Source organism: Buteo buteo, unplaced genomic scaffold (assembly GCF_964188355.1).
Source record: "Buteo buteo unplaced genomic scaffold, bButBut1.hap1.1 HAP1_SCAFFOLD_101, whole genome shotgun sequence".
Taxonomy (NCBI): Eukaryota; Metazoa; Chordata; class Aves; order Accipitriformes; family Accipitridae; genus Buteo; species Buteo buteo.
The window spans coordinates 11,169-80,295 of NW_027439265.1; the positions used below are offsets into that span (position 1 = coordinate 11,169).

A 69,127-nucleotide genomic window follows, 5' to 3' on the forward strand; every position below is an offset into this window, starting at 1 on the left:
ATTAATAATGGGAGACAAATTAAAATACGGTAGCATTAAAACAGTATGAGAAGGAAGGTGTGACTGAGGTACTGTTCACCTAGACACAGGCAGCTCCCACACAAGCACAGAATTACAAACAGGCTAAGGTGACAGCCACACAAGTACACCCTTACCCCACTGCCCAGGGCACTGCACCTCTGGGGGTGTCCCCACAACACTGTGCCTCCAGTGGTGCTCACAAGCTATTTCAGATTCAGCAAACCCCATACACTCCTCCTGCAGCAATTCAGCATTTTTTTGGACCCCAAAACGACTTGACATTACTCTTGAAGCTATCCAGCTCTCCAGAAGCTCTTAAAAAACAGACACTCCACAAGCACAAAAACCCCTCCAGATTTCCTCAGTCAGCCACAACTTTTCCAGTTTGTGACACAGCCTTACTCATCGTCTAGCTACAGCACGTTTTTACAGCTACAATCCATTTAGCTACAAAATATGGGTCCAAGCCACTTCCAGATTTTTCCCCCCAGAGGAAAACCTTCTCATTTAACCCACTTCTCAGCTTATCCTTCCGACAACATAGCCACACTGCTTATCAGAAGGAGCAGAAAAGACAGGAATGAAGAAAACAGACAGAAATAACTCTTTTTCTTCCAGAAATTTCAAATGCTATCATTCTCTTATTGCTAGGCATCCTGCTCACCTCCTCCTCCATGCAAGTGTGAGCACCAGCAAGGGTACAGGTCTCAGAGGTATTGCACATAGTGCTGCTTTATAGCTGTCGTTTCTGATTAAAAGCTGCAGGTGTACTCCACTCGAGCGAGGCTGGATCTCTCTCCGGGACTGCCGTCAGTCCGCATAAGGCCCCTACATAAAACAAAAAGAAAAAAAAAAATGAAACGCTGCAGCTCTTTGTGTTCATCTGGCTCAGCAATGAACATCTAAATATAAAATGTTTATTGTCACTTAAGGTGAGCTCTGTGTCCCAAGCCAACGAGTTGGCATCCTGCAAAGCCAGGCATATATTTGCAATTGTTGCCATCCAATAGTTTGCATTGTTATGAACTAGATTTAATGGTTACACTCTGTATCTATTACCCATTTAAATTACTCTTCCAGCATGTGAATATTAAACACTGGAAAAGGCAGATGAATGCCTGTACAAAACTACAGTAAGAAAAGAAAGATTCTAACAAAATGTTTAATAGAAACAAGTGGCACCCTGACTCCAGTGATGTTTCACTCCTCTCTGCTGAGCCCAGAACTGGATGACATTGTTCCAAACTTGTTAGCGTAGAATCATAGAATAGTTTGGCTTAGAAGGGGCCTTCAAATGTCATCTAGTCCAACCCGCCCCCCCCCCCCCCCCCCCCGCAATGAGCACAGGCATCTTCAACTAGGTCAGGTTGCTCAGAGCCCTGTCCAACCTGACCTTGAAGTTTCCAGGGATGGGGCATCTACCACCTCTCTGGGCAACCTGTGCCAGTGTTTCACTACTCTCACTGTAAAAAATTTCTTCCTTATATCTAGTCTGAATCTACCCTTTTTTAGTGTAAAACCATTACCCCTTGTCCTATTGCAACACTCTCTACTATAAAGTCTGTCCCCAGTATGCCAGTAAAGAAAACATTTCCATCCTTACTATTGTCCTGTTTGAGTCTTGATTTATGAGATCTAAATTTTACACATGAAAGCATTCTTAAGAAAATCATACAAATTAGTCCCTCTGACCTAAATGGCAATAGGAAAAAAAAAAAAAAAATAAATAAAAAATCACATCACCAAGCTGCTTTTGATAACTTTTTTCCCCACAAAAACTTTCCTGCAGACCAGGTGTTCTTCCATGTTTATTTTCAAATTTTTCTTCCATCTTTCAAACTTAAGGGGAAGAGATTCAACATTTTTGAGCATGATTCCAAGTGCCATGAAGAATTATTGCACTGGGGAGAAAGGAGGACTTTCCGCTCAAATTTTATTTTCTTAATTTGGGTTTGTTTTTTTTTTTTTTTAAATCTCATGCCCAGGACATGGACATCTTTCCATAGACTATTTCTAAAGCTGAGTGCTTGGAAAAGTCCTGTCATCAGGACACTGCAGCGGTGTTCAGATCATTCTGCACTGGAGAGTCCAACATCACCAAAAACTTCCTGAGAAATTTTGAAGGAAAAAAAAAAAATCTCTATTTTGAAGGAAAAAAAAAAAACCTCTATTTTGAAGGGAAAAAAAAAAATCTCTATTTTGAAGGGAAAAAAAAAATATCTCTATTTTGAAGGGAAAAAAAAAATATCTCTATTTTGAAGGGAAAAAAAAAATCTCTATTTTGAAGGAAAAAAAAAATCTCTATTTTGAAGGAAAAAAAAAATCTCTATTTTGAAGGAAAAAAAAAGTCTCTATTTTGAAGGAAAAAAAATATATCTCTATTTTGAAGGAAAAAAAAAAATCTCTATTTTGAAGGAAAAAAAAATCTCTATTTTGAAGGAAAAAAAATATCTCTATTTTGAAGGGAAAAAAAATCTTTATTTTGAAGGGAAAAAAAATCTCTATTTTGAAGGGAAAAAAAATCTCTATTTTGAAGGAAAAAAAATCTCTATTTTGAAGGGAAAAAAAATCTCTATTTTGAAGGAAAAAAAAAGTCTCTATTTTGAAGGAAAAAAAATATATCTCTATTTTGAAGGAAAAAAAAAAATCTCTATTTTGAAGGAAAAAAAAAAATCTCTATTTTGAAGGAAAAAAAATATCTCTATTTTGAAGGGAAAAAAAATCTCTATTTTGAAGGGAAAAAAAATCTCTATTTTGAAGGGAAAAAAAATCTCTATTTTGAAGGAAAAAAAATCTCTATTTTGAAGGAAAAAAAATCTCTATTTTGAAGGAAAAAAAATCTCTATTTTGAAGGGAAAAAAAATCTCTATTTTGAAGGAAAAAAAAAATCTCTATTTTGATTTTAAAATACACCATTGTCAGGAACAATTATCCCTCATTTTTCTCATTCTCTTCTTTTGCTATAGCTTCTGGGAGGGAGCTATCCAGCTGTCATTTCCTCCTTAGCATGACACTGCATTTCTTTGTTGCAGCCAGCTCTAGGAAGTCATTTGGACAGTTAGTGTCCAGCCTGTAGAGGACAAGTCCAAGTCTCCCCACCAAGTGACACTGTAAGGACATCATGCTGCCATGGTCCATCCTCACCATGCAAGGAAGAAAAACAAGTCAAAAACGTTTTACTAGTTCGGGTTCCCCTGAAGACAGGGAAGGGGGCCAAGATTGTGCAAAGTTAATCGTGCCAGGGTGCGTGTACGAGGGGTCCCCGTACACGAGGGTATGACAGTCCCTTGGTACAAGACCCGGGCACAAATGTCCTTCATAGCACTGGGGTGGGAGGGAACAGTCATCATTCAAGCACATCCCTGCGTGGATCCTTTGGACTGTACCCCTGATCCCTCCTATGTACCTGAACTGCTCGTCTGGATTTCTACAGCAGCTGTTGACACCCTTCCTTGGCCTCCTCCCAGCAGAGCTTCCCTGCTCCTGCAGGGCTGGCTGGCAGAAAGGGCCACAGGACCTCCTGCCATCTTCCAAAGCAACAATCCCCGTAAAATGCAATGGATCCCAGAGGTGTTCAGTGGCAGCAGGAAGAAGCAAACAAAAAAACAAAACAAAAAACCCCAAGAACTTTCTAGCATGAACAACTGAAAAAAGATCCTTTGAATCACCAGATCTTCTCTGCTGCCCATAGTCAGTTCTCCTAAACTCCCCTAAAAAAAAACCACAAACCACAAACCAAATCAAAAGAAAGAGAAAAAAAAAAAAAAACACAAACCACAAAACCAAAACAAAAAACCCCCAGTGAACAAAGATCCTCACATTCAGCCTCCAGTGAATAAGGGCAGGGAATGAATTATGGGATAGCAGATCCTTCACAGACCAAGCCTGCCTGGTCTCTGCTCTCATTTTATTGCGCAGCATCTGCCTGCTGCTCCTGGCCCAGCAGTAGCCACTGCCACGACGCTACCTGTCATCGGAGAAGGGTGGCAGCTTCTCATAGGGCTTAGAGGCACAGTCTGACACATCATGAAAGTCATTCCCTTTCTTAGTCACTAATTGAAGTTGGTATTGCAATTTTCCTCTCTGACCTTTGGATTCTTGCAGCACGGGCATTACTGTAAAAATCTCCCAGCATTGTAGTCTGACCATTACAGGCTCTTATTTCCCATAACCTGCTCCCAGTGCAGCCCACTGACAATCCTCCCGATGCGGCAAACGCCAGAAACATCTGTGGTAGCAGATTCCCCCCAAGTTAAGGGAGAAGCTGGAGAGTGGATCAGCCTGGTTTGGTGAGAGCCCCTGCTAAATATTGCTAAATGCTTCTCTTCCCTGTCCCTCTGCTCCTGCCCTTGTGGGTGCTGTGGTCCCAAGAAATCTTCAGACAAGGGGTTTCACAAACCCTGGCCCTGGCTACAGCCCAGTCCCAGGGAGCTGCAGGAACACCCCAGATAAATGTGTGTGTGTGTGCACACACCATCCTCAGGCACTGGGACCACCGAGGTCCCCAAACACTGTGGTCCTCCCTCGCAGGTGCTGGGTAAAAGGGTGTTTTAAGGTGATTCCAACCAGTCTTGCACGAAGGAAACAGCCTGGAAAACAGCCTAAACATTTATGTAAACACCATGGAGAAGGGGTGCATGGGTATATACAGAGAGATTTTAATCTTCAGCTTTTCCAAAAGAAATAAGCACCGAAAACAAACAAAACCCACCCCAATTAGATGAGGGGTAAGCTTTCAACACCTCTGATTTGACCACACCACCTAAAAATAACCGACAACCATCACACCCTAGTGATCATCATAAAAAAAATTGTATTGAAGGCCTCCCCAGTACTAAGTTCCAATCAGATAGTTCAGAAACTCAGATTAAAAATAGACAGAACTCCACTTTTTGTTCTGAAACAAGTGCAATCATTTAAACTACTGTTAATAATATGTCATTGCCAGGTAGTTGCCCTCACAAGATATCTGACACCTAATCTATTACCATCTGCTTATATTCAACTAAAAATGAGATGCAACAGCATTTAAAGCTATACAGAGCTCTTTCAGCTGGATAAAAAAGCATGAACACATTTTCTTCACTCCTCTCAGTCTGGCTCATACCTCAAGGTCTGCATAGGTTGCAGAGGGTGATTTTTAAATTCCTACAGTCTTCTCAGAGTTTAAGCTTTAAGTTAACACGAAAAGATAGATTTGAGCTTCCAACACTGCAAGATACCGCTGTAATATGGCATCAACAGTCATGCCATTTTAATCAACAATGTTCCTATTCAGTGAAGCACATTTCTGATCTTCAGCCAAATCATGCAAGAGAAAATTGCATTCATACTCCCTGGTACTGCTGCTTCTCAGTAATCCATTACTGCATTGAAGCAGGTCAAAAAACCTGTCTCAAAGACACTTCTGCTATCAGATCTTCAGAGGAGGGACAGAAGGGGCAAAAAGCAGCACATCTCCAGCCCACAGTCCCACCAGGGCTCCTTTACTCACAACTAGGGACACTCATGGACCTCAGCAAAAATGGGACAGTGGTGAAACACACTCCCAGAAGGCAAGCCTTCTTGCCTCCCCCGAAAAATGAAGCCAGACCTGCCTAAAGCTGAAAACAAGGCTGTAGAAAACATTATTCTCTGCAAACCGCAGAGAGCCGTGCTCTGCAGAGGGAAAGCTCCCATCTAGCTGCCTGCACAGGCACGTACCTGGGACAGAGAGCAGAAATCACAATTTGGCATCTCAGACAGGGACACAAGAACCCCCTTCCCTGCCTGCTACTGATATTCAGCACGATACCGAGATGATGAAGAGTCAGGCAATGTCCGAGATTCTGATTCATCTCTGATAATCAGAAAGTAGCTTTACCTGCACCCTGGGACCAGCAAGCAGCCAGCTCCTTCAGCACCTAGACATTTTGTTGGCAGTGAAAAGCTTCATAATCTTAAGCCTTTACTTCCAATTCAAATACTTCATTTACAAACAGCAAATAATATTTAAGTGCTGTTAGTACTGGGCAGATAAACATCTAGTATCTTTGGAAGAGAGGCAATCCACAATCTGAAGGAAATGCAGCATGGCTTCTTCTGCCTTTTTATTTATTTTATACTTAATGCATTATTATCATCCTACAATATGTGTACTATTTTGGTTCAGTAATTAGGTTTCTTCTCACAGTTGCATCCAGGAAGACAATCTCTTCTGGAAGTTGTCTTTTCTGTCGGTGAATAATTAAAGGAGTATTTTTGGCAGGACATTTTTCTCTCTTCCATCATCTTGGGTTTTGGTTTGGTTTGGTTCTTTTATGCCTAAGCTCTTGTTTCCAGCTTTTGTATCCACCTGTGTTTGCACTGTGCTTAGTCAACACCAAAGCCCAGACATCACATATTTGCAGTCTTGGCAAGTTTTATGAGTCCTGACAACTGTGTAGCTGAATTTCTCACTAATCTTTCAGCAGGACCATAACCCTCAGAACCTCTAAAAGAACTTTTACCCCTAAATTCTTGTGTGCCATGCGCCCATCGACTGAATAGCACTCCACAAAGCACTGTTAAATCTTTCAATTTCCAGGAAGTACATGCAAATTTTATGCCACATTTGAGATAAGAAAATCAGCTCAGTAGTAGAGACAAAACAGAGAATTGGTCAGATGACAGGAGTGATTTAAGGTTACAGCAGATCACTAACTGCACTCAAGTCAAAATCTCAATGAAAGCAAAGATAAATCTCTTTTTGGACTTATTAGCAAGTGTGTCACCAAAACAAGAGTTCTCAAACCAAATCCCTAAACCTCAAAAGTGTTTTGGGAAAATGTATTTCCCCCCCCCCCTCAATGTTGCTTCTTTACTTACAGTTGTGTCTCATTTTTTTAGCTTTCCCCCCTACCACAGGATCACAACCCTAAGAGATGCCAATACCCTGACACAGATTTCCCCAAGAGCTTTGGCATTAGCACCAAATGCCACAATGCCAGTAAAGTCATGAGAGTCAGCAGAACCGATAAGCAGTGGAGATCCCTTAAATTACCTTTTCCTGGCACCCTGAACTGCCTCTCCACACAGAGAATGAACTGGGGCGACAGCTGGGGTCGACAGGTGGCGACTATTCCTGCAACTCCATCCCGACTCTTGCTTGATTTCTGCCTTTGGCTTCCCGAGGGCAGGCAGATGTTCGGCCACTGCCAGGGAAGCAGAGCTTCCTCACGCGTAATGGTGACCTGGGAAGAGAAGCACCACAACCCTCAATGCCCACCCTTCATCCTTGTCTCCCTGAGCGACGGACCTCCCCTCCCACGGCATTCCTGCGAGCAGTCCTGTCCCATTCCCTGCCCGCTGCAGACCACCCACCTGCAATTAGCAAGGGCGGGCACCAAATGAACTCCTCCTGGAGCCTTGCACAAGTGCTTCCACTTCAAGAAGCACAAGAAGAAGCGGGAGGGCAAGACGGGTTCCCGCCGAGCCCCCCTCGTCCAAATGCCTGCCGCTGGAGAACGCCCAGCTCAGCCGCTTGCCCTGCGCCTGGCACACTCAGCTCCCAGGACTGCCGGAGCCCTCGGCACTGCAGGTGCCTAGAGGAAACTCCTGGCCCCAGGAGAAGGCCCCACCTTCTTCTCCCATGGGTCAGCACAGCTGGGGAGGGCTGCCAGTCTCCTCCCTTCAGGCGGTGCTGCCTCGGAGGATCGCTCCCCTCGGCTGCCACTGTGCCCTGCTTTGGGGCCCGCCCTTCCCTGAGGCGATGTTTCCTCCGATTGGCTGCATGAGATCGCTCCTCCCATCCAGTGATGGGTCAGGCGGCTCATCAGTCATCTCTGCTTTGCTCTTGCCAGCTGTGATTGGTGGAGCGGGCATGCCCCGCCTCCAACCAACACCCCCCCCACACACACACCCGGCAGGGAGCCCGGCTTTTTCCCCTCTTGCCACCTCTCCTGCAGGCCTCGAAGCTTGACTGGTGGGTTACCTATCGATCACATGCCTTGCCCCCGCCTCCTCAAATGCGATTGGCTGTCCTGGGCCCACTGACTCCCCAGGGACTGCTGGGTGGAGGTTGCCAGGCAACGAACTCCACCTTTAGGGCTGAGAGCCTCAGCATGGAGCTGTGGGCCCTGAGGAAAGGCTGGGGGTCATCAAAGGCGGGTTTGGACCCAAAAACCGAGGATTTCGGCCCGAAACAGGAGGCTCTGGGCACTACAAAGGATAGGCGCGATGCTACAGCTGACGCTGGGGACCCTGCGAAGGAGGGGAACCTCTTGGTTCCTCTGCCCTTTGCCCCAGGGTGCCGTGTATGGGGCAGGACTCTGGACTCGGGGAGAGGGAAACTTCCCCTGGGTCACGGGCAAGGCTGTGCCAGCCCAGAGCACGCAGGAGGTTGCCACCTCTGAAGACCGGGACGAAGGAAGACTGGCCAGCTTGGCCCTTGCCGGTGCCCCCGCCACAGCAGGAGCCCCCCTCAGCCTGCTGTTCAACCCAGAAAGGGGCTCCGTTCCCGCTTACATCCTCACCTTTACCAAGGAACACCTTTAGGAAGGACTGGGCAAGGCGGAAGCACGTGCTTCCTTTGAGCGAACTTTGCAGAGCGTTCCGTTTGGGTCACGCGCGTGTGGTGGGACCCGCGGGACAGGGGGCTGAGGCTCACGTGGGCTCGCAGCCGGGCCAGCGTGCACAGCAGCCCAAGGGACAAAACCACGTCTCTGCTGGTGGCCTCCCTGTGTGGAGCTGCCCCTGCCCCCTGCAGATGTGCGGAGGCTCGCTGGGGGTGAGGAACAGCACCAGTGGGGCCTGGGTTAACGGGCAGGGGTCCGATGGGCCAGCCAGATGCTACTCTCCGTCCCTCTGCTCGGCCCCTGTGCCGCTGCTGACCCTTTAAGGTCCCCCCGCCATTCCCCACTCGTCCCCCAGTGCCCCCCTTCCGCCCCCTGCCCACACACCTGTAACCTCCTGTGACCCCCTCGGTTCCCCCCAGTGCCCCCTACTCCCCCCAGTGTGTCACTGGGCAGTGCTGTGGGGGGTCCCAGCGTGATGGGACACCGGGAGGGCGAAGCCTGCTGTGGCGATACGGTCGGGGCTCTCACCCTTCCGATTCTCCCCCGCCATCCCCCTGGGGGGCAGGGAGCAAGCGGCTGTGTGGTGCTCAGCCACCGGCCAGGCTTAAACCACCACAACCTGTGAGCAAAAGAGTTACCTACCCACGGACGGACGGACGGGGAGAGTGCTCATCCTTCCTCCTCCCTCAGGGTGCAGGCATCCCCTGTATCACACCGGGGCGCACAAAAGCCTCAGCAGTCCGGCTGCTGTTGGAGCCCCTTCCAAAGCTTTTTGGGGCGAGCTGACGCATTCCTACCGCCCAGCACGGCGGTTGGGTTTATACCGTTGCCATGAGCGAGGGGATTCTGCAGAAACTGCCCGGCACTCGCTGTGCAAGGGTGATGGCCGCAGGGAGCAGCAAGCTGCAGGTGACGGTGGCTGCATACGGACCTTCAGCCCTTCCTGGCCACCGTGTCTGCCTACATCTTGCCCTCGCTCGGAGCTCATGGGGCTGCTCCTCCGAGGTAGCCCAAACGCACCAGGACGTGGTCCTGGGCAACCTGCTCTAAGGGAGCCTGCTTGAGCAGAGGGCTTGGACGACCTCCACAGCTCCCTTCCAACCTCCACCCTCCTGTGCAACTCTGTGCCTTGCTTTCACTCCTAAAGCACCTGAACCCAGCCCTCATGCGCGCCGGCAAGGATGCTGGGACAAGGCACAATCCCAAACTCCTCCCCGAGGGGTCATCCTCAAACAGCAGCTGCCCGCTCCAGAACAGCCGATGGCGGACACAGTCAGAAGAGAGAAAAACCGTTTTATTGAGAACATTAACTGCGGTGGGGGGCGGGCCCAGGGCTCACAGGGGTTCAGCCAGTAACAGGAAAACGGCACCTACAAGGACAGAGTCAGAGAGCGCTGCTGAATGCACAGCGCCAGGAAGAGGCAGGGTTTGGTTGCCCTCTCTCTGGGGAACACCGTTGACGAGGAATTGCTCATAGCCCAGAAGAGAGCGAGCTACGGCTGGCATTGCCGAGGGGAGGGCTCTGGCGCCTTATCCCCACGGGGAATGCCCTTAGAGAGCTGTGCGCGCGCAGAGATGCACAGGGCCCCTGTGCCACGCAGCAGGGCTCGATGGGGAGCCCCTGGGGAGCGGCCACGGGGTTCTTGCCAGACCCTGCGCAGCACCATCCTTCGCCGTGCCTTGCCAGCGGGTTGGCCTGACTTAGAGCAGTGCTGAGAGTTGGATGGGCAGCAGAGCCTGGTACACACCTGGGCTTCTTGACCTGCCGGACCTTCCTGCATCTTTTCCGTTTGCGATCCCCCAATCTGTTTTCTCTCTTCCTCCTCTTTTTTTCTGCACAGCTTTCATCTCCCCAGGCCTGTTTCCTCCTTCGGTTCCTTCTCTTTTCCTTGTCCCGAGGAGAGCCTGCAAACCTTTCCATCCCACAGTGTGCTTAGATAGGTAAGGCCACGATCCAGCGGAGACAGTTCTGATTTTAACCCAAAGTGACTCGTTTTACCTTCTTTCCTCTGAAAGGCTGCCCAGTTGTTGCGGGCGTAGCAGGGGCTCTGCCGTGCTCTCGAGGGTGGCTGGAGGCAAAGCTGGAGGTGCCTAAACCAGAATTGTTGGAGTTCAGGGGTGGCAAGGGACGGCCTGGAGTAGTAAGGGACTGCTTGCCAAATTACCACCTTAGCTCTCTGGGGAAGATGCTGCTTTGCATCATGCATCCACATTTTGCACAGTCCACCTGCCCCAAAACAGACTTGATGAAACTGTGATGAAGTAGGATCCGAGCAAAAGCCCTCTCAAGTTGACAGCTACTCCCCGCTGTCTTTTTGTAGGTATTTGGTTGGATTAAGCACATGCTTAATGCATTTGAGAAAGGACCTTTCCAGTTTTCCATACAACGTATGATTCCGTGGGGGAGGAGGAGGAACCCCAAACACACAAGCCATCGGCTGGCCGGAGGAGGCCCAGCAGCTACTTGGCCTCCTCAGAAACTACCCTCCTACCCGAGAGACACTGTCACGGTGCTTGTGGAGCAGAGCTGACATACCTCTGTCGTTTTGGACTCCGCCACCATGTCTCCCCCAGCTCCTTTGAGGACACCCAGAGAGGGGGATGCATGCAGAATGGCTTCTGCCTGGTGGCCCTGGTCTCCTCTGCCTGCAGGGCCACTTTGCTCTTCCAAAGGCAGGTCTAGAAAGCAAAACCATGTGCAGCAGTGACGCCTTGGAAGTAGCACACCCAAAGCAAAACCCACCCCAAGCCCTACACCGGTTTTCTTCTTGACGTTGAGGTTTCTGGTATCCCGAGCCCCAGCCTGGGACAGCCCTCAGTTCCTCCTCATACCTGTGGCTCCGTCCGTGGGGGCTGGCGACTCCCCAGCTGATGGACAGGAGCGGCCAGCCACCTCCTCCCCAACAATGTCGCCGCAATTTTCAATCATAAACAGCGCCAGCGTGTTCACCTGCACACATCAAACCCTTGCTCTCAACCCAGCTGCCTGAAGTTGTCCCAAGCAGCCTTTCCCACTCCCGACCCTTGCCTCTGCACAGATGGCTGTGGCTGCGGGGCTGCCTTTGCAGGCAGCCACCCCACCGGCATTTGCTCAAGGGAGGAGGCAGCCAGGGACCTCTGAGCAGCCAAGCTCGGATAGGCCGGCAAGGCTGCAGCCGGCTTGCCAACACAGCGCACCTTCTCGGTCACCTCCAGCATGGCCTGGAGCGGGAGCAGGTCCTCGTCGGGTGGGCTCAGCAGGTTTGGCCCAAGGCAGATGGCCAGGTTGCTGCAGCTCATCCTGCTGGTGGCTGCGTTGCGGCCGATGTGCTGGAGGAGGGACAGCAGCCGCTTGAGGAGGAAGAGGTTGGCTGCAGGCAACTTCTCGGCCACCCTGAGGGAACAGGGACACTAGGTTGACAAAGCAGATTTTGCCCAGGCCTGTTGTCCAAGGCAGGGGGGAGCCAGCGGCTGAGTTGCCCAGCTTTCCAGGTGCTCTCAGCCAGCGGCCAGGGCTCCTGCTCAACAGGCAGGCTGCTGCCCGCACTTACGCTTTCAGCTCGGAGACCTTCTCCTCCTTGCTGGTCCTCTCCATGGCTGCCATCCAGTCCTCGTAGAGGTGGGTCACCAGCAGCTTGTCGGGGATGCTTCGGAGGAAGTCCTGCAATGCCAAGGGCTCTGGGTGAGCCTTTGAAGTTTCCAGGCCGGCCAGGAGCTCCTCCAGCCGCAGGTCAGAAGCGCTCACCTTCAAGACGGCGGCCAGCAGGAGTGCAGGCTGGTTGCCCAGGTCGACATCGGCGTCGCGGTCCAGGGCCTCCCGCAGCTCCCGAAGTTCCATCCCGCTGGCAGCTTTGCGGAATATCCCCTCCGTCGACGGTCCTTCCCGGCGCAGGACAGCCAGCAGCTCCTGCAGGAGAGGCAGGAGGACAGTTGCTTGGCCGAGGAGCTGCCTTCCGACAGCGGTGGCCAGAGCACTGCCCCAGAGCGGGCTCCTTGCTGGGGGTGAAGAGCCCAAGCCGCCATCCCCGCAGCTCCTGGGGACGCCCGTGTCCCCTGTGGAGCAGCCGGAGGGAGGGCTCCTACTGCCTCTAGGGAGCATCTGGAGGGCTGGGGACCCCCCCGGCCAGGCTGGCTTACCTGGATGGGCCGGGGCAGGGAGCCGTCCTCCCCGCAGAGGGCTGCCAGGGGCTGGCCAAAGAGCGCACTGCTGCAGCCAGAGCCCACCTGCCCTGGCGCCTGGGCAGCGGCCGGGGTCCTCCGATGAGCAAAGGGCCAGGGCAGCCCCCTCCTCTTCCTCCTCCTGCTGCTGCTCCCTCCTGCTGCAAAGGAAAGCCGAGCAAGAGCCCGTCAACGGAGCCCGCCAGGCCAGCGCTCCCGGGGCCTGCCCTGCCCACAGCGTGGTGCTGAGCGGTGCAGCAGGACGGGCAGGGAGCCAGCAGCTGGACCTCTGAGCTCCGGCTCAGCAGCTCCAGTTGGGAGGCTCCTGAGAGCCGGCACGCCACCAGGAGAGGAGAGCCTGGCCCAGCCCTCGCCCTGTCCTCCTCCAAGCTGTGGGCAGCAGCAGAGGCTCCGTGTCCCCGCAGAACCACGTCCAGCGGCCGCTGCCCAGCGGGTGTCCATCCTTCCTTCCTCCTGGAGGTGACATCCTGCCTCGGGCTGCCCAACCTGCATGGCGACACTCGAGGGACAAGTGAGCACAGCTCCAGCGCTTGCAGGAGCTTACCGTTCTTCCCGAAACTCACCCGGTGCGTGGCAAAGTCCCCCTCCGCTGCTTGGCGGGACCATCGGAGGCCCTTGCTTGGGACCAGCCTGCAAGAACCAGGCTGCGCTCAGAGAGCAGCCCCGCGGCGCAAAGGGCCGCTGGCGAGCTGCCAGCCGGCACCGGCAGCCTGAGCGTGGCAGAGCCGGGACCCTCTGCCCTCCCGGGCTCTCTGCCCCGCGGGGCAGGTTTCCCCCCAGCACCGCTGGCCAGGATGTGCCGGCATTCCCGGCGGCTCCCCAACCCTCTCCGCTCCCCGAGTGGCACCACCCTCCCCTCCATCCCTCACCCCACTGGCCGCACGTGCCGGCACAGCCAGAGGCGGGCGAAAGGCAGCCCTTCTCACCTCGGCCTGGCCCTCCATCAGCCTCTCCAGGCTCCCGGCACTGAATGTCCTCCACTGGGCAAGAGAGAAGGAGCGGAGGCAGGTGAGCAGCGATGCCTCTGCCGCTCGCTCGGCTGGAGGACCAGGGCTCGGGGGCAGAGCCCAGACCGGGCAGGCACTCACGGCGTGGCGGCGGCCCAGCTCCTTCTCCAGGAGCCTGATGGATGGGACAGGCGTCACCCGGGCTCTCTTGGCTCCTTCTGGTGTCCTGTGCACCGGGAAGGGACAGGGAGAGAGCTGGCTGAGCCCCAAGCCGCCTCTTCTCCCTCCTGCGGCAGCTCTGCCTGAGCGAGAGCTGCCGGCAGCCACGGGGGCACCTCTCCCCAGCTGAGGAGCTGCGTTCCCCCGTCCGGCTGCACCTGCAGCATCCCCGCAGCTTACCCCAGCAGCGTGCCCACCCACAGCTCCTTCAGCGCCTGGGAGCTGCAGAAAGAGAGGAGAACCAGCGTCAGGCCCCGCTGCCCCCCAGCCCGTGGGCAGAGGCGGGCGCCTGCGCAGCCCTGCCCCGTGGGGAAGGACGCCGGAGCGGGACGAAGCCCCGTGGGGCAGGACAGAGGCGCTGCCCGAGCCCTGGCTCCCCGTGTCCTGCCAGAGCAGCTGCTTTCGCCCTCCCCTTCTGGGGACCCAAAGGGGATGCGGCACCTGCCCATGCCCCCATCCCTCCCTGCCGGCGTGCTGCTCGCTCCTTGCCCAGGCTCTGCATGCAGGGCAGAGGCCGTTCTCACGATGGTGCGGGTGTGCTTGGGAACGTCTCCCGCCCGGCCGTGGCACTCACCCGAAAGTGGCGACGCAGGAGCCGCTGGGCCAGACGAGGAGGATGGAGGTCCTGTCCTCATCGCCGCCTTCCTCCTCTTCCTCGTCCCCTGCCGCCTCCTTTCCGCCGCTCAGCACCCACAGCTGGTCCAGGGCCAGGCAGAGCTGTGGGCGCAGGCTGGTGCCGCGTCTGCAGAGAGCAGAGAGGAGAGGCAGGCGGTGAGCTGGGGGTGTCCTCCTCGGGGTCCCCCCGGGCCGAGCCCTGTCCCCCACCTGCCCTTGGGACAGACATCGATGGGCGCATCCAGCACCAAGGGGCCGGGGCCTGGGGCTGGGGCCGGGGTGTCCCGGGGCTGGGGCCAGGGCCAGGGCTGGGGGAAAGGCAGCTGGGCTCTGAGGGTCTTACTGCAACTTGGCGATCACCAGTTCCTCCTGGAGGAGGAGAAGGCGTCTCTCGCTCCTCTTGCGGCCCCGGGTCAGCCGCACGTCCGCGCTCAGCACCGCCTCGGCGTCAGCGAGAGCCTCCCTGCAGAGCAGAGAGCGGCGGGCATGAGAAAGGCCGCTGCCACCGCGGGTCCCGGCCGTGCCCCCGAGGCACAGGGAGAGCTCACCTGGAGCCGCAGCAGCAGTTGGCCTGGCCCATCCTGCCCGGGAGAGGAGGACCCTCGCCGTGGACCGAGGACGCGGGCCAGTCGGCGACAGCGGGGATGGGAGGCGAGGTGCCGGTGCCGGTTCGGTGCCGCTCGGTCAGATCCTGCCTCCTCCCAGCGCTCCTGCGTGCCAGCACAGCTCCGTGCTGCTGTCTCTGGTGGCCGTGGGCTCCAACTGACCAACATTCCGAGCCCAGCGACCAACATTCTAAGCCCAACGACCAACATTCTAAGCCCAACGACCAACATTCTAAGCCCAACGGAAAGTGGGAGGGGCACTGGGGGGAGAGTTCTTTCCAATGTGGCCGTCTCTGCCTGGCACTGGGGAGCCCAGGGCTCGACAGAGCAGAGGGGAAGGGCTTGGGACTTCTGCAGTCTTTCTTGCTAGGACCTTCATGCCCCAGAACTGTGCATTTCCCTAAGCCACTGTGTCTTAGTCACAAGTGTGTGGCTATCCCTGGATTCCCCTTGCTTGTCTATGTAGCACCCTTCCCATTCCCGCCCTTCATGCACATCTCCCTGTGCCACTGCGATGAGGATTAGAATTGTGTGGGTTTTCTCTAGCCAAAGCAGTGGTCAAATTGGGGAGGCTCTCTCTTGGCATGGGACAGTGAGAAAGAAGATGACCATGCTGATAGGGTGCAGATACAGTTTCCAACTTGGTAACGGTAACTTGGTGTTTTGTGCTTTCTGCATTGCTCTGTGTGCCTCAACACTTCACACTGCAAGAGAAAGGGAATGTCATGGTCTGGACCCAGACACCAATATGGACCTCCCTCCCCACGAGAGGGAGAGTCTGTGCAGCATCACACTTTTGCTCTGCCCTCATTAAGACGAAAACCACTTTCACCCTAGACGATTCGTCCCTGAGAAAGACAGCTCTCAGACCATGCAACACTAGCTGGGACAAACATCCTCTCCTGGATAGTGGCATTAAGATAGGCTGTGTATTTTGAACCGTCTGAAGGTCATTGAAGAATGGCCTTGTGAGAAGGTAATCTTGGTGAAGCTGTCGACGGGGCTTCTACGGACATGGGCTCACACACTAACAGACATAGCCATGTGCCATTTATTCTCTTGATCAGCTAAAATATATGATCCATTCGTGAATTGATCTCTTCCTGAATAAACCTCAAACTTCTAAAACAATGACCTAACCAGCTTGAAAAGGCCCCAGGACAGAAACTGAAGCCATAGTCTTAATGGTCACTTTCCTGAAGAGAGATACTGACTTTACAACCTCACTCTGGTTATAATCACAGGATTTATCTTTGCTGCTGCTGCTGCTTTCTCCTCTGAGGCTGGGATTTTGTTAGAGCTATTTTAGACCAGGTCCATGTGATGCAATGCTGACTCTGGTCAGGACTATTCCATGCTCCTGTCTAGAGGCTGCTGCTCACTGTTTGGAGGGAGGAAGGGAGCCTAAAACTTCCTATTTTATCACAAAACTGTCTTTTTATTGGTAGCCCAAAATATTATTGTTTTATGATCTTCTCCAAATAGAAAAATCCCTTACATAAGTCATTTCACCTGCAGCTGGTACCACTTTCACAGCCCTCTCGATCCTCTTCTGTGAGTGCATTACAGGTACGAGCACGTGGCCATCCCGTGGGGTAGCATGTGAGCAGACAACAGAGGGCTGAAGTCTTTGAAGTGGTTTGTTGGCAGGCAAAACAAGCAGGAGAGGCTTTCCAAGCGCTCATGGTGCTGCAGTCAGAAAAGCGTCTCAAGAAAATGTGTGGAGATGAGCTGCACGGTGAGCGTGGGGCTGCCTGTTCCCGTCATACCCAGAAAAGTTACTGTAATTTGTGGTTCTCCTATTCTGGGCCAGTGGGATGAAGCTGGGGTATAACCTTGAGAACTTAACTGGTCGGGAACACAGAGGAAGCAGTCAAGCACAGAATCTGAGAGAAGTGTAGTCCTGAGCATGTCCTTTATCAAGGTGCCTTGAAGACATTCTCATAGTACAGCACACAAAAAAAGAATTGGGCAGCACGTGGAAGAAGACTCAGAAGAATGCCAATACTACTGCAACTTACCATAAGAAAAGTTGCAATTTCAGCATTTCTTTCTGTTCTCTGTTCATTCTAGCACTGTTCAAGACAATCTGGAATGTCCAAGAAGTGACTGTGTCTGGTCCCGCAGTTAGATGAAATCTCCCAGCTGTAAAAACAGCTGCTGCTGCCTATTTATCACACAAAAACATGATTTCTTGATGGTAAGTCTAGTTCCATGTTGCTCTTTGCCAATGTCAGCAGATGTTGATGTTAATATATACAGCATCAGGAGCAACAGAAGGAATCACTGTGGCAGCTGTATTTTTTCCTCTGCAATGAAGGGCATTCCTGCCTTTTATTTGGACTTTGTCTTCAGAAGTAGAAGCAATGCACTACAGTGTACAGGTTAACATCACTTCAGTAGGCTTTTGTGAGTAAATAACAGTCCCATAAGCTCTAACGACATGAGAAATGTGGGATGTGAACTAAATATGATAAACCACTGAGTACAATTTTTTTTGGTAAAGTACTTACACATGAAAACACAATGTTTTGGGATACAATTGACATTTTCCAGCAGGAAAAATTCACTGTGTGCAGCAGAGTTCCTGCTAGGATAGCAACAGTGCACACTGCGGTTACTCTTTGGACAGTTCATGCTAGCTCATCCTACAGAATGGCCGTCTTGCCAGGATGATTCTGACTAAGAAGTTTTACTGCCTGCATGCTCTGTTAAGTTAGCCCATATTTGGGGTTTTCTGTTTGTTTTGGTTTTTTTTCTTGATGTTTGCTTGCTGTTGTGTTGCATTACAAGTTACAGGAGCCTTACATTGAAGGGAAAGAAAAACAATGTTAATGTATGAAGCCCTTTTTGTTACTCTAGTGAGCACTTACTTATGCCACTAATCCCATGAAGTTGCTTGCATAATTATGCAGCCAAGTTAGAAGTTACCCACATGAGTCAATTTACTCATGAAGGTACATCATTGTTAAGGATGATGTTGTTGTTCCAAACAAGGCAATACATTTTGCTTTCTCTCTCAGCACCTGCTCCTCAATAAATAGAAGAGGGCTGATCTGGAGTGAGAATTGCAATACAAACACCCAACTACCTGGAGTTTTGTTCTGCAGAACTCATGTTAAAATCGGGACTCATTCTAATTGGGGTCTGTCAAACAAATAGAAAGATAAGCCTTGCTTTTGTAAGACAAACATGAAAGAGGTTGATTATCAGGCCCGATTTCCCTTAGATAGTTCACTGCATCCCAGGTTACATACATCTTTTCATTTAGAAGTCTGGAGGTGAAGTGAATGCTGCGTGTGCTTTTTTGTTTATTTATTTTTTGTTCTGTACAAAACAATCATCTCATGTGGAACCTTGCAGATGGCTTTGCAATAGATTGTAGTGGGTATATACCCCCTTACTCTAGTCTCACTTCTAGATTTCAAGCTAATTGTTCTTTTGTATTCAGAAGGAGAAAGCTTGTTCAAATACCAACTGCAATTGCCGGGAAACTGGCAGGCAGGCCTGTTGCTTTCTTTGGAGGAAAAAAAAGCAGCTAATTCTTGTATTCACAGGCAAAACATTCATAGCTTTTTAGTAGGTGATTTTTAAACTATAAAGACATTAGAATTAGGTGAACACATCTTTGTTTTAATGTGCCTCACTCAACACTTTGTATTGTTATGTGTGAGGGATACATTTTTCATGGTCAAATTTCAGCTATGTTGCATGTAAATATAGCAGCATTTGTAAAAGCTGAGAAACACAGCATGTTCAAAGTTTCGTACAGATATGTGATGGTAACCTACCTTAATTGTCATTTTAATCAGTAAGTACATCCTCACGTATCATTCCTGAAGCAAGTGAAGTGAGGTGACAGTTAAATAACTCAGGCAATTAGACATGAAACACTGTGAAGTTTTCAGGTGGCTGCTTTTGTTTCATAAACCAAAATATCAGAAATCCATATACCCAGTCAACAAGATTTGATATAGCAGTTATTTATAGTTTATAAAGGGAAAATGGGGTTTATATGGAATATACACTTTAAGTGAATTCAAGGCACAAAAAGTTTAAAAAAAATTAGCAGAGGAGCTATAGGTATGTTACCGATGGATAAACAGAAAGAACATACATAGGTTTTTTCCCTTCATTTCTGAAGGAAGAAAACAGCTACAGTGAAAAGAAGGATGCACCGAACTAACTTACAACCAAGGGAATGTGGAATAAAGCAGCAGGAAAAAAACGGCTTTGTGAGACAGGGGTAGCAATCATCTTAAACGCCTAAGCATTTGTATGTGTTCCCTACTTTTTGTGGGTAATCGCTCATAGTGTAATAGTGTGTGTTCAAAATTCTATTCATCTTGTACTTGCATTTCACATTTTAAAAATTCGTAAGCAAGAAGTTTTTTATTGTTCTCCTGCAGTAGAGGTGAAATCCAGAGGCTTACAAAAGTCAGGAATCTCAGCAGGAAAGAAGAAAAAGATCATTTGGTTGTAATCTTTAAAACTAGAGTTATTCACTAAAGCCTTTTTATAAGACAAGCATCTAGAACACTTTTGTTTCACGGGAAAATACTAAAATCGGTAGAGGAATGGAAGTCTTTCAAGAAGGAAAGAAAAAAGGTGGTGTTGATGTTACCCAGCAAAAATTGTGATTTTTATCTTGGATCTTGTGGTGTTTGGTAGGGTGTTTTAGTCCTGGTTTTTGTATTGCTCAAAGTCTGTGAAAAAGCTATCATCTTATCTTGAGATACAGGCTGAAAATATATTGGCTATTGTAAAATCTCTCTTACCTCATTACATGTGGGATTGGAGGTATGGGTCTGATTTGCATTTCATGAATGTTTGGGGTTCTTTGTGTCAGGACAATATCTCACAAGGCCTTTCATGCTGAGTGCAGAAGGGAACCTGACTCACAGGTTCCTGCCCCACGGGGCTTCATCGTCCTGCCCCTTTGTCCTTGTCCTTGTCCTCGTCCTCGCCCTCGCCCTCGCCCTCGCCCTCGTCCTCCCCCAGGCAGGCGGCCATGAGGCCTGCGGGGGCCGGGGCCGGGCCGGGGACGGTGTCCCTGCAGGGTCAGGCAGCAGGAAGGAGCGCCCCGGGGCATGCTGGGAGCTGTAGTCCTGGGGCACGGGGCTGCCGGGGGCCCTGGTGGTTCCCGGGGCATGCTGGGAGCTGTAGTCCTGGGGCACGGGGCTGCCGGGCGGCCATGTTGGTCTCTGCAGTCTCTGCTCCAGCTGCGGCCCGGCTGAGGTGAGGGCTGGGGCTGCCCGTGAGGCGAGCGAGGCCCTTGGGCGGGCGTGGGGGTGTGGGAGCCGGGCCCGGCTGAGGGAAGGAGAGAAGGGGCAGGGTGAGGGGGGTCGCAGTCCTGGGTTTGTGGGTTTCACACAGACTCCCTCTTCAGAAAACACAGCCTCTGTGTGGGTCAGCGGTCCCTGCAGAGCTTTAGTATTTGTAGCCGTTTTTATAAATACACAGCGGGCTCACACGGTGCTGTGCTTCTTGTAAACTGCATCGCTTTTATCCCGGCTACAGCCTGGAGGGAGCAAGTGCCAGCCGGCAGATTAAGATGGAGATGAATGCAAGCGATACACTTGCGATGGTGATCCTGCCACAAGGCACGCTGCGTCTTTGTTATAAGTTACGACGAAAATTTGTATGCCAGCCCGGGGATAAACCAATCCAGGTTTATTGTAGCAAGCAACAAGCAGGCAAAACAGCGCTGGGTGGCCGAGGAGTCTCCGCTCCACCAACGGCACACACCTGATGTGGTCACGTGTTTGACAGTTAAACAGTTAAGTGTTACATATGTATGGGAGTTGCAGGTACGCCTATACATATGCATGACCTATTCCCGCTTTGCATTAAAATTAATTCCAAGAGGTATTACAATTAGTTCCGAGAGGTATTACGATTAGTTCCAAGGGGACACTCCCTCAAGTTTATCTATCCAAGCCACGGAATCGGCCTTGGCCGGTTTCTGGGACCAGTTCCTTATTTTCTCAGAAAACTGCTCTTGAGGAGCTATATGATAAGGTAATCAAGACTGGCTCATCCTGCTTACTTAGCTCAATATCTAGTTTCTGCACTTGTTACTGTGGTTATTACAGTTAAAAGCAGCTTAGTTACTAAGTTGTAGAGATCAATATATTTTAACAATCAACAGGTTTGATGAACAAATTGGTTATGCAAAGTTTATTACAATTCCCCCTTTTTGTTTTTCTTATTTTGTTCCTCAAACTGGGCAAGAGCTTCTCGAGCTAGGGAGAGAAGGGGAGTTTCTTTAACAATTTCGTCTTCTTCTAGGTGCTTATAGTGTCTTCTTATCAACATTAGGTGTACAGCTTCTAATCGATTTTTTATCAATCCAGTAATTCTATTCAATATACAAGGTGCAAAGGTTAATATTAACATTATGAGAACTAGGACAAAACTAAAAGCCTAAGTTATGTAGACATGGGTCTCTGGGTACGAGTTGACATAACGATTGATTAAAACTTGGGGCCCCGGTAGCAATTACTTGCTGTAATATCATTTGATCCTCCCACCTATAGAGCGTCCATTTATAAGGTTGGTGGGGGTTCCCTTTACCTTGGGTTATCCCTATCAGCATTAGTAACAGTCTTATCATCCAAATGCTTAATCTTAAGTTCAAGAAAAGTGGTGTACCCTTACCCTTGCGACAGGTATTCCGAGTTTGTTGATAATCATTTTGGTTTTTGTCTTTACCCCTGGTGAGAGATGGGAGACTTCGGGGAAGCTCTGAGGACGTTTTGTTTGGGAGTAATAAGTCAAGAGGCTCCGTGAGCCTTCTCTGGAGGTGGTTCATCAACTTTAATCCGAACAGCAGTACGTCTCTGCCTTCTTCTCTGCCTACTCTGTTGCTTAGAGCAGTGAGGTGTACCATCTTCTCGGCAGCAGTCGTATTCTTCAGGGGAACCTCCTTTATATTTGATTCGCTTTGACTTATATGCGTCCCAGTTTTTATCCTTCACTTTCTAAGCTCCCCACCCCACTCTGACCACTGTTCGTCTGCAAGATATTGGCAGTATTTCAGCCTTCGTTGAACACGGCTCGTTGGCGTAAAGACAACACCTCTCAGGGTTTATGCCTTTAGCAAAAATATCCCACCACTCTTTGGAGTCCTTTGTAATTTTCCCGGTTGATACTCCCACACGTAATGCTTGCTCAGTTAATTCCCGTTTGTAATAATAACATTCGTGGCAAATACCACTAGAGGGGAATACCCATAGGAGCAATGTGTGCACCACTTTTCTCTACAGAGTTTACACCTGTAACATACAAAGGGATAACATATACAGTGAGGATCTTTACAAAAGATAGCCTCACTCATCCGCTTTTCTTCGGAACTTAATTTTCAAGCTGTCAGGGTCTCTGGTCGCCTCCCAGTGAGAATTCTGCATTGGTCTTTTGATTCTGCTTGCACGAGTCCATGCTCTTTTGGCAGTCCGGACTGCAGGATCTGTAGTAAGCAGAACAAGAAACGGTCCCTCCCAACAGGGAGTTAGAGATGATTCTTTCCAAGTTTTGATCAATACGTTATCTCCAGGCATAATTTTGTGTATTGCAATATCTAATGGTGGCCTCTGCACTATCAGTCCCTTCTTTATTAGTTCTTGCCGTCTCTTCATGAGTTTAATGATATACTCCTGTAAGAATTTTTCTTCTATCTTTGGGTGTTCAATCGGCATTTCTAGGTCATAGGGCATCCCCTATAACATTTCAAAAGGAGAGATCCCAGTGTTTGCTCTGGGTTGCGTCCTTACATTTAATAGTGCTAATGGTAAACATTTTATCCGGTTCATTTTAGTTTCAATGATTAATTTAGTCAAATGTTTCTTCTACTATAGCTTGTAGGCAAGTAGGCCATCCCCTACTAACTGGATCTAATAATTTGGAAAAATAACCTACAGGTTTCTTTCTTCCAGCCCATTCTTGGGTTAATACCCCAAAGGCTGTTCCTCCTTCTGCATTCACAAACAAATAAAACGGTCGTTTAGTATCGGGTAAACTTAATACCGGAGCATTTACAAGGTCAGCTTTGAGGCTTTCTAGACTCTGTTCATCCTTCTGAGTCCGTTTTATTAATCTTACTCCTACTAATTTCTGATACAAAAACTTCACTTTGTTGCTGTAATTTTCAATCCCTTGTCTACAGTACCCTAAAAGTCCTAACAACTGCCTTATCTGTCTCTTGCTTGTTGGTGCCTGGAGGGATAAGATACCATTCACTCGTTCAGGATCTAATTTCTTAGTTCCCTTACTCAGCCAGTGTCCTAAGTATTTTACTTCCTCTTCAGTAAACTGTAATTTAGACTTTGAAACCTTGAACCCCTTCAGGCTTAAAAAGTTCAATAATCTAATGCTCTCATTTCTAACAGTCTCTTGATCTTCCCTAGCTAACAACAGATCATCTACATACTGCACTAAAGTTACCTCTGAGGTTGATTCAAAAGTTTCTAGTACTTGTTCCAGAGCTTGCCCAAACAAATTTGGTGATTCTGTAAATCCTTGTGGAAGTACAGTCCACCTTAATTGTTGTTTCCGGTGGGTTTCTGGATCTTCCCATTCAAAGGCAAAATAATTTCTACATTCCTCCTTCAAGGGGCAAGCCCAGAAGGCATCTTTCAAGTCTATAACACTGTATCACTTCAATTCCGGGGAAAGTTGGCTCAACAACGTATACGGATTAGCTACGACTGGAAACCTGGTAACAGTTCTTTTGTTTACTTCCCTTAAATCTTGAACTAAGCGATAGGAGCCATCTGACTTCTCTATGGGCAGAATGGGGGTATTGTGTGGTGACATGCAAGGTTCTAATAATCCCTGCTGTAACAACCTTTCGATTACAGGCTGTAATCCATGTCTACCTTCTTGTGCCATGGGATATTGTTTGACTCTAATTGGAATTTCCGTGTTCTTAATAGTGACTTCAAATGGAGCAATGTTTAATCGTCCTACTGACTCTGGAGTGTACCACACTTCGGGGTTAATTTTAGCTTCATCCTCCGTTGTCAAGACACACAATTTTACTGCTATTTCTTTGGTTTTTATTTCCAAATTAATTTCCAATTCAATCATTAAATCTCTTCCCAGTAAATTAGATTCTGCTTCAGGTACCAACAAAAAGGATCCTATTCCAAGTCGAGATGGAGCTTCTATTTTTACTCCCTTTATTAGTGGTACCTGAAACGGTTCCCTTTTTGCTCCTATTACTTGTAATTTCTCCGAGGACAGTGTGCATCTTCGGGGCACTAACTGGACACTAGATCTCTCTGCCCCAGAGTCCACAAGGAACTCTACTTCTTGATGCTGGGGACGTAATTTTAATTTTATCAAGGGCTCTGTTTTCTTAGGGGTCCCCAGCAAATAGATCCCCTGACTCCCCTAATCTTCTTTAAGCATTTAGTGGGGGTCTCATCTTTCTTCTGGTGTTCACTAAATGCTTTATTAATATTCTGTCCTCGAGGAACAGATTCCTTAATGCCTTGAACAATTATAATGCGCAGATCTGCCATATGAGTTCTATGTTCTGCATTTTGGTTATCCCAGTTTGGCCGCTGTAGTGGCCATTTAATATCTGCGCCTGGACCGTGTTGGTGCTGCTGATCCCAAACTCTCATTCCTGCTCTTCGAATCATTTCCCTTTCCTCTGTTGTGAATAGTATACTTAAAATTGCCTGTAACTCTTCCCAGGTATATATATATTAGGACCCAAAAACTGGTCCAACCTTTCGGATACTCCCAAGGGGCCTTCTAAAAGGTTCCCCATCTCCTTCTTGAATTCCCTTACATCTCCGGAATTCAAAGGTACTGACACAAATCCCATGCCAGGCTGTGGACCCCCTATAGCTATTTCTCTCAAGGGGTATAATCTTTCTTCTAACTGCTTTTCTTTCTGGTCTGACTCCTCGTTATTCCCCTGTTCTCCTCAGGGGAACTCGGAGGGTCTAAGTCTGGGGCTGGGGCTGTCGGGGAAGAGGAGGAAGGGGGGGGTTGGGTCAGGTGCGAGTGTAGGGGGAACATAAGGGGGAGGAGGTGTGGGAAGTTCTTCGGGGTTTTTAGTTGTTTTTTTTTTTTTTTTTTTATGGTTCTTTTCACTTAGAGCAAATACATGGATTTGGGTATCTAATTTTATCCATAAATGAGCATATTCACTCTCTTCTAAACTCAAGGGTTCCTTAGAATTTACATATATGTTTAAGGCTTGACATATCCAATCGTCAAACGTCCCCAAAACAGGCCGAAATACCTGATCTCCTCTAATTTGTTTACCACCCCACCCCTGTATGCATTAATATATCATTTTCTCTCTGCTTTTGCCCTGTCTGGGCAGCCAGTCATCCCAATGGGCAATCATTACCCTAAAGGACTATCTGGCGGTATCATAGGGAGACTGACCTTAGGATTCCCTATGGAGTCATCCCTCTTCCCAGGCGACCTACACCCCGGGGAACCCACCATGGAGTCAGAAGGCTTGCTTTTCTTCTGCCCCATCTTCCGAAGTGCCTCTCTCTCACACACACACACGTGCCCCTCGTTCGTGGCTCATGCCCTCGTGGGAAATGAGAACCGCACTACAAGAGGGTCCGCACTCACTTTGCTCCTCTCGGGAGCGTCTCGTTTATGCACACTTTGGGAAACCCACCCCGACTGAACGGGAAACGCTTTCAATACTCACTTAACCTGGAGTCTTCGTCCGGATCCTCGTGCACGAAAATTATGGGGTACTGCAGTGTTCTTTTGCCTGCTTGCCAAATTTAGAGTTCGGAGGTAAGGGTCTTGGAAAGGATATCGTCCACTCCGGGGCCATCCAAGGATGGGGCGCCTCCCCAGAGTTTAGATTCCAAACGAAGTTAACCTTATCCGAGTCACGGCACCAAATTGTTATAAGTTATGATGAAAATTTGTACGCCAGCCCGGGGATAATCCAATCAAGGTTTATTGTAGCAAGTAACAAGCAGGCAAAACAGCGCTGGGTGGCCGGGGAGTCTCCGCTCCACCAACGGCACACACCTGATGTGGTAACGTGTTTCACAGTTAAACGGTTAAGTGGTTTTCAGTGCCTGCTTTGGGAAAGAATATCCTCAACTAGTCTAAGGTACAGATCTATTAGAGGAAAAGGAGTATGAGGTAAAGGAGCATCATGCTGCATTTATTGCTAAACGTCTGCTTTCATTTCATTCAAACTAGAAAGTAAACAAAGATTGGACCTGCCAAAGAATTTGTTTCCCAGAGTGAGCATTCAAGCACTGGGGAGCAGTTTGCAGGATCAGAACTTCAGCCTGCTCTGGGTGATAAACCCTCAGGAGAGGAAAGAGAACCCCCACTTTTTTAAATGCAGCTCTACTTATCTTAATAGTTCTTCTTGTTAGATTGTGTTGGCGGTCAGACTCTAAGCACGTGACTAAACTGTCAAAAAAATCAAGATATTTAAGGATTATTTGCTGTATTAAATGCTCTTACAAGCAGTGCACTCTATTGCCCTGTGGATAGTATAACGTCATGACTGGCAATTTTCCTTTTTTAGTACAAGGACGCATGTGTGAAGGCAAATCGAGGGTACAAGTGGTGCCCCACAGCAAACCAACCTGCCAAAACCCAGGCATCCACTGTTACAAACAGGAAGAAGCTATGGGCCTTTGCTTCAGACTCTGCAAAGGCTTTACCAAGCCCGAGGAAAGTGACAAGAAGTGACGAAATGCCACAGCGTAACTTCAGGATGGCAGGTGAGATTTCCATCCACGTTCCTCACACGTAGCTGCCTTGTTTTGTTTGCGGACGCGGTGTTGGAATCGAACTGCAAGACCAGTTTCCTTTACTGCACCTGGTACTGTAGTGCAAATACCTTTCATGTCCCAAATTGAGTTGCCAAGACTCTAGTTAAACCTCTGCATAACAGCCTCAAATTTCCTAAGTGCATGATTGCTTTCGATAGTCGAGTCCAGATGTGTGACATATCATAAGCCATACCCTGTTTGGGGTCCAGATTTGATTGATGTTTAGTTCAGGCTTATCTGCTGTTAGAGCTTTTCATAGTCATAAAGGGAAATGCTGATTGTGTGCATTCTTTTTGTCTTTCATAGAGTGTTGTACTATGTTTAGTAATTTGCTGTTGACAGAAATAATTTATGGTTGTCTATGAAGTTGGAAGTGCTAACGTTCCTGTGGATGAATGTACCAGTGGAGCTAACTTCTTGTATTTAAATCAAGAGAAGCGTAATGATAGCTTGGAGGGCTGGATTCTCACCATTTTAAACATTAAAAGGTAAAATAAAATCATATCCATCAAGAAGTGGATTGCCTGAGCTGGTGAAAGGCAGATAATCTCACACTGATATCCACAAATGGCAGAACTGTAGCAATCATGAGCCTGAAGTAGAAACATTAATGTTAAATACTGGCAGCTTAAGAGCCTAACAGTCAAGGTAGAAACTGATTTTTACCCCACCACCCTTTTTTTCCTTTTTATTTTTCTTTTCTGCAGTTTGACATTTCTAATTTTATAAATACTGATGTATTTGAAACTTTGTCATATCCTACCTAGGTTATGACAAGTGTGTGGCAGATAGGACTTTCCTGCTTAGAGAGATCGTGAGCTGGAGAGTGGGAAATGGTTTTATGGAACAAGTATAAAAGGAGAAGAAGGAATAAAAAGGCTTGTATGCCTTTTTGCCAGTTTAGTGGTTTGAAAATTCCTGTAATGAAATTTCTTCTGGCTATGAAGGAACTGTGAATTGGGATCAAAAGAAAGTGTTTCCTGCTACATCGTTCTGATATATGGGAGACCAGTTCTAAAAATCTCAGGCCCCTTCATCCCATTCTGGTTTTGCTCTCAGAGGAGTCACTTTTATGCTCCTTCAGGTTTATCGACTTAACGGAGAGAACAAGGAGTAGGTGTTGGTCTGCCTGGCTGCTGTCCCCCACTGCTCCTGCCGGGGTATCCAACTGTAGAGCTTCTGAGTACAGAGAGATCTTGAATCAACACCTATCAGAGCAGAGGACAGAGAACTTAAAGAGTTCCTGAGAAACTGATCTAATCCATTGTTTTATCTATGGAGCCATTAATTTCTGAAGAAGGCCCTCTTTTGTGCTACATGTGACTTTGAAAAGATGACAGAGATCGGCAGCTTCAGCAGTTCCCTGGATAATATTCTAGCTAGGATGTTCCCTGTCAACCTCAGCTTCATCAGTTCTTGTGTCTTTACATTTATAGTTTCTTGCCAGATCTGCATAAGGCTGTATGACTTAAATCTTCATATGAAAAGTAGCACTTGTCTTGACATGTGAAAATTGGGACCCCAGCTAGTGCTTATACAAAAAGAGGTGAAATTTGTGCCAAGAAATACTTTTCTAAAGACTCCTCAGTCTGACTTCGATACTGCAACTGAGTCCTGCTGAGTCTTGTATAAGCACATGCATCATAGCAGGCATACAGAAATCATGCTGTATGTTAGAAAAGCAGTGACAGTTTTGGTGCTGCTGTTTTCAGTAAGACAACTTCAGTGCATTAGTCTTGGTCACCTAGCTTGTGTATTTACAAGTGAGTGAAACAGTGAATGGCAAGGGCTCGAGCACTGCTGAGAAGTCATCCATGCGTTTTTATTGCTAGCATACTCTGGCATAGTTTTGATCTGCTCCAACCTAGTAATCTCCCAGACAGTTCTCAGGAGTGGCTTGAGTCAACAGCATATGCTAGGATCTGTTCCCAATAGGCACTTTAGATGTTACTGTACTATTTTGAGGACAAAAAAAATTCTGGCAAGTGAGTAGAAACTGCTGTGTTGCCAACCTGCGAACCAGAGATTAGTCCCTAGCCCATTTTATTTACTCTTTTCCTTCTCTAGACCAGTGTCAATCTCAAAAGCATCAGGGATTTATCTGGAAGTGATACAGTCTATCTGTGGGGCTTTTTGAGTGTGGTAGCTGTGTGATACATACAGGACATTACTCTTGTCCGTTTAGTTAGTTGAGACTATCTAGTGGCCTAGTATCTCTCACAGGTTGCTCTTTAGTCCAGATGGTGTTCTTTATCTCAACAGTACATTCACTGACTGGAGATCCTTCCCTGAGAGCATTCTCGTATTAACATTTTCATATAGTAGAAGTTGTTTTGAAATTTAGGTCCATTTAGGTCATATGGAGATCTCGAGAGTGAACATACAATGTTAGAATCCTTACTATCCTTACAGTATCCCTTTGGGTCCTATTGGAGTTCCCAAACTATTGCAGATGAACCTTCCACATCTCCTTGGAGAGTCCATCCATTCCTGCTCCCTGAGATCCGGCTCCTGTTCAAGAGCCTGAAAGATATTACAAGATCTCATGTTTTTTTAAAACTCGAGAGTCTCAAACCATGACTGCAAACAAGCTCAAGGAAATGTGAAAATACCAGGAAATTCAAACAAAAAACATAGAGATATTTAGAAGAGAGTGGAAAGATACACACAAGTATTATGATGCACTAAAAAATGTCATCATAGTAGGAAAATGTTCTCCATCTGATAAGCTGAGTATCATTAATGCTATAAAAAGAAACAATGTACATTGCATATACCAGTACGCAGATCATCAGTATATCTGCAGATACTATATGATTGTAAAGAACCTAAGGATGGACATGTGTAATTGAGGTAATGCAAGGAATAAAGTTTCTCGTCTCCTGCAATGTGTCCTCATGAAGAATGCTACTGGGACGTATAAGCGTAGTTGAACAGGGGATTTGGCAGCAAACGTAACAAATCAGGCAGCACACAAACTGTGGCAGTCAGGCAGCCTGAAATTAGTCTAAAATCTGTAAAGATGTGGAATTTTTGAGAGTTGAAAAGCAAATTTGTGTCCCTGTATGGACACAAAGCAAAAAATGTCGTCCTTACTGTGAATTTTATAAGAAATGGCTTGCTGAAGAGCTCACAAAACAATATTGCTGAAGATAGGCAGTATGAGTTTTGTTTCAAAGACTTGGTTTCAGAGCAAAAGCTGGAATGGGAACTTTTTATAATTGCCATTTCTAAATCTTGCAAGGCAAGGAAGTAGTCATTTTCCCCATTAAATTGCACATTGCTAATCAACCCCTAGGGGGAATTCAAAGTTAAAGGAAGTGGTAAACAAGACAACAAAAACCAGAAACAATAATACCAAAGCAAAATGAATAGCTAACTCTGAAGTTAAACAGAAGAAAATTAAGATTAGACAAAATGCAATGGGGTAATCCCTTCCATTAGTGTTAAAGTGTCAGACTTAATTCAGCTTCTGATATCAATGGGTAATAGAAAGTGGGAATGCAAAACCATGCACGTGCTCATAATTTAGAGAGTGTTTCTGAAGTGATGACAAGGGAAATTCACAAAAATTGTGCTTCAAGAGTTAACAGGCTGCTTGAGTTGCTTCTAATCCAAATCTTGTTCTTCTTGTAACTGTGAAGCCCTTTTCTGCTCCTGTCTTCTGCCCTCAATGTCATGCAAAAGAACTTCATCCCTAGTATTATGTTAACATACATTTATGAATTTTAAATGCACTGTGGTTGTTCAAGTGGTCAGTCATCAAGTATGGGAAAATGAAATGATAGAACAGAAACATGCAACTGCTGTAGCTGTGATGCTTCATTAAGGTTCCTGAAATAAAAACGTTCCTGAGAACTTGACTTTGAAGTCCTTATCCATAAAGCTATTTTTCAGAAGTACTACCAGAAGTACTACTAGGATGAGCTGATCAAGTCAGACGAGGTCTTTTAAGGCATAATGAACTATATAGTATCTTCCTTGCAGCTGCGTCAGCTTCCATAGGAGTTAACAGGGGGTTATTTAAACAGGATGTAGACACAGGCTGGCAGAAATTTGGATTCCTTATCAGCTCTGTCACGTGCACTACTACTTACAGTCATCAAAAAAAACAAACAACAGTTTAGTAGAAGAAAAACATAGAAGGACAATTGGTTTGATATCAGGATATTGGCTGCAAATCAAAGTAGATGTGCTTAAGTACACAAGACCACTGTAGCTAAGAGGCACTTTTATTGTAAGCATCTCTTTACAGACACACATGACTTTCTGAAAAACTCTTTTAGCTGAAGTCTATCATTTTTTTTTCAGCAAAGAGATGATTTTTATTTTTTTTTTCAGATTTATGAAAACTGATTTGATACATGAGTTGTGAGCTTAAAATGAATACCTCATCAGATGAGATCTTTTTCAATTTTTTAAATCCAAACTGTGGGATAAATTACTATTCTGAGAATTTATAATTTTTTTAAAAATTGCTGTTGGCTTGTCAAAAATATGTTTTTCATACAGTGAAATATTTTCATTCAGATGCACCAGCAGCATATAGTAAGAGTTAGGGCGGAGCAAGTAAGGATCTTGGTTTTTTTGTTTGTGAGACTGCATATTAGGAATCTAGAAGAAGAAAACCAACCAGCTGGATAGAGAGGATAACTGGTAACATTTGTTTGCAATAAAGTTAAGTCTAAAATCCATTGGAAAAACCCCCGCAGTGGTTTGTTTTAATCCCTTAGTAGAGAGAAAAAAATGGAAATCATGTAGAAAGGTAGGAAATCCTGCTTGAAAATTTGAAATCCAGCAGATGAATTCCTCCCCAAAGTAATAAATATGTTAAAAGTAAGTTAACTGAACAAGAAATTCTTTGAAGCTTTAAACTGAGCTTCTCCTGTCTCTCTGTTCTTCTTCAAAATTGTATTTGAAATTTTTCAGTTTACAGAGAGATTGTAATCATTGTCTCTGAAGACACAGCCTGAGGCTGGAGCTTTAGGCTAAGATTTTATTTTCTATATATTAGCATTCAGAATGTTGGGGAGAAGAAAAATACCATTTTCAAAGTGTACATTCAACGCCATGTATGCAATTCCTTTACTGTCCACTGGTTTGTATAGTGTTAATTTACTGGCAAGTGATCAATCAAAATCATAGTGCACAAAGAAGGATGGAATCTTTTTTACTCTCTTCTACCGGTGCTGGAATTAAGCACTTCAAAAACTTTGAAAACCTAGAAAAGCACTTTTACAGCGTTATTCAGTAGGGTGAACAAGTAAGTGTTACAGATATAAGCATATGTCATATCTACTGAGTAAAAACATTTTTTTTGTTTTTCCTGGTCCTGAGAGGAAAGATATTCTAAATATACTGCTCACTAGTGTTGCCTATTCCGTAAAGCTCACATACTTTGTTTTCCACTAATATTTTTAAATGACACAGAAGTTACTGCTCTTCAGTCATATCCCTGCATTCAATTACACAAGAACCTCATTCATTAGGTGGTTGAGAAAAGCTTTGTATTTTAGACTGTGAAATGATGGTAATTAAATGACAAGGATACAGGAGAAAGTTTATGTTTGTATCTCTACTCTCTACCTTCTTTGTAGAGCAAATAATTAAAATTTAGAGCCTAATTACATACAAATGAAAAAATCCGAAGCTTTCTGCACTCCAAATAGGAATGCACTGAAATATCAATAGCTCATTTTATATAGCTGAAGTATTAGCCACTACTTATAGAGCATTAAAATAAAACACTTCGAGCAGTTTGTGCTCTATTTGGCAGTCAAAAGATAGCTTTCTACATTGTTGATTAATAGGCTGGGATTCAACTATACAACTTGAAATATATTTCATTAGCAAAATATACAATGGTTTGTCTGTAACAAGAAAAGAAAATCAACAACAAATGCTGAACGGAAAAGCAAAATAAATATATTCTCTTTAATAAGATGTGGCAGGAAGAGGTAGGTCTACCACAAGTGTATAAAGCCCAAGAAGCTGGTTCTCTGCAACTTACTTGGTTCCAGACCCCTTTGCTTGTGTACTTTTCTCCTTCTCTTATCCTGTTTTATTCGCAAATAGTACTTTTTTTCTGTGAGCACTACTCCATCTGCGTGCTCTACAAACATTTCTCCTTCTTCTTGATGGTCCTAAGACTCATTTCTTTACTCTTAGTAAACTTAATTGCTTTAATGTTCTGCCTTTCACCTGACTTGATCCCCATCCACTGCTGCTTGTTCTTCTCCAGACTCCTGCCTTCAGGCACAAGGGCCTGGGACACCCCACCCGTATCAGTCCCCTGCCGAAGGAAAAGTCTTCTCTTCTGAGAGAGAAAAGAAGTCCCAGTCTTCCCAGGGACAGAGCTGGGAAGGGCTGTCTGGAGCAAGTCTTTGCTAAAACTGTTTGAGGACCATGAGCAAATTCAAGGGATGGAAAATCCTGCATTTCTGGGCCTGGGGGGTCCCCAGGGTGCTGCTGCGTCCCCAGCACATGTCCCCATGTCACCGGAGCCCTCTGTGAGGTCACAGTGGTTGGGCTCTACATCTTCCTCCTGGGGCTGGTGCTGCCCCAGTTGCTCATGGCTTTTGCCTGGAGGAGCAGCGTGTCGATCCGTGGGATCCTGCTGCCCATGCGGAGGATGAGAGCGCTCAGAGGTGAGGGGCTGGTGGGAGGCTGGGGTCTGATACGTGCTGGAGGCAGTGTCTGTCCCAGCCGGGTGCTGGGGGCTGCGTCCCATCACCTCTCATCCTGCTGCCAGGCACGTCCCAGAGGGTCCTGGATCCATCCTCTCCCTGCCCTCCGTGAGGCAGCTGGGGACCGCTCAGAGGTGACTTGGGCTGGCCGGCTCTTGTCAGGGCTGCCCAGCCCCAGCCCTGCCGGCCTCTCCTTGCGGAGCCCGTGTCCGTCCCCTGGCCAGCTCAGGGCCCCTGTGCTGGACTCACTCCAGCGCATCGCTGCCGTTCTGTCACTGAGGAGCCCAGGATGGGCCCAGTCCCCCAGGGTGGTCTTCCCACTGCCGCGGTGAGGGGAAGACTCCCTCCCCTCATCCCACTGACTTCCCTCTTGCCAGTACAGCCCAGCACAGGCTGGTAGTGCTGGGGCAGTCTGGGAAGATCCTCACCCCTCCCTGGCGCGAAGCCCTGCAGCCAGCAAAGCCATTTCTTTCTTTTCTTGCAGCTCTCTGCTCATGCGTGCGTTCCCAGTCCAGACCTGCGCGTTCTGAGGACAGAGGCGGTGTGACGGGGACTGTCCCTGCGGCCGTCACTACCTTTGTGGCCGTCGGGACTTCTCTGCTAAAGCGACTGCAAGACCATGAGGTGAGGTGGGGGTTGAGGGCTCCCCTCCATGCCCCTGGCTTCCCCGGGTGCCGTGGCAGAGGGGCGTCTCACCTGACAGCACCTCTGCCCTCCTGCAGGCGCTTTGTCCCCAGGCGCCGATCCTGCTGCTCAAGCTGGACTAATGCCATTGCTCCCCACTCCTTTCCCCGGGAGCTCCCAGTGCTGGGGCTCCTGCCCGTGCGAGGAGCAACACTGGGCCCCAAGGCGCAGGGTGCTCACGGCTTCCCCTCCTCGGGGCATGGTCTCGTTCCCATGCCTTCCCCTTTGCCACGGTCCATTTGGATCTCTCAAATGTACAGGACAACATACGCTGTGATTTCAACTTTATTTCATGAGCTCAGTAAGAAATACAATGAAAAAACATGACAGGGGCTCAATTCCCTTCTCCCAGACTCGTCTATCATGTGAATTCACTCCTTCACCAGTCAAGTCATAAGGTTTCATAACTTATAATCTGTAACTCTTAATATCGTGCACCTATGAGCAAAAAAAAGAATTTTTTTGCTATGAACCTATGAGCCAACCGAGAGAGCGCTCACCCTTCCTCCTCCATCACGGTGTGGGCGTCCCCTGTGTCGCACCGGGAAGCATGAAAGCCTCAGCAGTTCAGCTGCTGTTGGATCTGCTTCAAAAGCTTTTTGAGTAAGCTGATGTTTTATACCCTCCAGCTTGGAGGCTGGGTCTATACCATTTCCTTACGTTAGTGGATTCTGAGGAAACTGCCAGACAAAAGGTAATGGCTGCCGGAGACAGCCATCCGCAGCTGGTAATGGCTGCATCATGGCCCTTTAGCTCTCTCTAGCCACGCGTCCTGCCTACGCGGTGCTCTCGCTTTGACCTAATGGTGCTGCTCCCAGCATACACCAGGCCTTAGCAGGAGCTGGGTTAGCCAAAATCTAGGCAGGAGTTGAGTGAACAGTCACACCCTTCCTTGTCCGGCACTTTCCCCCTGACCTCCGCCATCCCCCGTTTTCAGGAGTGACCGCCCAGGCTCCCATGTGGCCTTTTGCCCCGGTGGAGTCGATCTCCCTGTCTGACTCTCTGCTCGTGTCAGAGGCACCGCGGAAGATCCTGCTGTTCCCCGTGGCTGTCCTGACCGATGCCTGCAACTCGTCCCTCGTGCCCGTGTCACGCAGATGATTTGGGGGGCAGCAGGTCTCTGTCGTGGCTCCCTGGGAACAAGGGCAAAGCAAGTCCCATCACTCCCCTTTGTGGTCCATCCCCAGGGTGACCGAGTGGAGACGTACCGGGAGCTGGAGAGCGTCTTGTGGGGAGACGACGGCTGTTTGACGAGTGGCGTTGTGAACCGCCTGATAGCAGAGGCGTTGAGTGACATGCGAGCAGCCCAGGTGAGCTTGTTCTCTTTCAAGGCCACCCAAGCAGCCTGCCTCTGCCCCTGGTTTTGGGGGAAATACAGAGTGGCGCAGAGATGTTCCTCGGTTGTTCAGACCCAGCAGAGGTCCTAAGGGAGAGGCTCTGGGGACTCGTCGTGACAGGGAATTTGGAGAGGGGAGTGTTGTGTTAAAGGGTAAAGACTTTGGGCAGAAAATAACCCCCCTTGCGTTCCAGCTTGTCTTTAGATGTCCGAGGGGCTGGGGGCGGCTAGGCTTAGATTCTGGGTGATGCCCAATTCAGCACTGTAAGTCCGGTCGCGTTCAATATGTTGAACTAACACGATTACGGACGCACAAATAGCGCACTGTACTTTCAGTTTAGTGGCGTTCAATGAACTATCACAGCCAGACTTAAGGAGCTTGGTTGCGTTCAATGAACTATCACGGCTAGATTTTAATGAATAGTACAGTTTATTAAAGCAACAGGAGTACAGGTTCTTTTGGATTGCCGATGATAAATACACTGTCTGCAAGGCACGTGCAAATAATAATACAGTCGACTACAAGCGCATTAAATTATGGAAGGAAAAGAGCTCTAAAGAATTCTAAGTTTCCCGGGAAAGCACTCGGTACAGCCGAGTGTTCGAATCTCACCCAAGAGGTGTCCCTCTGGGGGGAAGAGAGGTTCAGCCTGTCGACTGACCCCAGAAGGCAGTGATGTCCTCCCAACTTGTCCACGACGGTATCTTCCCTAATAGTCACCCTTTCTTTGGGCCTTTTTACACTATTTTCCTATTTAGGTGGAGCTCGAGTGACTCCAGTCATGCATGCCTTTACTTTGATTGGTATTAAGTTCTCTCACTTTGCTTTTAAAAGGACATGCTAGAAAAAAATTCAGAGCGCAGGCTCAGTGAGGGGTGGTTGCACTTTGGAGGCGGGTAGCTTTTGGGATGGAGGTGTGTTTTGGTATTCTAATGAGCAAAGTTCACCCAGAGGACGTGATGTTGCGTGTCAGTACCCCAGGACAGGGCACTTAGGAGATAAATCAGAAGTAGGGCAGTAGATCGACAGAACCCCCATGATTTTACCTCCTTGCTTCCGTGGATTCAATGCAGGGACCTACCCTTCCTATCGTTCCAGTTCCCTATCCCTGCGATAACATCACAGAGACTGGCCGTGGCGTCTCCGCTCCACTCCACCCTCCGTGTTACTTCTCTTAGGGTCAGCACACCAAACTGCCTTGGTGTTGCTAACATCTAAGGTTGCAGGTTACATTGCACAGAGAATTATTAGGGAACCAATTCCTTGCGTGTCCACTGCATTCCACCCTGGAGGTTTTGCCTTCCCTCAAGGGGGTGCGGGGAACATACTGATAAGTCACTTCTAGCAGTCACTCCACAGGGAGGCAGGGAACTGTGCAGAGAAGCGGACTCGGGGCTGTTTCTAACTGAGCGACAGCTGGGTTCAAGCTCAACACTGTTTGTCCTGCTTTGAGGAAGGGCCGTGGCAACCCACCAGCCCCACGGAGAGGTCCCAGGGGGGTCTTGAGTCTGTGGCAGTTTGATCCTGGCATCTGCATGGAGAGGGAGAGGGGGCAGCAGCACAAGGCTGTTCTGGGGCAAAGCCTCCCTCATTTCGCCAGGGAACTGCTCGCCTATCCCAGGGTACAAGAGGCAGCAGCCGCTCGGCCCCGAGCACAGCTGTCCCGAGGGGTCTTGCAGAGGAGATGGGGTCATTCAGCCTGCCCTAGTGCCTCAGCCTTTTTCTCCGGAGTGTTTAACCTGTGACGCTTTTGCAGGGTGTGACAGGTGACGTGAAGATGGCCGCTAGTGACGTCCTGGTAGCTCTGGCCCGCTCCCACTTCCACTTTGTCATGTCCGAGCTCCAGAGCCACCTGAAGGCCATGAGGAAGGTCCCTGATGAGATTGTGCTCCTCACCTTGGGCAAAATGGCCCGCAGCTATGGTATGGCACCCTGGGCCTTGGGTAGAGATCTGTGATAACAAGGAGAAGGGATCCTCCCCCTCCCTAAACGCCCTGTGTTGAACTGGGGGGCTACGGAGTTGCCGTGCCTCCTTGCTCCGCGCCAGGGCCAGTTGGCAGCTCTGCCTTATCAGCCCGATCCCAGTTCCCAAAGGGTGGGAACCTGTTGGAGACAAACCCGCGGGGTCTTGGCCCCCCACCGTCCTCCCCGTTTCCCCAAAGGGCTTCCCCCCGGGGAAGGCAGCCCGTCCCACACCCTCCGGCACGTCCTGCGTGGCCCAGCAGCCCCAGCCCTGGCAGGGATGGACCCCAGTCTCCCGTGTCTCTCACCGACCCTCTCGGTCCCTCTGTCCCTGCCTCCTCTGCAGCCCTGCGGTGCATCCCCTTTGTGGGAATGACGCTGCTCGCCCTGCGCACCGTGCTGACCCAGGTGGGGAGCGGCGAGGTCCTGCATGCCATCTGCAGTGGTGAGTGTCGGCTCCTTGGCTGGGGTCTTAGGGGCAGGGGCGGCCTTCGATGCCTCCATGTGATCTCAGAGGGAACGTGGTGGGTGTGAGCCCGGGGCAATCCCAAACTGCAGCGAGTGTGTAGGAGGAGCGGGGGAAGGCCAGGAGGTTTCTGTGGGTGGGACGCGGCAGCGCTGCACGGAGAAACTCCTGGGTCCCTTCCCACGGTTTCTGTTCCCCCGCTTCCCTCTGGGATTAAACTCCCTACTCTGAAAGGGCGAGTATGAGGGAAGGGAAGGGAAAAGGGAAGGGAAAAGGGAAGGGAAGGGAAAAGGGAAGGGAAGGGTGTGCAGTTGGAAATGCTGGAGGGGAAGGGGCCGTTGAGGAGGAGAAGGTGCGATGGGTGTGAGGAGGAGAGAAACGGTGGGGTGTTTGAACCCAGGCACCTCAAGAGCACAGATTGCCCTTGGATCCAGATCCAGATCCAGGGAAGCCCTGCTGAGCCTGGGACCGTCCTTAAAGCAGGCTTGGGCGTGAACGCAAGGTACCGTCCCTGCTGCAGACTCTCACATGCTCCCTTTTCCTTTGTCCTGGTGCAGTCCTGGAGCAATGGTCGAAAGGAGTCAGTACATACCTCTGCAGCTGGGAGCAATGCCCCTTCCCTCGCAAGGGGGTAGCACAGTTCTGTGAAGCCATTTACCCGGTCTTCCGCTATGTGGTGGCAAATTGGCTGGACTGCAAGGAGGAAGAGGTGAGAAGTACTGCTTTGACGCCCGGGGCTGCAGCAGGGATGTCCATGGCGCTGGGTCCGTCTGTGCCCAGTGGGGTGCGAGCAGAGGGCCGAGGGGAAGGGGGCTTCCCGACGGGAAGCAGCCGAGCCTTGGGGCCTTTCTGCAGGGAGGGCTGGGGTAGCAGGGTGGGGAAGTGCTCTCTCTCCTCTGGAGCGAGCCCTTCTTCTGCAGGGCAGAAGGGAAAGGGAAACCCCTCCCAGTGGGAAGGGCAGACCGGTGTTCAGGGGATGCTGAGCACTAGGCAGACCTTCAGCCCTCCAAGCGGAGCCTCTCCCTTCCCTCTTCAGGACAAGCAGGCTGTCCTCGGGGCAGTGGCTGCCATGCTGGGGGTCCTTCTGCATGAGGAGCAGCACCGAGAGCAGACCTGGGAGCAGCTCCTCTGGCTCCTGCAGCAATACCAGGAGGTCCGAGACAACTCCCGGCTCACCGAGGTGAGATGTTGCGCAGGGCCTGGCGTGGCTGCTGGGGTGGGTCTGCGCGAGTGCTAAGAGGCACTGGGGAGCTGTGGGGTGCCAGGAGGAGCTGGGAAGCCCTTAGAGAAGGAACAGGAAGAGCAGAGGAGGCCTGAGGTTTCCTGGGCTCTTTGGGCAGAAAAGGAGAAACCCGGGGCAGGGCGGGAGGGAGGCAAGAGTCCCTGGGGCTCATCTGCTCAGGAAGGGAGGCACTGCCAGCTCCCTGGGGCTCTGTGTGCAGGAAGAGCTTTGCCCGAATGCCCAGGGCCATGTCCAGTCCCATGCGGCGACTGGCGAGGTCTGATGAGTGGGAAACTGAGTTGTCAAGCCCGGGCTCCGTTCCGAGGAAAGAGACCCTCTTGATGCTGCTCTGCTCGTCAGGCTTTTCCCTGGGAGCTGATGTTAGGGGCTCCCCTTATCCCAGACGTGCTGGGTTTCTCCATTCCCAAGTGCCTTTAGGTGGCTTGAGCCTCCTCTTCCCCCCCGTTCTCTTGTAGAGCCTCAGCTATGTCCTGGAGATCCTGGAGGGAGTTCAGACCCCAATGCCGCAGGGCACGGCTCTTGCCATCAGCACCGCTGTGCGCCGCCAGGTAAGGGGAGCCCTGCGCCCTGCCGCAAGCCTGGGGCCTGCACCCATGATTGCCACGGAAGGGAAGGACCTGCCGGCTGGCAGGGCAGAGCAGGGCGTTCCTCCACTGGGACCTTCCTGCAGGCCTGGAGCATGCCAGGACTTCGATCCAGGTGCCATCTTAAGGCTGCAGGAGGCCTGATCCTGGCTGTTTGGAACGGGCCTGAGCGGCAGCCCGGTTCCCACAGCCATTTCCCTCTCGGCCAAGTCGCAGGAGGACTCTGGAGCGCCAGCACCCTGAGGGCAGCCTTTCAGCGCTGCTCAGCCTCAGCTCCTGGGCAGCCTGGGCTGCCGCAAACCTCTGTGTGTGCCCGGGGCCACCGTGGGGTGGGCTGGGTTTCGGCTGTGGGTCCCATGCCCAGAGTGCCCAGGGAGAGGAGAACGGAGAGCGCCATTACTTTTCGGTCCCTCTCAGCACTGATGCCGCTTTCTCTAAAATGGATCTTGCTCCCACAGCTCCCTGATGTGACCGAGGAGGCTGGCCCTGCCCAGAAGGCAGTGCTGTCCCGCTGCATCATGCTGCAGGGTAAGGAGAGGAGACTGGGCGATGGCCCGCCGTGCCGTGGCAGCTCTCTCCCTGTCCTTGGCTGTTGGGGACAGCTGCCTGCTGATGCAGAATGCGATTTCTTCCCCGCAGCACGAATGCGCCCCGAGGAGACAGGCATGTTTCTGCACTCCCAGCTGAGCGGTGGGAGTGAGGCCGGTCGCGTGGCAGCCCTGGGCCTGCTGGGAGCGCTGGCCCGCGCTGACGGTCAGTGCCACAGACCAGGGACGCAAGGCAGGGGTTGGGGCTGCTGGGCTGACAGCAGGAACGGGCCGAAAGTGGTGCACCTGCACCCAAAGGGAGCTGCGAAGAGCGGGTCCCCCAGCCGAGCTGACGCCCCGCAGCAGGGCTCTCCCCCGGCAGTTAGAAATGCCGGCACACCAGGGACGGCGCTCCACGGGCGTGTAACACAGGCAGGCTGGTGGGCGGGCAGGTGGGCTGCTTTGCACAGGAGCTGCTCGTACCCGTGCTGTTTCTCTTGTTCTCTCTGTTGCCATAGCCTTCGGTCCCTGTAAAATAGCCTCTGGAAGTGGGGTTGCTCCGACTACGCCGCTGCTTCCCGTGAAGCCAGTCAGGCCCCGCTCTTCTGTCCCATTGGAAGCTTCAGGGGATCCCTTCTGCCACTGGGGCTCTGCCTCAATGCACACCTCTCCGTATCTCTTCCAGCACCTGCGGTGAGAGAGAAGCTGCCCCAGCTGGTGGAGGCCATGCGCGCCTTGTGCAGTGACCCCAGTGCCCAGGTGAACTGGTTTGGGAAGAGAGGGTGCCACCAGGGGAGGCAGAGAAACCCTTTCCCTTGGGACAGAGCCAGAGGGCCTGGGGAAGTGCTGGCGCGTTGCCCAGGTGGTGGCTGATGGCTCCTCCCTGGGGAGAGCTGGCAGGGCAGAGCGGGGAGGTCTCTGGGCTCTGCGGGGCAAATGCCCGTCCAGCCTGGTGCTGAAGCCCAGCCCTGACGCCAGGAGCGAAAGCTTCTGCCGTGGCCTTGCCACCTCTCTGCGAGCCACAAAGGCGCAAACTCTTTGGGTTTTGAACAGGAGGGTCATAACCACACTCTCCCCTGGCAGGTGCGGAGGGCAGTTCTGGAGTTCAGCAGGGAGCTGCTCAGCTCCGGATCCCAGAGCTGCTGGCCATGGGATGTGGTGGGGCACATCTTCAGCGAGTTCAGCCGGACCTCGGGCACACTGGTAAGGGCAGAGCAGGACACCCAGGGCTGGTTGTTTTGACCAGTGCCTGGACCGTGCTGAGGGCTCCTGCCGGCGGCCTTGGCCTTGGAGAGCTCCATGCTGCAGAGCCATCGGCGCTGGCACTGCCGTCAGAGCCGCTTCCGAATGGCCATTCCTCGTGGGTGTCTGTGCCGATGTTGGTGGAGATGTCAGTGGATGATGTGGGTTTACACCTCGGCATGCCACCCAGCACTGTGGTGCCGAGCTGTGCCCACGGGCGCCTTCGGCAAAGCCGCCTTGCAAAGGGAGCGTCTTGTAGGGGCAGGACATCTTCCGTCCTTAAATGCTGATGGACGGTGAGCAAAACACAGCCAGTGCGGACAGGTGGGCCTGGCTAGAGGAGCTTTCTGTGGTGTTCTCGTGCTCTGGCCCTCCAAAGCACACCCTGCCCACCCAGTAACAGTCTGGGGGCCCACATCCCTTCTGGCAAGGGGACGGGCCGTTTGGCAGTCCCTGTGGTGAGCGTTTCCCAGCATTCAGCTGGGTGCCCAGGAGGTGAAAGCTGGGGATGGCCGAGCCTCCCGCTGACTCGCCGAGGACATTCCCTCTGGCCGCACCTTCCCTCTAGCTGGGAGATCCATGTGCGTCACTCTGAGGCTCGGGGAGGCTCTGCTTTGGGAGCAGGGCAAAGGAAAGGGCTTCTGGGTGCTCCTCCACATCTGTCGGGCTGGGTGTGCTGCCTCCAGGGCTGGCACTGAGCACAGCCTTGCTGAAGGGCACGTTCCTCACCTCTGCTTTGGTGGCACGACAGCAGCATTTGGGCCCCAGGGGACCGAGTCGGCAAGCAGCGGCACTGTCTGCTCCCAGGCTTCCCAGTCCTTCCCAGGGTCTGGGACCCGGTCCTCGAGCTGGGTCCGTCTGGCCATCGGGAGGGGGGCAGGCACAGGAGCAAGAAGAGCACTGGTGAGGGGTGCCTGAGCCTCATCAGTTGGGAGCTGAAGGTAATTGGGGGTTTGCCAACTCTGTCTTACAGGTGGCAGGAGGCCTTTTTGCCTGGGAAAACCCAGAGGATGGAGCAATTCGAGCCCTGTGCCTGGACATCGTGGGCTCACTGGACGTCACTCTGAGAGGGATGACCAAAGTAAGTTGCCCTCTGTCCTGCTGCTGTGGCCGCTTCTTGCCTTCAGGACATTTTTCCGTGTGCTCCCCCATGCCCTGAACCTGTCCCCTCCTGCGCTGAAGCGCACCAGGCTCAGTGAAATGCAGACCGTCCTTTTCGTCTTCGCGCTGAGCGGAAATGCCAGTGTGGCGAATTGCCCGGTTCTTCTCTGCAGCTCCTGTGGCCGAGGCTGCTGCAGTACGTGGTGCCAGCCCAGTACAGCGGCATGCTGATCCCGCTCTCCCGCTGCCTCCGAGCCCTGGTTGAGAGACGGGAGAGAGCGGGGTGCGAGGAGGAGGAGCCGGATGCCATGGACTCCCAGGAGCAAGGTAGGAGCCCCAGCGAGTGCTGCTGCTGGGTTTGGCCAGGGGTCAGGCCAGCCCGCGTCTCCCTGCGCCCCACCAGCCCTGAGCAGGAGCCCAGGAAAAGCAAAGGGCAGAGACAGGCTCTGCTGCTGGGCACGAGGGGCTCTGCCCTGCGTGGCCCCTTGCCCGGCGCAGAGGCCTGGCTCTCCTGCTCGCAGCGCTCTCCTGGTGAGCCGGGGCTCGCTCCTGGCCGTGCTGGAGCTGCCTTCATCTCCTGCTGGGCAGCCCTGGGGAGCCCCCCAGCCAGCGCTATTGCAGCGCAGCTGCTCTCAGCCCTCAGCCCTGTGTGGGGCTATCGGAGGCGTGAGGCTCGTCGGCTCACCCAGCCTTTCTGCCTCCCCACAGCCCGGCTGCCGGCTCCCCAGGCCCTGCTGGCTCGACTGCTGGTGAGTAGCGGGGCCCTGGGGAAAGAGCTTTTCTGGCCAGGGGTGGTGGGAGATCCCGGGGTAGAGATGCTGTTGAGGCCAGCGCCGGGAGCCCCCAAGGAGGAGGCAGCATGCCCGAGCCCATCAGGGATCCCACTCCGTTCTCAGGGCTGGCAGCACCCTGGGTGAAGCCGTCGGCTGCCTGCTGCCAGCCAAGCGGCACCGAGCTCCCTCCCGAGCTCCCTCCTGGGAGAAGCTGTGGCTCTGGCGGCAGGAGCGACCCTTCTCTCCTGCCCTCCTCTAGGTGGTGGCGGCAGCTCCTTACCCGAGCCGCGAACGCGCAGTCGCTGCCTTGCAGCTGCTGCAGGCCCTCCACGGCAGGATCCACAGAGGCTTGGGGGCGGCGTGGGCGACCGAGATCCCCCTCCTGCTGCAGTACCTGGAAGGTAAAGTGCAGGTGGGGAGGGAGAGGCTGGAGGGGAGGGAGGGGGGCAGGAAAACGCAGCTGCCTGGCGCGACGGAGGGCAATTGTCCCCAGTTCCCCAGCACTTGCTCTGCTGCCTTTCCCCTTCCAGGGAGCCGGTGCTGAGGCTGGGGGCAGCTGTCCCCTGGCATCAGTTCGGCCCAGGGGATGGAGGGGGCCGTTGATGTCCCCTCAGAGGGCAGGTGTTGGCATCACCCAAGGATGGTGTCTGGGAGAGGGACGTGACTGGTGCTCCTGGAGGGGGTGCAGCCCTCGGCTTTGGAGGACCAAGTCCCCAGGCCAGGCGAGGTTTGCAGCAGCTGTCCTCGGCAGTAGCCTGGGAGAAGGGCTGGAAATGGGCAAAAGGCAATGGGTGGCTCGGGAGAAAATGTGTGTTGGGACTGGGTGGTTGGAGTTGTTGTGGGAGCTGCAGTCGCTCAGTGGGAATCTGCTGCGGCCAGTGCGTCCTTCCCCAGATTGAGTCAATGCCTCTGACGACCGCCCCTGGGATCCCTCCTGTGTCTTTGGCCTCGCAAGGGCTTTCGCGTAGGCCCTCTCTAGCCTGATGGCCTGGGACTTTTGGGAGGTCGGACTGCAGAGGAGAGCGCCAGACTCGTCTTTGGTGTGAGCTTAAATAGCTGCGAGAGCTTTTGCTTCCTCTTGCTTCCTAGGCAGAACTGAGAGCTCCCTGGCCTCTGCAGAGTGGGAGCGCCGTGTGCTTAAGGTATAGCATCCTTGCGGGGGGTGTCACAAATCGAGGGGGGAGAAGAGGCAGCAAAGTTGTGGGAGGAAGCTCGGGGCTGCTTGTGTAGGCACCAGGAGGTGGGGGCACCTCCTGAGCACCCTGCGCCTCCCCCGGCAGTAGGTGCCTGCCCACTCAAGAGGAGCTGCTGCCTGCACACGTGCCACGGCTGATGGCTAATGCCCTCTAACGCTGTGGCACGCGCCTTAGCGCTGCCTCCTCCTCTAAGTCCGGCCTGCCGGGGGGTCTCACATGAGGCGTTAGGAGAAGAGGGAAGCTGGTGAAAAGAGGCTTGGGTGGGGTGAGGGAGGAGACTGCCGTTCCCGGCAGCTCTCCCCCGCAGCATCCCGGGACACGTGAGCGTGGAAAGGGCCCTGGCCAAGGTCTGGGGAACACTCGCTTCCTTTCCCGTTCACACCAGTTTCTGCGAGCGTCGCTGGAGCCCGTGGAGGACAAGGCCTGGACCGTAGGCCTGAGCCAGGAGCTGAGCCAGCGGCTGGGCAGCTCTGCTGCCGGCTCCTGGGAGGAGGTGTGTGTCCTGCCCGGCACTGGGGCTGGAGCTGGCGCTGGTACTCTGCCCACGCAGGCAGATTTCACTGCTTTCCTTTCCCTCGTCCCCAAAAGGCGTTTCCCCTGGGCTGCCCCAGCGGCTGGCCACAGCCTGGCATCGTGGCCGGCTCTGCCTGCTCCCGGAGGTGGTGGGGTCCATCTGGGGCCAGCCCTCTCCTGACGGGTCGGGCCATGACTGCATCTCGGGCTCGGCTTCTTCTCTTTCAGCTTTTCCTGTACAAGGCTCTTGGGACGGTGCTGGCAGCTTGTCAGGACCTCAGACACGTCCAAGGGCAGGTGCTGAGGTTCCTCCAGGAGACAAACCCTGTGGAGCTGTCTGAGGCCAAGGTGAGGTGATGCTCCTGTCCTGAGCAGCCCCTGGATTTTCCTGGGGGAGAGGGAGGGCTGCTCCTGGCCCAGCTCCAGACCTCCTTCCTTTCCCCGTTGCTGCTGTTTCCGGCTTGCTGCAACGTCCTGCCCGGCCACGGTCGCTGGCCACGGCTGAATGCCTGGACTGGAACCGACTCCCCGTTTCTCCGTGGTTGCAGGGAATGATTTCTGTTGTGTCCCACGCTGCCGAGAGCCACTTCCACCTGGTCTTGGGCACGGTGACTATGTTCTCTGCCGCTTTCACCAGAGACTGGTCCCGCCAGGCTTCCACGGGCTGGGAGGTAAAGGAACGAGGGGCTTGCTGGTTGGCTTTCCTTTTTTGGCCTTCTTTCCACTTCTACACCTGCAGCAGCCACCCTGTGGCAGCTGCCTTGAGATTAACCTTCTTGGAAGAGCTACCCGAGACCTGTGTTTCAGAGGGGACATCCTGGCCTTGGGGCCCCTGAGGGGTCTCTGGAGAGGATGGGGTTTGGCACCTGGTGGATCAGAGCCACCCAGCTGGGGCAGCTGCAGCAGTTGCTTGCTTGCTTGCTTGCTCGCAGCCACATTGCCCTGACTTAACTTCAGCAGGAGCTGGTGACAAGGGGGTGGGCACAGTGTGACACTCTGCCCCTTCCTCAAAGCTGAGGGCTGGGAGCAGGAGCCTGGTGAGGTCTCGTTGGCTCTGCTCCCCACCTGGGGGCTGTGGGGAAGCCTTTCTGGGCAGGGCAGGGCCCTGCAGAGAGAGCAGTGCAGCCTGGCCTGGGGAGGTGAGCAGACCGGGCTCATCTGCGCCACTGACCCGCACAGGCTGCACGGCTCTGAGCAGGACCGTGACAGGCTATGTCGGGTACCTGTCCGCAGAAAGGTTCCAGACAGCTCCCCGGCCTCTCGAGTCAGTGGTATAACAGCCAGCAGCGTGTGTGATGCTGGCTGCACCTCCTCCCTCTCCGAGAGAGAGAACTCAAGCTGCGGGGTGGGAACAACTCCCAGCCCCAGCACTCGCAGCTCGGGGAGCTGCTGGGAGGTGCTGGGGGAAACAAAGAGCTGGCGAGGGTGCGGGGCAGGGCCTGCCGCAGGAGCCCGCCGCAGGAGTCCCGGGGCTGATGTCTCAGGGCATCTCTGTCGACACAGGTACAGCGGCGGCAGAAGATGGAGCGAACCCGGACCATTCGTGCTGCTCTCATGCGCACCTACAGCGGCATTGCGCTGCATGCCCCCAAGGAGCAGCTGCTCACCTGTGTGGATAAAGAAATCATGGGCAACATCCTGAGGCTCTCCAGAGATAAAGAGAGGGTAGGAGCACAGGGCGCGTAGGGTGGGGATGCCCGGGTGCCCCAGCTCCGGCCCCTCGGGGCTGGGGTGTACCGAGATGGGCGGTCTCTTCCTAAAGACCTCCCAAGGAGGGGTTTGTCCTCAGTGTCCAGATGCAAGCCCTCTGTGGCTTCTCCCTGCCCATGCTCCTCTTCCACCTCTCAGCCCTTCAAAGAGTTCAAGGGGTGCTTTGCTCTCTTTGGCCTCAGGACTTGCAGCTCAAGCTCGCCCTGGTGCAGAGCATCACCGAGGTCAGTTGTGCCATCCAGGCTGTGGGCGACTGCGGCAGCTTTGAGCTCTCCTTAAAGCAGGAGGCGATGCGGACCCTGCTGGTGAGTGTCCGTAGCTGGAGCCGTCACACGGGGGAGTTTTGGGCTGTGCCGTCAGCCTGGTTTCCCCAGAGGCATGATGGCCTCTCGGCTTCACGCGAGCTCCTGGAGCTGTGTCCGCAGCTGGTGGGGCCCTCGGGTGCTGGTACTGGGTGGCTGTGGCTGAGGAGCAGGGTCCCTCCTGCAGTGCCTTTGTGCCTTTGGGGTTCCGTGGGGGAGATGGGGCAGCGTCTGCCCAAGCCTGGCAGCAGAGCCTGTCCCCGGGGCGGCGGGAGGGCTGTCCCGTGTCCCTGCCCGCTGCCAACTCTGCACTTGTCTCTGGGACTTGCAGGACTGGATAAAGAGGGAGCCCTGGGACTCCCTGGTGTATGGAGTGTTTCAGGCCCTGGAGGAGTTGAGGTGAGGTCTGTTCCCCAGGCTCTGGGCACTCCCAGTGTGCCCCAGCCCAGCTTGAGCATGGGGCCAGGAGCTGCTGGGGCTGTGGAGTGGGAGGGTGTTCCCCATTCCAGGTGTCTCCCAGAAGAAGGGAGCCCCAGGGGTTCCTTAACCTGGGGGGGGTGGGGGGGTTGCCTGCTGCCTGGGAGGAGGTAGGAATTGCTGGAGCTGAAGGCAGTGCTCGCTGGCATGGGCTGGGGGGGTTGGATTTGGGGCCCTCGATTAGGAGGGACTCAGTTGTGGTTTAAACCACCCTGGAGAGGGCTAGTAAATCCCCTTTCTGTTTTGTCTCCCTTCTTCCTCTGGCCAGCAAGCTGAGGCCGCCTCTGAGCAGGAAGGAAAATGGCAACCTGCTGGCAGTGTGCTGCCAGAGTGTTTTGTCCCATCCTTCCGAGGAGCAGATGAAAAAGGGAAGGAAGAGTGTGAGGGCAGCTGTGAACATGGAGGTACCCACCGGCCAGTGCCTGCCCACCTCTGGGTCAGGATCCCACCTCAGCACGCCCTGGCAGCCCCCATGATGCATAGCCTCAGCTCTCCTTTGCTGCTTTTAGCTTCTGCACAGGAGAGGCATGGAAGATCTGGGCCACCTCATAGAAACCCTTCTGGAGGCTGAGGCGACCTCTGCCTGCTTTTGCAAAGTGTTCCACGTGAGTAGCCACGGGGCAACAGGGAAAGCGTTGCCAGGGCAGAGAATCGAGACCTTAGTGGGTGATAGGAGGTGGATACCTTTCCTCCAGACAAATGGGGCTTTGGCTCCTTGCTCTGGGGCTGTGCATCTGGCCGGGGCTGGGGGTCAGGAGTGCCTGGCCACTGCAGCCTCAGGACAGGCAGTGAAGTGGGCCCTGGTGGAGGGAAAGCCAAGAGCCAGCCCTGAGCTGGGCGAGAGCAGCCCTGGGGGGAAGGCCGGAGCAGGGAGACGCCAGCAGGGAAGCAAGACCTGACACAGGGCAGAGGCGGCTGCATAGCGCGAGGCGGTGAAGGCTGCAGGGCCGGTGCTTGGTGGGGCGGGGGATGCGCCAGGAAGGGGCCAGAGAAGAAGGGAGAGGGAGAGGGATCTCGGGGAGAGAAAGATTCCTGTTGCGAGAGAGATGCCCCCTGCCCCAGGTCCTGAAGGGCTGGCTCACCTCAGCCAAAGAATGGGAGCGGGAGAGAGCCCTGCGGGTTTGCACCCACGTGCTGGGCGCTTGCAAGGAGCGATGTGAGCTCACGGTGAGTAGGGACCCTCCGCGTGCCCTAGTGCCCCATTCCCACCATTCGTGGCCCTGGAAAGGAGCCCTGCCCAGCTGGGTGCTGGCTTTCGGGGCCCCTGGGATTATGGGGCAGCCCTTCTGCCTGGTCGCTGCCCAGGGAGCAGGCTGGGCAGTAGAGGCGAGCGGGCGCTGGGACTGCCTGCAACCTTTTTCCTGCTGCTGTCCCCTGCAGAGAGGATGTCCCTACAAGCAGTTCGGCTCCCTGGTGGGACTGCTGGGGTCTCTGACCAGCGACTGCCTGGACACGTGCCACCAGAGGGCATGGGTCTGCCTTGGCTACCTTCTCCAAATGCAAGGTGAGGAGAGCAGGCGCTTCCCAGCCTTGCTCAGCCCGATCCTCCCTCCCTCCCTTCCTGGCCTGGCGCCACCGGGGTCCCGTGGAGGGAAGGGGGAGGCAACGTGCTGGGCTGGTTTTGTGCCCCCACCCTGTTAGCCCTCTGCCCCCCTGCCCATCTCAGGAAGGATCCCTGAGAGAGTGTTGCCGAGTCCCACCTCCCCGGGGCGTGCGTGAGGTTGGGTGGTCAGGGCCATCCCTCACTGCTGTCTGAGAGCAGGACGTCGTCACCAATGCTGGGGACTGTCCCCCTCCACGTCTGTCCCTCTCCACGGTCCAGGCAGGAGAGACAGAGGGTGGTCAGACAACTCGCTCGGATGAGGTCCCCGACGTTTCAGAGGGTGCCTTCCCCCTCGCTCCCTGCCTTCAGCCTGGAGAGACAGGCAGCTACCCAGGCAGTCTCCAAAGTCATCCCTGGCAGGGAAGAAATCTCCTGGGGAGCACAAGAGAGGAAGCCAATTTGCTGCCCAGAGCAAACTGGGCAGGGAGGAGGGATCTGAGCTGCAGGCCCAGAGCGTGCTGCAAAGGGTTGAGTTTGCAGCCTTTCCTCTTCAGGCAGCAGGGTCTGCCTGTGCTGAGGAAGTCACAGGGAGGTTTCCTGCCTCCCAGAGACGATGGCGGCCTGTGTGGGAATAGGGGACGCAGCTGCTAGGAGCAGAGGCTGCTGAAACCCTGAAGCCCCAGCAAAAGGTTTAAGGAGGAAGAGGGCTCTTTCCAGCCCGGGGTTTGTCAGCCATTTATCAGGCTCAGGAAATCCCGCTGCCCCAAGTTCAGGAGGGCCCTGGCTTTCCCTGTGGCCTTCCCTGCCACCACGGGGGTTCTCCTTTATTGGTATCTGGGGGCAGAGGTTGGCTTTCTGTAGACGTGACTCCTCTTCTCTCCTGCTGTTTGTTCCAGCCAAGAGCATGAAGGTGCCGCAGGCAGATGAGATCCGGTGCCTTTGTGAGGAGCTGAACAGCCCGGACACCGAGACTTTTGCGGAGACCTGTACCCAAATAACAAAGGTAACTGGCCCCGAAACAGTGGGGTGGGGGCCCAGCTCCTGGGCTCCTGCACGTCTCCCTGCTCCCCTCCAGAGTCTCTGTCTCCAGAGCGGGCTGTCCAGGACAGCTGTTGTTAGCAAGTAGCAGGAGGCTCTGAGGCAAGACCGTCCTTTAAGGCACGCTGGAGCAGACACCGTGATGTGTGCGTTTGCACACACGTGTGCGTGCGTGAGTGCTCTTGTCAGAATACCAATTTGGTATATAAGCAAACAACAAGGGGGTAGACACTTCCAAATCGGTTAGCTGCACCAGATGTAAACAGCACTGTAGGCACAGCAGGAGGGCCAAGAGACTGGCCCCTCCATGACTGCTGAACTAACAGTCCCGTCAAGTTGCCTTTCCTTTCCGAATCGCTGGGGCAGAGCTGTGATGCGGGCTCTCCTGTTCCTGACTTCTCTCCAGGCTGTTTGCAGGTGCATCCCTGCAGCACAGGCTGTGGACTTTCTGACTGCCATCCTGGACAGCTTGCTGCATGTCATGCCCCCACGTGCAAGAGCAGTGAGAAAGTGGGTGTTCATCTTCCTGGTGGAATGCAGAGAGGAGATAGTCCAGGAGGTAAAGGAGAGCTTTTTTTCCATTAGACTTCGTCTTTTCTCCTGTTGGCTGTTGCACTGCACCCTGTGCAGTTGGCATGGGCTCAAGAAATGCCGCCTGTGTGCCGAGCCAAGGGGCTCCTGATGGTCCGAGTCGTGCATTAGCACCCGCTGCTGGCGCCTGCTCCGGCTGGTGACAAGGCTATGGGCACTTCTTGTCCAAAGGCTGCCATTGGTCCGGGTCCTTCCCATGAGTGAGGCACTGGGAGGCACCAGCCTTGCCATTCCTCCCCTTCCTCTGGGGTCACTGTCAGTCCTCCCTGCCCTGGGACCCACCTCACCCTTCTCTTTCTTCACTGGTCCCCAATTCCATCTACTCTGAGCTTTGCTGGGCACGCTAGGTTTTCCACAGGTTGCATAGTTGTTCATTGCTCTCACTGCTTTCCCCGACTGTGGTGTTACCCAGCCTGTGAGGTGCCCTTCCTTTAGCCACTAGTTGCTGCCCATCTGTAGCCTGGGAGCCTCTGGCCTCGTGCTGTGCCTGCCCTTTCAAGGCTCCTGTTCTCCTCCGCTCACGCTCTGCTGCGCTCCGCTTGGGCTCTAGGGCCACCAGTGGCTCAAGCAGTGCAGACTAACTCAGTCTCAGGAGGGTAGAGGCAAGGAAAAGCGTCCCTGGAGAACGGGGTTCCTCTGGAAGGAGACACGTGCGCTTGCAGAGGCCCTGCAAGGCATCTGCGGGGTCTCAAAGAGCGTGTTTGGTCGTGGTCTTGCATCGCTACAGACACATGGGGAGAGTTAGCCAAGCGCTGAGCGTGAAATGGGTCCGTGTCCTCTGTGTGCACACAGGGCACGCAGCCGCTCATGGGGTTGGGCCTGGGCACATGCAGCGACCGAGGCTGTGCATGTGAGCGTGTGCATGCGTGTGCGTGTGTGCATGCAGGTGCACGATTGCCAAGAGCACACTGGGCTCCAGATGTGAGCCAGGGTCAGGCAGGGTGGAAGGCGTGAGGTTTCGAGCTGGATCTGGACTCTGTGTCGAGGCAGCAGGCATCGCTCATGTGCCGAATGACTCTGCCTGGGCCCCACAGGAGGGGGTAAAGGAGCCCTTCTTTCTCCTCTTCTTCCATTCAGGTGCCAAAAATCCTGAACACCCTTTACAGCTACATGCAGCAGAGCACCCACAGGCCCTTCCTGCTCCGTGCAGTGTTTCTCCTCACCCGCTTTCACCAGGAGCCTGTAATCAGCAGTCTCCTCCAGAAGAGTCTGCTCATGGACAGGTACGGGCACTACCCACCTCCCCACTGTAGTCAAACAGGGACCCTGCAGCTTCCTTGCCCTGGGGGGGTCCGGTTGAGAAGCAGGTCTTTTTTTTCTGCCCAAGCAGTCTGGAGTGTTGCAAGACTGCGTGCTTGTGTCTCTGCTGTGAGTGGGGCATTGTAAGCCGCACTGCAGGTGAGGAGGTTTGAGGGCACCGCAGGACCGCAAGGATACGGGCTCAGGGGTGAACGTCTCTTCCCTTGCAGTGACACGGTGGAGCTGTGGAGGAGCCTGGGGAGAAGCATCCTTGGGATTCAGATCCTGAGGTGCTTAGTGGAGAAATTAAACAGAGCAGGAAACGACCGCCTGGGGACGGACTCCTCCCCTTGTGAGCAGCACAGCTGTCAGACTGCTCTGGAGACTCTGACGGTACGTTCAACGGCAGACACCTTTCTGCAGCTCGGCATCTGCTTGCTAACTCACGCTTGGGCGCAAGGGAGTCAGGTGCCCTTTGCGGGTGCCCGTGGAGATTCGCAGGGCGCTGTGCTGGGCCGGCCTCAAGGAGTGCGGGGAGCCAGGGCAGTTTGGTACTCCTGAGCCACAAGGCTGTCGCAGAAGTGACAAGTGCGGACAGTGACCCCCCACCCTGGGCAGGCGGGGGAACCAGGCTGGTGGGAAAAGGCCTTCCCTGAACAGGTGGTTCTTGGTCATGTTTCTCTGCAGATCACCCGTGCCATCTCCGAGGTGGTGTTTGCCCTGAGGAGCACGGAGGAGCTCAGGCGACTGCTTCCCCACCTCCTTCCCAGCCTGCTCAGGTGGGCCAGTGAAATGCTGGGTGGGGAGAGGCAGCTTTTGCTCATGACCAGCTGGAAACAACTGCATGTGGAGAAGCCGTGCAGGTAAAGAGCCGAAGGGGCAGATGGAGGGGCTGGCTTCAGTTCCCCGTGCCAAGGCATGTGCCTTTGTGGGGCTGAGGGAGGGCTTCGCCTGCCCCACTTCCTAGATGTGGAAAGCGGTCGTCGCGGTTGGTTTTACTTCTGTTCCTTCGTGGAGCAACTCCAGCTCCCAGGCAGGAAGGTCTTACGCAGCTCATACTGCGGATGGCCGTCCTCTTGCCTCCTGCATACCCTTGTGTGCACAATAGCATTGCACTCCCTCAACGGACCCCCGCTGGAGCAGTGACTCTTGCGGGCACTGGTGTCATTCTTGGCCAAAGGCTGGTGGGAAGAGGTATGAGGTGTTGGCCTTGGTTGACACCTAGCGTGGAGTCAGTCTAGAGGCGTGGGTTTTCTTCTGCTTCGGTGGGTCTGGGGCATGAAGAAAATGCCAGTGTCGTTAGCTGCAGTCTGGAAGGCTGTGAAGCATCATTCCAGGGGTATTTAGCTCTGCTGCAGATCAGTCTTCCCCGAACCTGCTGCGATTTGAGAGTTCTTGGGGTTTCTGGCGGTGGTGCTCTTTGGACTTGTTTTGTTTGATTGGGTTTGTTTATTTTGCACTTTGTTTCTTTTGCCAGGATTTTCCTTTCAGCTATAAAGTTGGTGCTGGGCAAATGCATGGCGCAGAAATGGACGCAGCTGCTCGAGATTTGGGGAGTGTGGGCTCGCCTGGAAGTCCCCGTGGCTCACCCTGAGGGGGTGCGTCTCCTGACCAGGTAAGAGCCCCAGGGATGCATCTGGCCAACTCCTGCAGGGCTGTGCCCAGGGAAATGGCCGCTGGGACCCTCCCGGCGTGCCCGGGAAGCCGTCGGGAGCTGAAGAGTAGTGTCTGCATCAGCGCAAGTGAATTTTGGAGGCCCGGCCTGTGGCCTTCCTGGGTAACTGTGTCCCTCGCTTGTGACCCCTGCGCAGTGTCCTGCTCAACGCTGGAGTCGTCTCCCCCTGTCTGGTGAAGAACCTCTTGCCGTGGCTGAATTCCTGCTCAGTTCAACTGCGGATGACAGCTACAGCTTTCTTTGCTGAGGTAAGGCAGGAGATGGGGAAGGAAGGGGTCAGAGGACTTTTACCGAGATACTGCTGCTTGGGATGTCTTTTTTTGTGGGAAGATCCCTGGCGAACGGGTCCCTGGAGCGGGGTGGCCAGGGGAGCACCTGGCCGGGACCAGGTCCCCACGGCGCTGCCTGTGGTGTTGTTCCAGATCTCTCGGGACCGCAGGACGACAGGGACCTCCGAGCGAGGCAGGCACTAGAGCAATCCCTCCGCAATACCTGGCCCCAGCCAGCACCACGGAGTTAATTAAAGCTCATCAAAAGACACCGAAAGGGGAGTGTATCTGTTCTTTCCCTAATAGCACCCTGGCAGCTGGTGAGACAACGTGTGGGTGACACCGAGGCTGGGGGCTGCCAGCTGTGGGGCCCCTCTCAGATCTTCCCGGGCTGGGGACAATGGAGTCATGCCAGGACAGAGCCCAGAGCAGGGGTCTCCCCGTGGGGTCCTGGGGCCTTGGCGTGCCCTCCCACTGCCCATGGGGATCCCCTCGCCACCCCTCCCACCGCGGCACGACCACCTCCAGCACCAGCCCGCGCTGGTGCAGGGAACAGCCCGCGAGAGCCCCGACCGTATCGCCACAGCAGGCTTCGCCCTCCCGGTGTCCCATCACGCTGGGACCCCCCACAGCACTGCCCAGTGACACACTGGGGGGAGTAGGGGGCACTGGGGGGAACCGAGGGGGTCACAGGAGGTTACAGGTGTGTGGGCAGAGGGCGGAAGGGGGGCACTGGGGGACGAGTGGGGAATGGCGGGGGGACCTTAAAGGGTCAGCAGCGGCACAGGGGCCGAGCAGAGGGACGGAGAGTAGCATCTGGCTGGCCCATCGGACCCCTGCCCGTTAACCCAGGCCCCACTGGTGCTGTTCCTCACCCCCAGCGAGCCTCCGCACATCTGCAGGGGGCAGGGGCAGCTCCACACAGGGAGGCCACCAGCAGAGACGTGGTTTTGTCCCTTGGGCTGCTGTGCACGCTGGCCCGGCTGCGAGCCCACGTGAGCCTCAGCCCCCTGTCCCGCGGGTCCCACCACACGCGCGTGACCCAAACGGAACGCTCTGCAAAGTTCGCTCAAAGGAAGCACGTGCTTCCGCCTTGCCCAGTCCTTCCTAAAGGTGTTCCTTGGTAAAGGTGAGGATGTAAGCGGGAACGGAGCCCCTTTCTGGGTTGAACAGCAGGCTGAGGGGGGCTCCTGCTGTGGCGGGGGCACCGGCAAGGGCCAAGCTGGCCAGTCTTCCTTCGTCCCGGTCTTCAGAGGTGGCAACCTCCTGCGTGCTCTGGGCTGGCACAGCCTTGCCCGTGACCCAGGGGAAGCTTCCCTCTCCCCGAGTCCAGAGTCCTGCCCCATACACGGCACCCTGGGGCAAAGGGCAGAGGAACCAAGAGGTTCCCCTCCTTCGCAGGGTCCCCAGCGTCAGCTGTAGCATCGCGCCTATCCTTTGTAGTGCCCAGAGCCTCCTGTTTCGGGCCGAAATCCTCGGTTTTCGGGTCCAAACCCGCCTTTGATGACCCCCAGCCTTTCCTCAGGGCCCACAGCTCCATGCTGAGGCTCTCAGCCCTAAAGGTGGAGTTCGTTGCCTGGCAACCTCCACCCAGCAGTCCCTGGGGAGTCAGTGGGCCCAGGACAGCCAATCGCATTTGAGGAGGCGGGGGCAAGGCATGTGATCGATAGGTAACCCACCAGTCAAGCTTCGAGGCCTGCAGGAGAGGTGGCAAGAGGGGAAAAAGCCGGGCTCCCTGCCGGGTGTGTGTGTGTGGGGGGGTGTTGGTTGGAGGCGGGGCATGCCCGCTCCACCAATCACAGCTGGCAAGAGCAAAGCAGAGATGACTGATGAGCCGCCTGACCCATCACTGGATGGGAGGAGCGATCTCATGCAGCCAATCGGAGGAAACATCGCCTCAGGGAAGGGCGGGCCCCAAAGCAGGGCACAGTGGCAGCCGAGGGGACCGATCCTCCGAGGCAGCACTGCCTGAAGGGAGGAGACTGGCAGCCCTCCCCAGCTGTGCTGACCCATGGGAGAAGAAGGTGGGGCCTTCTCCTGGGGCCAGGAGTTTCCTCTAGGCACCTGCAGTGCCGAGGGCTCCGGCAGTCCTGGGAGCTGAGTGTGCCAGGCGCAGGGCAAGCGGCTGAGCTGGGCGTTCTCCAGCGGCAGGCATTTGGACGAGGGGGGCTCGGCGGGAACCCGTCTTGCCCTCCCGCTTCTTCTTGTGCTTCTTGAAGTGGAAGCACTTGTGCAAGGCTCCAGGAGGAGTTCATTTGGTGCCCGCCCTTGCTAATTGCAGGTGGGTGGTCTGCAGTGGGCAGGGAATGGGACAGGACTGCTCGCAGGAATGCCGTGGGAGGGGAGGTCCGTCGCTCAGGGAGACAAGGATGAAGGGTGGGCATTGAGGGTTGTGGTGCTTCTCTTCCCAGGTCACCATTACGCGTGAGGAAGCTCTGCTTCCCTGGCAGTGGCCGAACATCTGCCTGCCCTCGGGAAGCCAAAGGCAGAAATCAAGCAAGAGTCGGGATGGAGTTGCAGGAATAGTCGCCACCTGTCGACCCCAGCTGTCGCCCCAGTTCATTCTCTGTGTGGAAAGGCAGTTCAGGGTGCCAGGAAAAGGTAATTTAAGGGATCTCCACTGCTTATCGGTTCTGCTGACTCTCATGACTTTACCGGCATTGTGGCATTTGGTGCTAATGCCAAAGCTCTTGGGGAAATCTGTGTCAGGGTATTGGCATCTCTTAGGGCTGTGATCCTGTGGTAGAGGGGAAAGCTAAAAAAATGAGACACAACTGTAAGTAAAGAAGCAACATTGAGAGGGGGGGGAAAAATACATTTTCCCAAAACACTTTTGAGGTTTAGGGATTTGGTTTGAGAACTCTTGTTTTGGTGACACACTTGCTAATAAGTCCAAAAAGAGATTTATCTTTGCTTTCATTGAGATTTTGACTTGAGTGCAGTTAGTGATCTGCTGTAACCTTAAATCACTCCTGTCATCTGACCAATTCTCTGTTTTGTCTCTACTACTGAGCTGATTTTCTTATCTCAAATGTGGCATAAAATTTGCATGTACTTCCTGGAAATTGAAAGATTTAACAGTGCTTTGTGGAGTGCTATTCAGTCGATGGGCGCATGGCACACAAGAATTTAGGGGTAAAAGTTCTTTTAGAGGTTCTGAGGGTTATGGTCCTGCTGAAAGATTAGTGAGAAATTCAGCTACACAGTTGTCAGGACTCATAAAACTTGCCAAGACTGCAAATATGTGATGTCTGGGCTTTGGTGTTGACTAAGCACAGTGCAAACACAGGTGGATACAAAAGCTGGAAACAAGAGCTTAGGCATAAAAGAACCAAACCAAACCAAAACCCAAGATGATGGAAGAGAGAAAAATGTCCTGCCAAAAATACTCCTTTAATTATTCACCGACAGAAAAGACAACTTCCAGAAGAGATTGTCTTCCTGGATGCAACTGTGAGAAGAAACCTAATTACTGAACCAAAATAGTACACATATTGTAGGATGATAATAATGCATTAAGTATAAAATAAATAAAAAGGCAGAAGAAGCCATGCTGCATTTCCTTCAGATTGTGGATTGCCTCTCTTCCAAAGATACTAGATGTTTATCTGCCCAGTACTAACAGCACTTAAATATTATTTGCTGTTTGTAAATGAAGTATTTGAATTGGAAGTAAAGGCTTAAGATTATGAAGCTTTTCACTGCCAACAAAATGTCTAGGTGCTGAAGGAGCTGGCTGCTTGCTGGTCCCAGGGTGCAGGTAAAGCTACTTTCTGATTATCAGAGATGAATCAGAATCTCGGACATTGCCTGACTCTTCATCATCTCGGTATCGTGCTGAATATCAGTAGCAGGCAGGGAAGGGGGTTCTTGTGTCCCTGTCTGAGATGCCAAATTGTGATTTCTGCTCTCTGTCCCAGGTACGTGCCTGTGCAGGCAGCTAGATGGGAGCTTTCCCTCTGCAGAGCACGGCTCTCTGCGGTTTGCAGAGAATAATGTTTTCTACAGCCTTGTTTTCAGCTTTAGGCAGGTCTGGCTTCATTTTTTGGGGGAGGCAAGAAGGCTTGCCTTCTGGGAGTGTGTTTCACCACTGTCCCATTTTTGCTGAGGTCCATGAGTGTCCCTAGTTGTGAGTAAAGGAGCCCTGGTGGGACTGTGGGCTGGAGATGTGCTGCTTTTTGCCCCTTCTGCCCCTCCTCTGAAGATCTGATAGCAGAAGTGTCTTTGAGACAGGTTTTTTGACCTGCTTCAATGCAGTAATGGATTACTGAGAAGCAGCAGTACCAGGGAGTATGAATGCAATTTTCTCTTGCATGATTTGGCTGAAGATCAGAAATGTGCTTCACTGAATAGGAACATTGTTGATTAAAATGGCATGACTGTTGATGCCATATTACAGCGGTATCTTGCAGTGTTGGAAGCTCAAATCTATCTTTTCGTGTTAACTTAAAGCTTAAACTCTGAGAAGACTGTAGGAATTTAAAAATCACCCTCTGCAACCTATGCAGACCTTGAGGTATGAGCCAGACTGAGAGGAGTGAAGAAAATGTGTTCATGCTTTTTTATCCAGCTGAAAGAGCTCTGTATAGCTTTAAATGCTGTTGCATCTCATTTTTAGTTGAATATAAGCAGATGGTAATAGATTAGGTGTCAGATATCTTGTGAGGGCAACTACCTGGCAATGACATATTATTAACAGTAGTTTAAATGATTGCACTTGTTTCAGAACAAAAAGTGGAGTTCTGTCTATTTTTAATCTGAGTTTCTGAACTATCTGATTGGAACTTAGTACTGGGGAGGCCTTCAATACAATTTTTTTTATGATGATCACTAGGGTGTGATGGTTGTCGGTTATTTTTAGGTGGTGTGGTCAAATCAGAGGTGTTGAAAGCTTACCCCTCATCTAATTGGGGTGGGTTTTGTTTGTTTTCGGTGCTTATTTCTTTTGGAAAAGCTGAAGATTAAAATCTCTCTGTATATACCCATGCACCCCTTCTCCATGGTGTTTACATAAATGTTTAGGCTGTTTTCCAGGCTGTTTCCTTCGTGCAAGACTGGTTGGAATCACCTTAAAACACCCTTTTACCCAGCACCTGCGAGGGAGGACCACAGTGTTTGGGGACCTCGGTGGTCCCAGTGCCTGAGGATGGTGTGTGCACACACACACACATTTATCTGGGGTGTTCCTGCAGCTCCCTGGGACTGGGCTGTAGCCAGGGCCAGGGTTTGTGAAACCCCTTGTCTGAAGATTTCTTGGGACCACAGCACCCACAAGGGCAGGAGCAGAGGGACAGGGAAGAGAAGCATTTAGCAATATTTAGCAGGGGCTCTCACCAAACCAGGCTGATCCACTCTCCAGCTTCTCCCTTAACTTGGGGGGAATCTGCTACCACAGATGTTTCTGGCGTTTGCCGCATCGGGAGGATTGTCAGTGGGCTGCACTGGGAGCAGGTTATGGGAAATAAGAGCCTGTAATGGTCAGACTACAATGCTGGGAGATTTTTACAGTAATGCCCGTGCTGCAAGAATCCAAAGGTCAGAGAGGAAAATTGCAATACCAACTTCAATTAGTGACTAAGAAAGGGAATGACTTTCATGATGTGTCAGACTGTGCCTCTAAGCCCTATGAGAAGCTGCCACCCTTCTCCGATGACAGGTAGCGTCGTGGCAGTGGCTACTGCTGGGCCAGGAGCAGCAGGCAGATGCTGCGCAATAAAATGAGAGCAGAGACCAGGCAGGCTTGGTCTGTGAAGGATCTGCTATCCCATAATTCATTCCCTGCCCTTATTCACTGGAGGCTGAATGTGAGGATCTTTGTTCACTGGGGTTTTTTTGTTTTGGTTTTGTGGTTTGTGGGTTGTTTTTTTTTTCTCTTTCTTTTGGTTTGGTTTGTGGTTTGTGTTTTTTTTTTAGGGGAGTTTAGGAGAACTGACTATGGGCAGCAGAGAAGATCTGGTGATTCAAAGGATCTTTTTTCAGTTGTTCATGCTAGAAAGTTCTTGGGGTTTTTTGTTTTGTTTTTTTGTTTGCTTCTTCCTGCTGCCACTGAACACCTCTGGGATCCATTACATTTTACGGGGATTGTTGCTTTGGAAGATGGCAGGAGGTCCTGTGGCCCTTTCTGCCAGCCAGCCCTGCAGGAGCAGGGAAGCTCTGCTGGGAGGAGGCCAAGGAAGGGTGTCAACAGCTGCTGTAGAAATCCAGACGAGCAGTTCAGGTACATAGGAGGGATCAGGGGTACAGTCCAAAGGAGCCACGCAGGGATGTGCTTGAATGATGACTGTTCCCTCCCACCCCAGTGCTATGAAGGACATTTGTGCCCAGGTCTTGTACCAAGGGACTGTCATACCCTCGTGTACGGGGACCCCTCGTACACGCACCCTGGCACGATTAACTTTGCACAATCTTGGCCCCCTTCCCTGTCTTCAGGGGAACCCGAACTAGTAAAACGTTTTTGGCTTGTTTTTCTTCCTTGCATGGTGAGGATGGACCATGGCAGCATGATGTCCTTACAGTGTCACTTGGTGGGGAGACTTGGACTTGTCCTCTACAGGCTGGACACTAACTGTCCAAATGACTTCCTAGAGCTGGCTGCAACAAAGAAATGCAGTGTCATGCTAAGGAGGAAATGACAGCTGGATAGCTCCCTCCCAGAAGCTATAGCAAAAGAAGAGAATGAGAAAAATGAGGGATAATTGTTCCTGACAATGGTGTCTTTTAAAATCAAAATAGAGATTTTTTTTTTTCCTTCAAAATAGAGATTTTTTTTCCCTTCAAAATAGAGATTTTTTTTCCTTCAAAATAGAGATTTTTTTTCCTTCAAAATAGAGATTTTTTTTCCTTCAAAATAGAGATTTTTTTTCCTTCAAAATAGAGATTTTTTTTCCCTTCAAAATAGAGATTTTTTCTCTCCTTCAAAATAGAGATTTTTTCTCTCCTTCAAAATAGAGATTTTTTTTTTCCTTCAAAATAGAGATTTTTTTTTTTCCTTCAAAATAGAGATTTTTTTTTTTTCCTTCAAAATAGAGATTTTTTTTTTTTTCCTTCAAAATTTCTCAGGAAGTTTTTGGTGATGTTGGACTCTCCAGTGCAGAATGATCTGAACACCGCTGCAGTGTCCTGATGACAGGACTTTTCCAAGCACTCAGCTTTAGAAATAGTCTATGGAAAGATGTCCATGTCCTGGGCATGAGATTTAAAAAAAAAACCAACAAAAAACCAAATTAAGAAAATAAAATTTGAGTGGAAAGTCCTCCTTTCTCCCCAGTGCAATAATTCTTCGTGGCACTTGGAATCATGCTCAAAAATGTTGAATCTCTTCCCCTTAAGTTTGAAAGACGGAAGAAAGATTTGAAAATAAACATGGAAGAACACCTGGTCTGCAGGAAAGTTTTTGTGGGGAAAAAAGTTATCAAAAGCAGCTTGGTGATGTGATTTTTATTTATTTATTTATTTATTTTCCTATTGCCATTTAGGTCAGAGGGACTAATTTGTATGATTTTCTTAAGAATGCTTTCATGTGTAAAATTTAGATCTCATAAATCAAGACTCAAACAGGACAATAGTAAGGATGGAAATGTTTTCTTTACTGGCATACTGGGGACAGACTTTATAGTAGAGAGTGTTGCAATAGGACAAGGGGTAATGGTTTTACACTAAAAAAGGGTAGATTCAGACTAGATATAAGGAAGAAATTTTTTACAGTGAGAGTAGTGAAACACTGGCACAGGTTGCCCAGAGAGGTGGTAGATGCCCCATCCCTGGAAACTTCAAGGTCAGGTTGGACAGGGCTCTGAGCAACCTGACCTAGTTGAAGATGCCTGTGCTCATTGCGGGGGGGGGGCGGGTTGGACTAGATGACATTTGAAGGCCCCTTCTAAGCCAAACTATTCTATGATTCTACGCTAACAAGTTTGGAACAATGTCATCCAGTTCTGGGCTCAGCAGAGAGGAGTGAAACATCACTGGAGTCAGGGTGCCACTTGTTTCTATTAAACATTTTGTTAGAATCTTTCTTTTCTTACTGTAGTTTTGTACAGGCATTCATCTGCCTTTTCCAGTGTTTAATATTCACATGCTGGAAGAGTAATTTAAATGGGTAATAGATACAGAGTGTAACCATTAAATCTAGTTCATAACAATGCAAACTATTGGATGGCAACAATTGCAAATATATGCCTGGCTTTGCAGGATGCCAACTCGTTGGCTTGGGACACAGAGCTCACCTTAAGTGACAATAAACATTTTATATTTAGATGTTCATTGCTGAGCCAGATGAACACAAAGAGCTGCAGCGTTTCATTTTTTTTTTTCTTTTTGTTTTATGTAGGGGCCTTATGCGGACTGACGGCAGTCCCGGAGAGAGATCCAGCCTCGCTCGAGTGGAGTACACCTGCAGCTTTTAATCAGAAACGACAGCTATAAAGCAGCACTATGTGCAATACCTCTGAGACCTGTACCCTTGCTGGTGCTCACACTTGCATGGAGGAGGAGGTGAGCAGGATGCCTAGCAATAAGAGAATGATAGCATTTGAAATTTCTGGAAGAAAAAGAGTTATTTCTGTCTGTTTTCTTCATTCCTGTCTTTTCTGCTCCTTCTGATAAGCAGTGTGGCTATGTTGTCGGAAGGATAAGCTGAGAAGTGGGTTAAATGAGAAGGTTTTCCTCTGGGGGGAAAAATCTGGAAGTGGCTTGGACCCATATTTTGTAGCTAAATGGATTGTAGCTGTAAAAACGTGCTGTAGCTAGACGATGAGTAAGGCTGTGTCACAAACTGGAAAAGTTGTGGCTGACTGAGGAAATCTGGAGGGGTTTTTGTGCTTGTGGAGTGTCTGTTTTTTAAGAGCTTCTGGAGAGCTGGATAGCTTCAAGAGTAATGTCAAGTCGTTTTGGGGTCCAAAAAAATGCTGAATTGCTGCAGGAGGAGTGTATGGGGTTTGCTGAATCTGAAATAGCTTGTGAGCACCACTGGAGGCACAGTGTTGTGGGGACACCCCCAGAGGTGCAGTGCCCTGGGCAGTGGGGTAAGGGTGTACTTGTGTGGCTGTCACCTTAGCCTGTTTGTAATTCTGTGCTTGTGTGGGAGCTGCCTGTGTCTAGGTGAACAGTACCTCAGTCACACCTTCCTTCTCATACTGTTTTAATGCTACCGTATTTTAATTTGTCTCCCATTATTAATTAATGGATTGACTCCCCTTCAAAGCAGGTTACTGCTTTTTTCCAAGTGCTGAACTGAAAATGGTGACCAAGTCCTGCATACAATGATACTTTCTGCTAGAAAGTCATTGGAATGATTCAGGCACCCACTTTGGTGCTCATCCATTAGGGGAGGACTTCACGTGTGCTGTACTTTGGGAAATGAGTGTGCATTTATTTCTCCATTTAACTGGATTTTTGTGTGAGTGAGATTTGTTAATATTGTTGTATCACTGATTTTGCTGGCTTGCCGTGGAAATCTTCCCCAAAAGAGTTAACAGCTATTTCTAAACAAGATCCTCCAGACCAGATACATCCTGAACAGCTGAGTTGACCTGGGAAGTGGTTGTAGCCTCAGGTGGAGTTGCCATTACAATCACAATAACTGAGCTATCATATAATCAAATTCTCCAGCTCCCTGAATTGCTGATCTCACTTCTAAGCTTTCTGTAAGTGGAACTTCTGAGTCCTTGATGTAAGAAAAGCCTCGGCAGCTTTTAGTTATCTTTTTGGCATTTTCCATCAAAATTTCTGACTAAACTTCACAGCTTCCAGCTGCCTACTTGGCAGTAGGTTTAGGGAGCTGAGCGAGCACTAATGCCAACCCCATGGGGGTCTGCGCTTGCCCTCAGGCTGTGATGGCTGGTGTGATGCTGGTGGTGCATCTGGTGCAGAAAAGGAGCCTTCCCACAGACACAGGAATAAGGCACGAGTCAGCTGGCACGCTCAGCTCATGCTGCTGTAAATAAGCTGAAGTTTTTTGAAGGCTGGCCTCAAAGTGACAGCCTTTCCATTGTCACAGGAACTTGAAAGTCAATAGTAAAGATTGTAAAGTAACAAAAGTCCATGATAAAGATTTCATCTTTGAAGACCGCAAACAGCAACCCGCGTGAGGAGTACCTGCTCTAGCCTGAAGTTATTGAAGAGAAAAGAGAAAATGTGTTAGTTAGCATTCAGAGGGTAACAATTTTCTGATTTATATTGATTGCATGAGCTAAAACCAAGAAGTACTGAATGCTTATCTGGGAAGTACAGCAGAAAATTGAACTTAAAGGGGATTTGGAGAATGTCTGTTGGAAGAAAAAAATTCTCTTTTATCTATGAAATTTCCTGAAAATAAAAGCACCCACACTCCATATTCCTTAATCTTTTATTCCTCTTTTCATTTCTACTAGTTGTGAAAACTAGAAGACAAACTAATTTGTTATCCTTGTTTAGCCAAAATGATTTCCTAGAGGAAAGAAATATTAAGAAATGTCTAATGTGCAAAACCAGCAGGATTTCTTGCAAACTAGGACAGGGTTTATCAGGCATAGCATACACATGGCCATTTCACCCTCCCAGGGTTTAACAGAGGGCTGAGATTTACCTGAACTCAAAGTTGAATCAGGAGAAATGGATTTGCCCCAAACCAGGAAACAAGGTTTGTAGTTGTCTCAATAGATACAGTGTGATATAGCCCAGGGGAGGTGGAAAACACTGCAATGGTTTCTGCTGATGTTATATGGAAGGAAAAAGAAAAGCAAGCTGAGAGAAAACCTATCAGATAAGGGAAATATCCAGTCATGATCCTACTGTTTGCAGTAGGGTAAACTGCAGCTACTCAGAACAAACATAAATGTCAGAAACCTATGGAAGAGATGAGATCATCCAAAGGTTAGGTACAAAACCAAAGCAGCTTCAGTGTATTGACATAAGCAGTCCTCATATTGAATGTTAAAACATTTCTCTTCTATCAGCTCAGTGCTAAACAGAAGCTGTAAAATGAAATGATAAAGTGAATCAGATAGAGCAATGTATGTTTGGCTGCTTATTGCTGACAACTGGCCCTGGCAAAAGCTGAAATGGTTTTGTGGGTATCAGCAGGCTGCTGCATTCCTACAGTATTTGCAGTTAATGAGATTATTGGGTTGTTGTGTGATGTATAAAAAAAGCTAATATTCTGTCTACAATGCCAAGATGTCTGGGCAAGTCAGAGACATGGAAAGATAAGAGTGAAGTTATGGGACTCATATATTGGGATGTATATTTCAGATATTTTATCCATTTTCTCTACTGCTTGCAGAGAATAGAGATGATTTATTATGAGGTCCAAAAATGCCATTAGTATGCTACATTTGAAATGCATGCCCTAATCTTATTTACCATTGTCCTGTGTGAGGAATTTTAATTATTCTCTAAGGTTTAAAGGAAAAATACCTCCTGGAAGAAAAAAGGAATAATGCTGCAGTAAACTGGCTTTCTCCAGTGTAAGCTTTCAGCCGTAACAGAAGAGAAAATGTGGAAGTGTGTTAGCAACATTCATTTTTCACTACATTACCTTGTGGAAGCAGTATACAAGAGCTATTAATATTTTATTACAGATATCTGTAACTGTGTTTGCAGTTGACTGATCTGACTGTATGATAAGAATTAAGTTAGCAAACAGGTATTTCTCAAGTACAGTCCTGTCTTTTTGTTTGTTTGTTTTCATGGCCAATTGTTAAGCTGTATCAACCAAGCCACTATGTTGTTATGCAGGGTTTTCCATTTCACACCATGCCTTTTCATGCACACGTTGCATGTGGTGAGGTGCTCAGAACAGAGAGAAACCTGCAGCCCAACACGGATGATGATCTCCTCTGCCTGCACTCCTCTCAGAAGCGATGGCATATAGATGTAGTACTCTTACTGAATACATAGTGGCTGGGTTGGTGTGGTGTTTGGGGTTTTTTTGTTGGTTTTTTTTTTTGTTGGGTTGTCATGTCCCCCCCCCCTGCCCCCCCCCCCTCCGGTTGCTTGGCTTTTTTGCAGTACTACGTTATAGGCCTGATCCAGCTGAAAATTCCCCCCAACAAAAAGTCTGCTTTTTGTCATCATTTTATAGATGAGCTGAAACCAAAAGATACTGAATACTCAGGTCCTGTTCAATACTTGCTCAAGGCTGGCATGCTGCCACAGAGCACAGCAGGGCTGGGAAGCGGAGCTGGCTCTGGGGCAGCCAGGGGGAGCATGGGGGCAGAGATGCTCTGTTGTGTGGGGCACCCTTTGGCTCTCTGATCTGACCTTGCAGATGGAGGGTGGGTTTCTGTGTGTGTGTGTGTGTTGGGTTCCCTTTTTTTTTTTCCAAAATTATACAAACTTAGGATAGATAACTAGATAAATTCATGTGTGTAGCTATGTTCGAGTCAGTGGGAGAAGGAAGAGCTCTTTTGTTGAGTCTAGAGCTGGTATTTGCTAAGAGTAACTATGGTGGTGCAATTATGAAATTTTATTGTTAACTGACTGTACCATATGCACGTTTTTAGTTTTATTATGCTAATAATTTTCACTGTTTTGAGCTATCTTCTACGCAATTTTCTGGTTCAAAAAATTTCCCCAAACAAGCATTTAATAATTTTTTTTCCACTACCTTCTTGAATCTCTATATAGGAAGAACCACGTAATTTTTTATTTTTTATTTTTTTTAGCGTTCAATCTCAAGCCCCTGGGATACAGTTAATTTCTCTGGCTCTGTATCACTGCTTTTCCAAGGATGTGAGTACTACATGGCTTGTTTGAAAAACAGCAGCTGACAACTGCACTTAGTTTCAGACAGCCTTAAACTTTTGTTCCTCATTTACTTGAGTCTGTCAAAGATGCATTTGATACGGAATACCTAATTCTGGTACAATCCTGTTCTTGTAAGGTTTAGAATGTACTGACACAGAGACTTTGTCACGTACGTAATGAGTTATTCTGATAATAAGAGAAGAAAATTACTTGGAAAGAAATGCCACATGTACGTGCTTAGAAATTCTTGTATTAAATTGAGTCCAATTTGTTATAAGTTTCAAATGTCAAAGAAAATAAAATCAGCAAACCCAGATATATGCGTATTTTCCACAGGGCTGAACAAAACCATCATAGAAACTTTGGAACAGAGTTTTGTGTTTGGACACCTTTCTATTGTACTGTCTCTTCTCTGTCAATGTTGGGCCATTCTTCTCTCATAGCTGAAGTTCACTGAGATGAGAAGGTTGAGAGCACTCCGCTCTTGTATAGCCACTTTTTTTCTCAGTATGTGTAATGGTCCCCAGAATGAATCCTAATAGCGTGATAATCTTGCTCTGAGCTCAGAGGTGAATTTTGGTCTTAAGTCGGATTTACCTAGCTTTCTTTGAATACTCAGGATGTGGAGAAAAATGCTGTCCTGGTTTCAGCTGGGATAGAGTTAATTGTCTTCCTAGTAGCTGGTACAGTGCTATGTTTTGAGTTCAGTATGCAAAGAATGTTGATAACACACTGATGTTTTCAGTTGTTGCCAAGGAGTGTTTAGACTAAAGTCAAGGATTTTTCAGCTTCTCATGCCCAGCCAGCAAGAAAGCTGGAGGGACACAAGAAGTTGGGAGGGGACACAGGCAGGGCAGCTGACCCAAACTGGCCAAAGGAATATTCCATAGCATGGGACGTCACATCTAGTATAGGAACTGGGGGGAGTGGGGGTGGGGGGATCGCCGCTTGGGGACTAACTGGGCATCGGTCGGCAGGTGGTGAGCAATTGCACTGTGCATCATTTGTATATTCCAATCCTTTTACTACTGTTGTCATTTTATTAGTGTTATCATTATCATTATTAGTTTCTTCTTTTCTGTTCTATTAAACCGTTCTTATCTCAACCCATGAGTTTTACTTCTTTTCCCAACTTTCTCCCCCATCCCACTGGGTGGGGGGGGGGGAGTGAGTGAGCAGCCACGTGGTGCCTAGTTGCTGGCTAGGGTTAAACCATGACAAATGCCTATCACAAGGTAAGAAATAACATATTAAGGGACCTTGAACCTGCACTTAGTAGCCGGATAAATTCCTTCTAACTGGTCCAGCTGAGGGGAGAGGGGGTCCCTTGCATGAATGAGGGTGGCAGAAGGTCTCTGATTTGCCTTAAAACCTGCTTCCTTGCCTATAGGCTCACAGAGGAAAGAGGAGTTAAGTTCTGAGAAAAGACAGCAGCAACCCATCATGCCTGGTGGGACCTTGTAAAGCAATTTACAGCCTTTGGCTGTCCGCTTTTTCACCATTAGAGAAATGCTATTTTCTTTTATTTCACCTTTACGTTTTGCAATGCGTGTTCCACTGTTCACTGCAGAAAATTATCAAACGTGTGTACAAGAGAGTCTGTATTAATACCTGGGCGGGAGATGGGGTTTTGTGGGCTTTTGGACCTCTCTAGGAGTAACTTGGAGCATCCAGGGCAGGCAGGGAGATGGGTTTATATTTTCAGTGAGTGCATCTGTTTGTGTAGGGAGCAAGTTCCCTGGGTGCAATTTTGGTGCTGGCTGTGGGAGCCAAGGGCCTGTCCTGGGAGCTGGACTTCTCCTAGGGCCAGCCCTGGGCCACTGCCAGCCGTGATTTGGGCATTGGAGAGATGCGGAGCAAGCACCTGAGCTAGGCTGTGGGTGTACAGAGCCTCAGCGGTGTCCCCCATGGTTTGGTGCTGGCGAGGAAGGGTGGCAACTCCCTGTGCTGCTACAATTGGGGTTGCATGTGGAGAAGCCTGGGGGTGTGCTGCCTGCCGTCCCATGGCGGGGGGGTCAGCCTGCTGCTGGCAGCAGGATGGGGCACCCCGGCTCACTTGTTGCATCTTCCATCCAGATGAACACCGTGTGGCCAAGGTGTGTGACTCGGTTTACAGGAGGTTAAAACTGTGGTGTGTGCAGCACGCTGGCATTGTTTCTTTTTTGCACATTGCAGCAGTATATTGTGCAAGTGAGTTACCAAAATATCCTGGAGCCCACCCACAACTTCAGCTGAGAATGGATTGTGTTCATCAGCTTTTTTTTTTTTTTTTCTTTCTTTCTTCATTCCACTGAGTCTACTCCCCCACAATTTAGTGAAGCAGGGATGTGCCTTCCTCCCCTGGCATAATGCAGCATG

At 51.1% G+C, this 69,127-nt stretch overlaps 2 protein-coding genes across 2 annotated transcripts; one reads left to right on the forward strand and one right to left on the reverse strand.

The window, feature by feature from the left end:
* Nucleotides 1-10,419: 10,419 nt before the first annotated feature.
* Nucleotides 10,420-12,396, reverse strand: LOC142027984 (T-cell activation Rho GTPase-activating protein-like). Its single transcript, XM_075022132.1, has 5 exons — nt 12,086-12,396; nt 11,733-11,928; nt 11,388-11,505; nt 11,092-11,234; nt 10,420-10,646 (listed from the first exon to the last, which is right to left on the reverse strand). Exons 1-5 carry the CDS (start codon nt 12,370-12,372, stop codon nt 10,551-10,553), a joined length of 840 nt encoding a protein of 279 aa, XP_074878233.1. The 5' UTR covers nt 12,373-12,396; the 3' UTR covers nt 10,420-10,550.
* Nucleotides 12,397-20,285: 7,889 nt separating this feature from the next.
* LOC142027985 (maestro heat-like repeat-containing protein family member 2B) lies at nt 20,286-55,280 on the forward strand. The gene is made up of 35 exons (XM_075022133.1): nt 20,286-20,337; nt 26,636-26,834; nt 33,127-33,532; nt 34,056-34,195; nt 35,443-35,565; nt 37,349-37,514; nt 37,901-37,999; nt 38,578-38,729; nt 39,057-39,200; nt 39,719-39,811; nt 40,306-40,375; nt 40,487-40,600; nt 41,060-41,133; nt 41,458-41,577; nt 42,590-42,697; nt 42,891-43,571; nt 43,750-43,891; nt 44,580-44,632; nt 45,072-45,179; nt 45,428-45,547; nt 45,748-45,870; nt 46,703-46,864; nt 47,092-47,214; nt 47,543-47,610; nt 47,957-48,092; nt 48,198-48,293; nt 48,751-48,855; nt 49,069-49,192; nt 50,128-50,234; nt 50,676-50,828; nt 51,938-52,083; nt 52,330-52,492; nt 52,787-52,962; nt 53,577-53,714; nt 53,911-55,280. Exons 3-35 carry the CDS (start codon nt 33,457-33,459, stop codon nt 54,245-54,247), a joined length of 4,740 nt encoding a protein of 1,579 aa, XP_074878234.1. The 5' UTR covers nt 20,286-20,337; nt 26,636-26,834; nt 33,127-33,456; the 3' UTR covers nt 54,248-55,280.
* The last annotated feature ends 13,847 nt before the right edge of the window (nt 55,281-69,127 follow it).

What these genes read in the sequence shown, in the direction of transcription:
- LOC142027985 (XM_075022133.1), top strand. Translation starts at nt 33,457, where the DNA reads ATGGCTTTTGCCTGGAGGAGCAGCGTGTCGATCCGTGGGATCCTGCTG. An exon ending in GCACCGCTGTGCGCCGCCAG is followed by an intron (nt 39,812 to 40,305) that starts GTAAGGGGAGCC and finishes TTGCTCCCACAG; the next exon opens with CTCCCTGATGTGACCGAGGA. An exon ending in GGGAGCGCCGTGTGCTTAAG is followed by an intron (nt 44,633 to 45,071) that starts GTATAGCATCCT and finishes CGTTCACACCAG; the next exon opens with TTTCTGCGAGCGTCGCTGGA.
- LOC142027984 (XM_075022132.1), bottom strand. Translation starts at nt 12,372, where the DNA reads ATGGAACTTCGGGAGCTGCGGGAGGCCCTGGACCGCGACGCCGATGTC. An exon ending in AAGGTCTCCGAGCTGAAAGC is followed by an intron (nt 11,929 to 12,085) that starts GTAAGTGCGGGC and finishes CTGTTCCCTCAG; the next exon opens with GGTGGCCGAGAAGTTGCCTG. An exon ending in CGGAGTCCAAAACGACAGAG is followed by an intron (nt 10,647 to 11,091) that starts GTATGTCAGCTC and finishes ATTCTGGTTTAG; the next exon opens with GCACCTCCAGCTTTGCCTCC.